Genomic DNA, 72089 nt, shown 5'->3' with positions numbered 1-72089 from the left:
AGGAAAGGATTCAAAATTAGAAAGTAAAAATGAAAAAAATGAAATTTTTCCATAATATGTTTGTTTAGTTTGCAATTTCTCAATTTCACGAGAAACAGGAGAGACAATGCACTGCAAAATTTGTAAAGTTGGTTCTCCTGAGTACAATGGTACCCCATATGTGGGCATAAACCACTGTATGGGCACACAGCAGGGCTCAGAAGGGAACGAGCGTAATTTTGCTGGTGCATAACCACAGCTAGTATCGGTTATTAGAATAGCGCAGGTGCTAAAAAAATTTTTTTAAATGAGATTACAGGTAATCTGGGGTAGTGACGGGAAACCTGGGAGTGTTTACTTGCTATCTGGGGTGTTTATGGGCAATCTGGGGGTGTTTACTGACTATCTGGGTTGGTTACGGGAAATCTGGGGGTGTTTACTGGCTATCTGGGGGTGTTTACCGGCTATCTGGGGGTGTTTACCGGCTATCTGGGGGTGTTTACTGGCTATCTGGGGTGGTAACGGACAATCTGGGGGTCTTTACCGACTATCTAGGGGTGTTCACTGGCTATATCAGATGGTAACGGACAATCTGGGGGTGTTTACTGACTATATGGGGTGGTAACGGACAATCTGGGGGTGTTTACCGGCTATCTGGGGTGGTGACAGGCAATCTGGGGGGGGGGGGGGGTCACAGGCAAACTGGGGTGGTTACCGGCAATCTGTGGCAATCTGTAGTGGTTATGGGTAGCCTGTGGCAATCTGGGGTTGTTACAGGCAATCTGGGGGTGTTTACTGGCTATCTGGGGTGGTTACGGGTAATCTGAGCAGTTACAGGTAAACTAGAGTGGTTAAGAATAATCTGGGGTGGTTACAGGTAATACGGAGTTTTTACAGGTAATCTGGGGTGGTTACAGGTAATGCGGAGTGGTTACAGGTAATCTGGGGTGGTTACAGGTAATCTGGGGTGGTTGCAGGTAATGCGGAGTGGTTACAGGTAATCTGGGGTGGTTACAAGTAATGTGGGGTGGTTACAGGTAATGCGAGGTGGTTACAGGTAATCCGGGGCACTTGACTTTTTATCCCGTCACCAATGATTTTTGGTGATGGGACAAAAAGTGCCGAAAGAATTTGGAACAAGTGATCAGTGGTATATAGTATATACCGCTGATCACTTGTGCCAGGACCACATCGGCTAGTCCCTGATCATTGCCCCATGCTTTCCGCCACCTCTGGTAGTGGAGAGAATGAGATTTTGATCTTTTTTTTAAGGGTACAAACACACTTGTCGTATCCGCAGCGTGTTTCTGGCTGCGAATTCGCAGTGAGACTCACTGAGGATCCTGGCCATGTGTACTCAATGGCAGACAAACTCCGCAGTTTGTCTGCAGTCTGGCAGTTTGTCCGCAGCTCGCCCTGTTAACTCCCCGGCCGCCGGAGACTATACGTCACCTGATCCCGGCTACGGGGCTCCCGAAGTCTTCACTGCCCGTTCAGCCAATCAGTGCTGCGGTAAGGCAGCGCACTGATTGGCTGAGCGGGACGTGCCTGGAATCAGCAAAGGAACAGATGATGTATAGTCGGGACCAGGTGATGTATAGTCTCCGGCGGCCGGGGGGTTAACGGGTCGGCCTTTGGACAAACTCGCAGCAGGGATGTACAGCGTGTGTCGTGCAATATAATTATTGATATCGTTTTATAGATTGGGTCGTTACGGACGTAGCGATACCAAATATGTATAGGATTTGTGTTTTTGATCACTTTTATGTAATGTTTTATAGTGTATGGGGAATGTAATGCATTTTTATTATAGGGGGGGGGGGGGCTGGGGGGATTGTGTTTGGTGCACTTTTTTTGACTTTTTTACACTAGTGTCGCTGATCCCGGCTCGGCAATAGATTGCTATGGCCTGCAGAAGGCCATAGCAATCTATGACCGATCTGATGGATCTTTGCTGTGTATATACACAGCATTGATCTTTATGAGAGATCAGTGCTTTGTATATACAAGTCCCCCAGGGGGGCTTCTAGTTTATGTAAAAAAAAAAAAAAGTAAAAAAGTGTTTTTATTAATAAAAAATCCCCTCCCCTAATAAAAGTCCAAATCACCCCCCTTTTCCCATTTTATAAATATAAATTAGTAAATAAACAAATAAATAAACATATTTGATATCGCCGTGCACGTAATCGCCCGAACTATTGATTAATCACATTCCTGATCTTGCACGGTAAACGGTGTCAGCGCAAAAAAAATCCAAAGTGCTAAATTGCGCATTTTTTGTCGCATCAAATCCAGAAAAAATTTTATAAAAAGTGATCAAAAAGTTGAATATGCACAATCAAGGCACCAATAGAAAGTAAACATCATGGCGCAAAAAATGACACCTCATACAGCCCCATAGATCAATGGATAAAAGCGCTATAAGCCTGGGAACGGAGCGGTTTTAAGGAACATATATTTGTTAACAATGGTTTGAATTTTTTACAAGCCATCAGATAAAAGAAAAGTTATACATGTTATATATCATTGTAATCCTAACAACTTGAGGAACATGCATAACAAGTCAGTTTTACCATAGGGCGAACGGCGTAAATGCAAAACTCTCCGAAATCAAAACAAATTTGTTTTATTTTTCAATTTGACAGCGCAAATGATTTTTTTTTCCGGTTTTGCAGCATATTTTATGGAAAAATAATGCCTGTCATTGCAAAGTAAAATTTGTTCCGCAAAAAATAAGTGCTCAAATAAGTCTCTAGGTGAAAAAATGCAAGTGCTATGGACTTTTAAACATAAAATTAGTAAAAGCCAAAGCGCAAAAACTAAAATTGGCTTTGACCTTAAGGGGTTAAAGGCTACAGCTTACCCCTCTGATTTGTACTTTTTGAATGCCCCTTTTTTTGTCATTTATAGCCCTTCTAACCTCGGTTGTAAGCCATGTGGGATTTGATTTTAACCGTTTATATTTGTTACCCATAGAAATATATTTGCCAGTACAGTTATTTAATGTGGATTTGAAGATTTCCCATTTATTAGCTGTATCAGTATGTGACAGCAGCCGCTCCCAGTCTATGCCCTGAAGTTCGGCCCTTAACCCAGGAAAATTGGCCCTTTTAAAATAAAATGTTTTTGCCCTACCAACATGTCTATGTTTTCTACACTTTAAGCTAAAAGTCACTATATTGTGGTCACTATTACCCAGGTGTTCATGAACAGTGACATCCCCAACCAGCTCAGCGTTGTTAGAAATAACCAGATCCAACAAGGCATCACTTCTAGTTGGCTCCTCCACAAACTGGCCCAGAAAATTATCCTGCAGTAGGTTAAGAAATTCTCTCCCCTTTGTGGTTTTAGCTGAACCGTGACCCCAATCTATATCTGGGTAGTTGAAGTCACCCATCACCACAACTGTCCCCTCCCGGGCAGCCCGCTCTATTTGTCTATTCAACTGACCATCTATCCCCTCAGTAATGTTGGGGGGTCTATAGATTACTCCACGAACAATTTTTTAACTCTTTACCTCCCTCTGTAATTCTACTCACAATGATTCCACATCATCACAGTCATCACCCGCTATTGCATCTTTTACACTCACTTTAATAGCATTTCTGACATACAGACATACTCCTCCTCCCCTTCTGCCCACCCAGTCCCTTCTGAACAATGTAAATCCCTGAATATTGACAGCCCAGTCATGTGAGGAGTCCAGCCATGTCTCAGTCACACCAATCACATCAATGGACTCCTCCAGAACCAAGGCCTCTAGCTCCCCCATCTTGCTGGCTAGACTTCTGGCATTAGTAACCATACACTTTATATTACCATTGAGTTTAACCGCTTCATTATAAGAAATAGGATTTATTACTGTGCTGTGGCTACAATCATCCTCACTGTTCATCCGCAACAGATGGATCTCCCTATCCACTGCTCTTATCCTCCCCCCAGAGGACCCTTCTCCTCCCACCTCAATGATCTGTCCCCTCTCTAACCTATCCGCCACTATATTACACACTACATTGTCCTTCCTCCACATCCCTAGTTTATAAACCCCTCCACCCCTTCTAGGATTCTCTCCCCCAGCACAGTGGACCCCCTTCCATTCAGGTCCAAATTATCTGCGGAAAACAGATTGTACCCCAATGAAAATTCAGCTCAGTGCTCTAAAAACCCAAACCCTTCTCCTCTACACCACGACTTGAGCCAAGCATTTAACTAAGCTCCCGCTGTCTTTCCTGCGATGCGCATGGCACAGACAGTATTCCAGAGAATACAACCTTTGAGGTCCTTCCCTTCAACTTAGCACCTAGTTCTCTAAAATTATTTTTAATAGACCTCCACCTACCTTGTATTCTGTCATTGGTTCCCACATGGACCACGACAGCTGGTTCATCCCCAACCCCCCCCAAGTAATTTTTCCACCCTTTCCACCACCTGCCGAACCCTGGCACCAGGGAGACAGCAAACCATTCGGTTGAGGCGGTCTTGGCGACAAATTATTCTATCCGTCTTCCTGATTATAGAATCCCCTTCTACTAGCTGTCTAGGCCTACCTACAATACCATCCCGCCCACTACTAGTTGGACTGTTCCCCCGGGTGTTATGGCCCTAAACATTGAAAGATTTCTCAATCAGTTCACAATCTTTAACCCCTTAGCAACCCATGACGTATCTGCTACGTCATGGTGCCGCGCGAGGTGTTCAGAGAGGGGTCCCGCTGGGACCCCACTCTGAACGGCGCTGATCCCGGCTGACATGTGTAGCCGGGCAGTGCCTCTATTAGCCGACGCGGGTCCCGTTGCCGCGTTGGCTAATTAAGCTCCTAAGTGCAGCTGTCAAACCTGACAACTGCACTTAGAGGCTTTCCTCCGTGCATCCCTGGTGTCTAGTGGGTCGGATCTCTGCCCCGCGATGCGATCGCGGGGGGGGGAGATCCGTTCTTCTGCCCGTGCCGGGCCTCAGCGTCGGCCTGCAGCAGGCCATAGCAATCTATGACCGATCTAATCGATCTTTGCTGTGTATATACACAGCATTGATCTCTATGAGAGATTAGTGCTGTCTATATATAAGTCCTAAATAGCTACACCATGTGTGAGTCAGCTCTTCTACACCTTGCGCACATCAGCTCTGCCACATCATCAGCTAGTATAGAATACAAACTGGGGTGATGTGAAGCAAAATCAGTGATAAAAAAACAGTCCTGTGTTTACAATGAAATAGTAATGACAGCAGTGGGCAGGAAAGAAAGCTAAGGGGGAGAGTATGCAAATGGTCCAATCAAGGATATGCATGATGGGAAATGTTTCCTGGCCGGCGCCATCTTGGATATAGATCGACTTTTAGAAAAACTTGTAACTCAGGAATGGCAGCAGCTAGAAAGATGTAAGATGGTTCAAAATACTCAGGGGGACTTTGTGAGTAAGACTAGCTAGGTTTTGGAGCATTTCATTATTTATCTCTTATTTGGATAACCTCTTTAAAGTTCAGCCAACAGTCATGTCTTCCATCCTCCCCATACACAGGAATGTTCTCTATGGGTGGGGAAGGGGTAAGCCGCAGTTTTGAAAGTTGCTCAGCAAACCTTCTAAAAGTCTTCTGCTGGGCTCAGCAATGGAGAGCCCACACTTCCTGCATTTTGTCCAAGCCCTGCAGTTGTCATAGACTAATGTGTATTGACAACAGGCAAAGGAGCAGAAACAGCAACACCTAGTGGCCAATGTTATAACTTCAAATTACATTACAGATATTTTTTTTTAATAAAGTGAATTAAAAATATGTTATGTATTGATGCCTCTTTCCAAATATACAAAGTTGATTTAATAACAGTTCCCAATTTAACTGCATATTTAGACTATGAACCAATGTTCAGGGTTTTTTCTTTTAAAAGTCTTAATTTTTTGGAGCTCCAGCAACTGACAATAAACTGTGTAAATCAGAATCTGGTGTAAACTGCCCTCAGCAACTAATCACAGCTCAGCTTTCATTTTACCAGAGCTAAAGGCTAAGCTATGATGGGTTGCTATGGACAGTGTACACCAGTTTATATTTTATACACTTTGGTAAATCTGGGACCATGTGTTCTAAAGAAAAGCAGTCACATCACTGTACCTCTAGTACCTTGTAGCTGCTGGGCACAGCATTTTGAGCCAAACCAGAAGTGGATACAAAGTGATGAGTAAAATAAAGGAAGCAATTATATGTCTCCTTTCACTACCGAGTTTCAGGTCTTAAAGTGACACTGTCACCCCCTTTTGTGCATTCTGACATCTCTACATAGGTGTAAAGGGTAAATTTAGCGTTTTTCACATCTTATTTTATATCATACGTCATGGTGCTTGTTCAAGTATAAAGTGATCTTTTATAAACTGCAGATTGTGTTAAGTGGGCGGGGCCTTGTGGCATTAGCGCCACTTAGCCCCGCCCGCAATGCCACCGTTGGCCCCGCCTCCTCGGTGGCCATTGGTGGGCCGACCTAGAGGGGGTGGAGCCTAGATCTTTAGGCCAGCCTGTTCCAATGGCTGGTGAGGGGGAGGGGCAAACAGTGGCATTGTGGCCGGGGCTAAGTGGCACTAATGCAACAAGGCCCGCCCACTTAACATAATCTGCAGTTGATAAAATATGACTTTTTACTTGAACAAGCACCATAACGTATGATATAAAATAGGTATGAAAAACGCTAAATTTATCCTTTACACCTGTATAGAGATGTCAGAATGCACAAAAGGGGGTGACAGTGTCACTTTAAGGTAAGCTCGCTGGAGCACATGACTACAGTTTTTGCAGACGGTCTACTACTTATTCTTAAAGACCCTGGACACACGTTTCCTGTTCTTATGGACATATTCCAACCTTCATTATGGTTCAATTTGTTTAAAGTCTGAAACACCTATATGCATATTGAAATGCTTTGCACAAATCTAACTAAATACTTCTGAGGAATCCTACCTTAGTCAGTCCACTCTACCTTGAGAGAGCTCCACTGCTTCATGCCGCTATCTCAGTTTTAGAAAATCTTGTTACACAGCATCCAAACTTCAGAGTTCCTTCCCCTATACAACTGATCCATCTATTGGCCCCACGGCAAAATAAAAACCTCCAACCTCCCCCCTCTTTGATATCTTTCACTTAAAAACTCAAGATCTCCTCAGCTGCCAAAACCCACCTGATATCAAAACATTGATACAATCCCAAGGTTTTAATTCACAACACATCCTAAATGTATGCCAATCATTCGTAAAAATACACTGGGATCTGTGCTCCACTAATCCACAAATTATATTCCCATATAATAGATTTAGATGCTAAAACTCATTGCTTACATTTATTGGAACTTGAATTGAATTCTACATTCTCTGGGGAACAAATCAGGTTTATGTCTCTATATTTACACAGTTTCTCTACCTACAGTATATTCACATCCAAGAAACCTCGTTCAAACTCTATTCTAGATGGTACAGGACATCATTTCTCTTTGATCATAATATTACACCAACAGATACCTGCTGGCATTGCTGCCGGAAAAGAGGTGCATTATCTCACATTTGGCGGACATGTTCTGTAATTCGTCCTTTTTTGGGGGAAAAAATTATACAGATATTACTATAGCTACCTAGATCTCTACCTAGCCTTACACGGAACTGGTCCTTTTATAGGCCCCCTCCACGTCATTTTACCAAACAAAAACTCACTAGGGACCCACCTTCTCACAGCAGCAAAGTAGCTCATTTCTCTATTTTGGAGGTCCACGTCCCCACCCATGATTGCACAATGGAAGAAAAAGGTAGAGGAAATACATAGACTTAAAGAAATTCTGAGCTGGAAGACTGTGTCACAGGAAAAGCACCTGAAGTTGTGGTCTCCTTGGGCCGCTCTGCAGCAGAATAGCCAGATGCAAGGTGTCTAAGGTTATTTATTCTGATCCTATTAACCTATTTGTCCGACTGGATGCTGGTATAATCTCCCCCTCTTTTTCCACTTTATTTCTCCATTTTTTAACCATGGCTTGTTAGAATAGCTTGTCATCCTATAGTAATGTTTTTCCTTTGTTTATTACATAAACCTGTACCTGCTTTTTTTCCTAATAGAAAGACATTTGACATAAACAAACGTGAAAAGAAACACACACACACACACACACACACACCTGACAAGAGTATAGCAAAGCATATTTCCCTGCTTTGCCCCTAAAATAGCTTCATTTTTGCATATGGTTTGCTTAATTCTTTGAGATACAAATAGAACACAGAAATATCTCATGCTCAATGTGTTTCTTCCATTTTAAACCCCATTTATAAAAAGCTTTTGTGTAAACAACTTCCAGGGATACAAATAAACATTTCCCAAAACTGTATTGATTCCAACCATACGCATGAAATTATACTGACATGTTTTATTTCCTATTTATTGGTTTTAGGTTTCACACCTTCTTTGTTTGCTGACAATAGAGAGCAACTGATTCATTATTCTACATTTCCACTGTTGTTCCTTTTCTTGCTTCAGGCCAAGTATTTTTTTTTTTCAAAATGTTTTTATTTGACAGCATACATTTTTCACTATGCTAGTTAGCTCAATAAGGCTATTCATAATGAATATTTTATGAATAAACATGCAAGGATCCATCAAAGCAGTCTGTGCATTCGATTATAATATACTATACAATTTTACTTTATATTGCCCCCCCCCCCCAAAAAAAAAAAAAAAAGAAAAAAGAGTGATGTTAAATATACAGAATACTGTATTGTCAGTAATATCTTTAGGCTGGGTTCACACTACGTATATATTTCAGTCAGTATTGTGGTCCTCATATTGCAACCAAAACCAGGAGTGGATTAAAAACACCCCGGGGGTGGGGAAGGTGGAGAGGGAGGGGGATGTTTATTGACATATGTTGGCCGCAGCAGAGGAGGGATACTTCTTATGTGTTTATGTCTCGCACAATGAGATTCTTAGCGGTGTATCACTCTTTGATGTGATGCTCCGCTCTGCCCCTGGATGTTTAGTACCGCTTATTTGTGTGGAATGTACTGAATTGTTTGTCACACAGTTGTCCTTGTTGTTGAGGACCACTGCCTTTCCAACTTTTTTTCTTTGTTAATGGAAAAACAAAAATAATAAAGAGTTTAAAAAAAAAAAAAAAACACAGAAAGGCTCTGTTCACACAGTGTTGAAATTGAGTGGATGGCCGTCATTTAATGGCAAATATTTGCTGTTATTTTAAAACAACGGCTGTTGTATTGAAATAATGGCAGTTATTTACTGTTATATGGTGGCCATCCACTCAATTTCAACATTGTGTGAACAGCTCCTTTCTGTGTTTTTAATCCACTCCTGGTTTTGGTTGCAATATGAGGACCACAATACTGACTGAAATATACGTAGTGTGAACCCAGCCCTAAAGCGTAACTATAAAATATTTTGACCACTCAGTTTTAGTTAGCTTAGATAATGATAAGAATTTTTGCAATATACATTAATAAGCTAAAATGAACAGTTTTTTTAAATACAAAAAGCTGAATGTTCCCTCAGAGCTCTCTGTCTGCCTCTGCAATACTTGTGCAATCCAGCTGGACACGCCCCTCCCTGGAAATCCCTACTGAGTGTACGGACTCTGACAGGAGGATCAGATAACAGCCCTGACACAGACAGAAACAAAACCTCCTCCCCCACCTCCTAGCAGCACGTCCTCCCCCCTCCCCTCACAGAGGTGACTAAGCAAAGCTGAGGGTGTTGTGTGTGAGGAGCAGCAGGGAAGAGCTGGATGGAGGGACAAGTACTAAGTGCTTCACCCAGGAGGGACATGCCAGCCATGACTCCAATGTACTGCATGAGGAAGAGTGGGTGAGGCACTGAGGGGAGGACTACAAGTCCCAGCACAACACAGCTGTAGTCCTTCCATAGTACATATAACATTCACTATCAGAGGTCTGCAGCAGGTGCCCCCACCTCCATGGCTGACATTATCCTGCAGTGTTATGAGAGAAGATAACTGTATCTAATCCCACTGTGTGTGATACCATCTGCTGGGGCTCTATCTGATCCCACTGTGTGTGATACCATCTGCTAGGGCTCAGTATCTAATCTTACATTGTGATACTGTATGCTGGGGATGTATCTAATCCCACTGTGTGTGATACCATCTGCTGGGGCTCTATCTGAACCCACTGTATGTGATACAATCTGCTAAAGTGCTGGTCAGTGAATGGAGGGACCCAGCCAGGGACATGAGGGATAGGCCACGCCCACTTTCTGTCAGCCAGAAGAAAAATTCATTCATTCTTCTGTGCCAAACAACTGGGGATAACTCAGCAAGCACACACATTATCAACACAGTTTAGGGCTCTTTTTAAAGGGTAACATGTGGGCTTTTTATTTGAGGAATTTCATTTTTTGGCTACTTAAAATATAGTTTTAAGGGCCGGCCTTAGGGTAGATGTCGCCCTGTGCAAAGTTTGTTTTCGGAGCTCCCCCCCCCCCCTCCCCCCAGCGGTGGGGTCTTCTTCCTTCCTCCAGACAGGTGATATAACAGACGTGACGCATGCAGGCACGTCTGCTATATCAAGAGTGATTGACAAAGCGATGAACCAATGGCTTGTCCTGCTGTCAGTCAGGGCGCACAATTTAATTATAAGCATGTCAGACACCCTCTCACCGCCATACACTGACTACAGACACCCTCTCACCGCCATACACTGACTACAGACACCCTCTCACTGCCATACACTGACTACAGACACCCTCTCACTGCCAGACACTGACTACAGACACCCTCTCACCGCCATACACTGACTACAGACACCCTCTCACCACCATACACTGACTACAGACACCCACTCACTGCCATACACTGATTACAGACACCCTCTCACCGCCATACACTGACTACAGACACCCTCTCACTGCCATACACTGACTACAGACACCCACTCACTGCCATACACTGAGAACAGACACCCTCTCACCGCCATACACTGACTACAGACACCCTCTCACTGCCCTACACTGACTACAGACACCCTCTCACCGCCATACACTGACTAAACCCCTCCGGATGTTTGTGATTTGATTGTGGGGTTCTGCTGGAGGGGTGGGAGGCTGTAGGATTTATGATTTGATTGTGGGGGTCTGCTGGCCTCTGTTAGGACCCCCTAATAGCGACATACACTAAATCCTACAGCCTCCCCACCCCTCCAGCAGACCCCCACAATTAAATCACAAAGGAGCCCCTCCCCCCCACCCCATCCCAGTGGTACTCACCAGCAGAATGAAAGAAGAGGCACCCCTGCCTTTTAGGACGTGCTGAGCGGGTGCCTGGTGACGTCATGCACGCAGTGACGTTGGCACGCAGGAGAGGGTGAGAGAACAGGAGCGGGGCAGCACCAGGGGAAGCGCACAGGCAGAAGAGACAGCTGCTGTCTCTCTGTCTGCAGGAGCGCCTTTAGAATAGAGCAGGGTGTCGGGCAGCCAGCTGGGGGAGCGATCGGGCCGGACAGAAACACACAGCATGCATTATGTGAAAGTGTTGTGCAGGTAGCTCATGTCTGTGCGGCCCGGTCGCTCCCCCAGCTGGCTGCCCGACACCCTGCTCTATTCTAATGGCGTTCCTGCAGACTACTACACCAAAGATAAGTATGCAGACAGTATGCAGAGCTCTGAGCTGCCTCTCTCTGCTCGGCAGCCCCGGGCACTTCCACAGCTTCTCCCTCCTGCTATAGTGTATCGGCGGCTGCGCTCCTGCAGACAGAGAGACAGCAGCTGTCTCTCCTGCCTGTGCGCTTCCCCTGGTGCCGCCCCGCTCCCGTTCTCTCACCCTCTCCTGCAGACAGAGAGACAGCAGCACACATTTCTACAATTGGATGTTCAGCTGTCTCTTCTGTCCGCGCGCCCCCCTGCAGGTCAGAGTGATGCGCCCTGTGCAACCGCACAGGTCGCACACCCCAAAGGCCGGCCCTGGTTACGCTTTAAGTATAATTTTGTTGCTGTAGAGACTATAGGGAACTTTACTTTAACTTGGGGGGGGGGGGGGGGCAAAGCATGGCCTGTCTTCATGATACTAGGTCACGCATCGCTTTCTCATCAGGATTGCATTTTCAACCGTGGGGGGTGTGGTAATATACAGGACTACATCTCGCAGCATGGTGTGTGTGTGTGTGTGTGTGTGTGTGTGTGGTAATATACAGGACTACATATCCGAGCGTGGTGAGGGGTAGTATACAGGACTACATCTCGCAGTATGGTGTTTGTGTGTGTGTGGTAATATACAGGACTACATATCCAAGCGCGGTGAGGGGTAGTATACAGGACTACATCTCCCAGCATGGTGTGGGGTAATATACAGGACTACATATCCCAGCATAGTGTGTGGAGTAATATACAGAATTACATCTCCTAACGTGGTGTGGGGTAGTATACAGGACTACATATCCCAGCGAGGTGTGGGGTTATATACAGGACAACATCTCCCAGCATCGTTTGTATGGTAATATGCAAAACTACATTGCATAGTAGGAGTTGTAGTTCTGCAACAGATAAGTTGATGACACAGTACACGAGGGACAGCCAGCACCACAGTGTCTCACAACTCTGGAGCGTTCTCTCCCAACACATACTCACTTTGCCCAGCACAATACGGGGGAATGTGCCAGACTAATATTCGATGGAATAGCTATTCGATCGAGTACTATTCACTCATCTCTAATAAATACCATCGGCAGTTTTATTGGCAGGTGCAGAGACATAAAGATTTTTGGAAAAGGCAACATGCCATTGCCAATGCGAGAAACATGTAATGGCTTCACTGCAAGAGTGCACTACCTGCTACTGGCAGATATAAATGTAAGAAATAAAAAAAATTATATTAGCATTATTAACTGATATTACATTAGTATAATACAGGACGTATGAAAAAATGTTGTTTTCAGATGACCTGTTGGCTGATTACTGCCTTTTAACACTAGCTATTACACTAAGCGATTAACAGCTTTAACAGCCGATAATCGGCCAAATACTGACTAAAAGGGCTTGGTGTAATAGGGCCTTTAGTGAATGCTGTATTTCCAGCAAGGTTAGCATGTTTACATAATCCTTCCCTGGCACCTAATTTACCTACATGCAAAATTAGGGATCAATAGGTTAAGCTGTTTGGATGCGTATAGAGTGACATATATGCAATGCACCAAAGAGAATGTTTGCTCAGAGCTCATATTTCTTTTTACTACACTTATACAGTTCAAATATACATGCTGATGTTCTGCTGTCCTCCAAACTGTAGCATCACAGTATCCCTTTATGACCTTGTCAATTCTAGTATATTTTTTCCCCCAACTCCATTAATTACTAATTAGTTTCCTATGTTGCCCCTTCCTTTTCTCTAGGAGAATGTTTTATTAGAAAAAGGTCAATGCATATAATAAATTAAAATTCTTACTTTCCTATAAGAGAAATCCTGGCTACTAATTATAGGTAATATTATTGAACAGAAAACACATTTTCAATCCAAGTAATTCAATCTTTGGCAGCTCTCCGAAAAAACTAATTCTCCTACCCCTACTGTGTTGATGGACTGATTATTTGTTTACACAAGATGAAAGAGTCAATAAGTGAGTTTTTCAAATCTGTGAACAGGGACATTTGTCTTTTAGATAGGAAGTTGCATGCCTGCAGCAAAACACAGTGAGACTGTTCAGAAAATAACCATTTGCTTTAAATATGCTGCTGAGCGCATGCACTTCACAGACTGAGAACAAATATGAAGAAATCATGTTTTAGAATACCTAACATTAGGATCTTTAAAAAAAAAAAAAAAAAAAAACACATTTTTAAGTGTTGTATTGGCAATGTCAAATTGTGACAATGATAGAACTTTGAGAAATTATTCATTCTTTTTAGGACCTGTTTACTAGTTCAACAGCAGAACATCAATTGACAGACTGAATGTTTCGGTTTTATTTTGCATAATTTTATAGTTATATGTTTGAAATATGGTTTTAATAAATACAATTATTGGTAAAAATAGCTGTAAACATGGAATATTTTATGATTGTGTGAATGCATGTAACAGAATTCGTAACTGCTAACTTAAGTACAGAGTCATTTGTCAACCTTATTACCAGTGCCTTTTGGCATTCTACTGCTTTAAGCTCACGTTACATATGGTGCTCTGTACTTATTCAAGCTTTGTTCTGATCCAACATTTGCTAGTTTACACCTAAGGGGATCATACTGAAGATTTACTGTAATCTGAATATTCAAGTGTTTTATTTATTCATATATCTTTATGCCATTTGTGTCTTAACTTCTACAGTCTAATATATTTATATTAACAAGTAGCTTGGAAGAATAGTTTAGAGACACAATTATTCTAGAAATTGTTATGTCTGGCCTTAAGACAGTAGGCATATTTAGTAAACAAATACATTTTTTAATTTATAATAAATTTGAAATCGCACACAACTAATTAAACAGAATGTAATCAATGCTGGCAATAGACACAATAAGGGGAATTTTGAAGATTGGCATAACTGTGTGTTGGTCTTAATGTAATCTCTGCCACTGTATCCGTTGATTTATTGGGAGGTGCACACCTGTCAATAAATTTGGCACATCTGAGGCTGCTGTGTAGCAGCCTCGGTAATCTACACCTGCTCTAAGCTGATTTTCACAATGATTTCCATCTGTTTGCAGATGTAAATCATGGTGAATCAGTCTGAAATTTGCTTAGTGAAATTCGCAAATATTTTGTCCAATTCATGAATATTTGTGATTTGCATCCAAATGAATTGTAATAAAACAGGCAAATCATTGTAGCTACAATAGTGGGCCTATTACAGAGCAATGTTTTGTACAACAGCTGTTGTTGTAAAAGTGCCAAAAATTTGAAAATATCACATTTTAAAAACTGTCAATTTTCATCCCGGACAGCAGTGGACGTTGGGGGATCAGTTGCAAAAAATCAATTTTCTTCCAGGTCAGTATCGGACATTGGTGGATCAGTGGCATAAAATTTATAAACTTTCTAATCAACTATTTAACTTGTTCTAATCCCCTTCAAGTACCCTTTTACCTCCACTTGTGTGGCACCCTTTGTATCCCCTGTTAGTTTAGGTGGCACCAATATAAGTGGCAATTTAATTTACAATTTAATTCATTATTAAAACTTGGCTTGGTCCTTCCCGGAGGGATATCTGGCTAGTCCTGTGTTTCAAGACTCTTTGATGAGGCTCCACGGGCTCTTCTTTTGCATATTCATGTTTCCCAGGGGGCAATGCACCTAGGACTTCATTGCATTCAGCGCTTTCACTAGCAGCCGGCAGTGTTGTCGTTTGGCTGGTCTCCCTGAGATCAGCGATCTGTTTCCCTTTCAGGGTATGGCCAGTGGCATCGGTAGAGATGGAGATCCTAACAGGCTTGGATGAAGCTTGCTGCTTCTAGTAGAACCTGAATACCAGCCAAGCTGCTATTGTGGAATAGAAATCATTAAAATTTTAAATTCCATGTCAGTCATGTCTCAGCCGCAAGTTACCTTTGGAAGACCATCAACAAAATAGCTTCTGACAATCCACTTCATTCCCGTAACCACCACTGTGCAGCTACCATTGTGCAAGTCAGGGGTCAGCAGCCTCACTTGGAATAAAGAGGTCAAGAACATCTTCCCCTGCCTCCTCTGTCAGAATCAGTGGGAAAAGACGACTATTGCTAAGACAGTTGCTGTGTGAAGCCATCAAAATAATGCAGCACCCGCCCTATGGCAAAAATGCTAAATGGACAACCGGGTTAGTTAACCAGCTAACCAGCAGTCAACAACCAGGCACTGGCCTGTGTCTCTCCAAGAAAAGTACTCATTAAAATATTTGCCCACTATAAGTATTTTGATTTTTTTTTAAATATAATGTCCCTTCTTTACATCCCCAATAATATGATAATCCCCTAAGCAATACACTTAGGCATACATTTAAATAACCCCATCTTCAGATTTATAGCATGTGGTGTAGACTAGAGCTGATCAAAACAGCTAAAAATTGGTTTGGCAAGGTTTGCAAATTTTGGGTCGGATTCGTAAAACAAATCTCAATAAAAAAGCCAAACTATAGTAGCTAAAATAGTGGGACTATTACAGAGTAGCAATTTTTTTTCATCAGATTTTGTTGTTACTATGTCAAAAATTGGAAAATGACAATTAAAAAAAAATGTCAGTCAGCCAGTCAGTTATTTAATTTCCACCATGGACAGTAGTGGACCCTCGTAGATCAGCGGCGTAATATCATTTTTCTCCCAGGACAGCAGTGGACATTGGGAAATGAGCAGTGCAAAATGACTCTTTCTCCCAGACTAGCAGTGGACATTGAACAATGGACACTTTTCACTGCTCCCAGGGAATTGGTATAATGCAATATCTCTTTACAGCGCCCAGTGACACTGCTCCGAGTGAATTGGCATTACGCTCTCTCTCTCATAACATCTCCCAGTGAGTTATTAAGATGGACACTCTCTTCACTGCTCCCAGTGACTTTGTATAATGCACACCCAGCACCCAGTGACTTGGTAAAAGGCAAAATTGGCACCCAGTTACTTTTTATACTGAAGAATGGCTTCACTGTTTCCACAGTAAACCGCCCACAATCTACCCACAATACACTCACCCACCCATCTTCTCCACTTAGTCCCTATATCTCGCTATTGCTTTCACTGCTCTTCTCTAAATGCCTGCTGCGATCCTGCTCCGCACTACACACACAGCCGACGGCCTGCTTACATGAAGTAAATCCAACTATATGGGGGGGGGGGGGGTGCTGACATCACAATGGGGCTTTTAGGTAATTGGATGGGCGCAAGGGATTATTTTATAATCCCTTGGTCCCTCCAAATGACAGTACTGTAAGCTAACATGTGCGTCTGTCATGTGTAGCGAATTTGGAATGAGTTACTGTGAATTCGCTTTGCAGAACGAAGCGAACTGAAAGTGCTATTTGCAGGGAATATTGATTCACTAGATTTGCTTCGCTCATCTTTGGTGTAGACCAATTAAACCATTTCCAAGAAAGGCCTGTATTTTTCTCAACAGCTCAATGCCTCCACAAAGTGGACCATGCAAAAAACAGTATTATCCAGGCACAAATCCCCAAGATTATGTTTCTCAGAGAGCACATTTCCCTGCTTGTGACATTAGCAGTGGGGTGTTTTATCACTGGCACTTGTGCCCCCTCCCCACAACGTTGTCGCTGAGGAGCGATCCCTGTGTCCTCACCCGGCCGGGGTCTGCGCCGTAATGGCGCTGATCCCGGCTCAGCACTCGATTGCTTTCGGCTGCAGAGTGCCGATCTCATTGATCTATGCAGTATAACTATACTGCATAGATCGCAATGAGAGATTAGTGTACTTATACCCCAAGGGGACTTCTAGTAGAAGTGTTAAAAAAAAAAAAAAAGTGTTATTTAAGAAATCCATTTCATTGTAACATGTTTTGTATAACCTTTCAAACTCTAAAAATAAAGAATTGATAAAAAAAAAGAAAGTGTTATTATTAGAGATGAGCGAACCTTGAGCATGCTCGCGTCCATCCGAACCCGATCGTTCGGTGTTTGATTAGCGGTAGCGTCAGAAGTTGGATAAAGCCCTCAGGCTATGTAGAAAACATGGATAAAGTCATTGGCTGTATCCATGTTTTCCAGACAACCTTAGCGCTTTATCCAACTTCAGCAGCCACCACAAATCAAATGCTGAACTATCGGGCTCAGATAGACTCGAGCATGCTCGAGGTTCGCTCATCTCTAGTTATTATTAATAAAAATAAAAAAATAAAAACGAATAAAAGTTTGAATCACCTCCCTTTTCCCATTTTATAATAAAAAATAAATAAATAAACAAACAAACATGTTTGGTATCGCCGCATGCGTAATCGCCCCAAAGTATTAATTTATGACATTCCTGATCTCGCACAGTAAATGACGAAAAACACAAAAAAAAAAAGTGCAAAATTGCGCATTTTGGTCGCATCAAATCCAGAAAAATTGTAATAAAAAGCGATAAAGTTGCATATGCGCAATCAAATTACCGATAGAAATTACACATCATGGCACAAAAAATGACACCTCACACAGCCCCATAGACCAAAGGATAAAAGCGCTATTTGCCTGGGAATAAAGCGATTTTAAGGAACATATATTTGTTAACAATGGTTTGAATTTTTTAAAAGCCATCAGGTAAAATAAAAGTTATACATGTTACATATCGTTGTAACCGTAACGACTTGAGGAACATATATTACAAGACAGTTTTACCCCAGGGCGAACTGCATAAAATCCAAAACCCTCCAAATAAAAAAAAATACTTTTTTTTTAATTTTTCCACACATTAAATTTTTTTCTGCTTTTGCACTGTACTTTATGAAATAATTCAGCCCGTCATTGCAAAGTACAATTAGTGGTGCATGTGGGTTTCTAGGTGAAAAAATGCAAGTGCTATGGCCTTTTAAGCACAAGGAAAAAACGAAAATGCAAAAATTTAAATTGGCCCGGTCCTCTAAGGGTTAAAACATAGAAGATAAAGGAGAAATTGACCATCTAGTCTGCTCTTATATTACAATCTCCAGCAGAGGAGACCCATGATGGTTTATTCACCACAAGGTGTTGGGCTAGAATAAGACTTTTAAGGACCGTCATGGAAGGCATATCAGTGGTCATTAAACCATACTACAGTAAAAAATATATTTTTTTAATCTGATGTCAGAAGTTACTGATCAGTAGATTACTTTTATTTAAAAATCTCCAGTCTCGCAATACTTATCAGCTGCTGTATGTTCTGCAGGAAATGCAATTTTATTTTAGTTCACAGTGCTCTCTGCTGCCACCTCTGTTTATGTGAGGAACTGTCCAGAGCAAGAGAGGTTTTCTATGGGTATTTGCTGCTGCTCTGGACAGTTCCTGACATGGACAGAGGTGGCAGCAGAGAGCACTGTGTAAGGAGAGAATACCCCACTTCCTGCAGGACATACAGCAGTTAATAGGTATGGGAAGACTGAAGAGAATACACCACTTCCTGCATGACATACAGCAGCTGGGGATTTTTAATCAGAAGTAATTTATAAATTCTTGTAACTTCCTTACACCAGTTAGTTTAAAAAAAAAATTTTCACCGGAATACCCCTTTAATGTCAATACAAAATGTTAGACAGACGTGATTAAAAGTTTAATCTCAGGGCTGAGACCCCTAACAATGGCCAGATTGTTTACACGGAACGATTATCGTGCGAATTCGATATGCTGCGAATTCGCACGATAATCGTTCAGTGTAAACAATCTGGCCATTGTTAGGGGTCTCAGCCCTGAGATTAAACTTTTAATCACGTCTGTCTAACATTTTTTTATTGACATTAATGGTGCGTTCACACCTACAGGATCCGCAGCTGATTTTCTGCAGCAGATTTCATTTAAATAACTGAACACAGCATCAAATCTGCTGCAGATCTGCTGCAGATCCTGTAGGTGTGAACGCACCCATAAAGGGGTATTCCGGTGAAAAATATTTACATATTATTTATAACGATCGAATTCCAACAATAATCGTATGTGTAAACGCAGCGAACGATCAAACGATGAGCGAGAAATCATTCATTTTGATCTTTCAACAAGTTCTCAAATCGTCGTTGATCGTTTGCAAAAAATTTGCAGATCGTTCCATCGACGATTTAACCAATGTGTGAGATAGGCTTAAGCAATCGCAAAACGAATTTCCGTACGATATATCGTACTGTCTAAACGCTGATCGTTATGAAAAAAAATCGTTACTCCGACATCATTAATCGTACGATCGGGTGAATTATCGTTCCGTGTAAACGCAGCATTACTCAGTCCATCATAATGCAAGTGAAGGGCTGAGCACTCATTATAGCAGATAGGTTCCATAATAGTCTATAGAGCCCATCATGTGTAACATGACTGATGGAGTGATGATATAGCCCCATATGAGGCCTCAGCACTGACACCCCGACTGATCAAAACATTTCACATCTGCATGAAGTCAAAAGTTTTTATAATGACAGTCCAGGCTCTTGCACACATGTTTGCCTCCATAAACACACTGTCCATGACAGCATGCTGCCCAAGTCTATTGGGCCCGACTGCAATCTGGGCCATATAATAACATGTACTATTTCTAAGGGGTTTTGCTGATTACAGGAAACAAGCTTCATACAATGCATTGCAGATGGGGACCTGTAATCAGCCGGACTGCGCACACGGTCTGGGAGTGATACTTTACCTGGCTGTTATTATCAGCGAGAGACCCCGACCAGACTAAACCTCTGATATGTCAAAAGTCTATCTAACATTTAACATTTTAAAGACTGCAAATACGGACAATCAATGGCTGCGGCAGGACATCACAGTGATTGGCTGAGTGGGTTGTCAGCAAGTCAGGACCAGGAGAGGCAGACGGGAGTGCACCAGAGGAAAAGGAACAGTACGCATGGGGTCCCACACAGTATTTTTGCTCAGTATTTTGCAACCAAAACCAGGAGTGAATTAAAAACACAGAAAGGCTATACGAACACTTTTGAAATTTAGTGGAGGGACATCATTTTATGACAAATAATTGTTGTTATTTCATGACAACGGCCGATGTTTTCAAATAACGCCAATTATTTACCATTAAATGACGGCCATCCTCTAAATTTCAGCAGTGTGCGAACATAGGCTTTCTGTCTTTTCAATCCACTCATGGTTTTGGTTGCAAAACACTGAGCAAAAATACTATGTGAGAACCTAGCCTTAGGCCGGGTTCACACTACGTATAACACCGGCTGTTCTGTGACCCAGCCTGGTAACAGAACGGCCGCTGTTACTGAAGATCATCCCAGCTGGTACTGTAGTGCATCCGTGTGCGCCCGCATACCAATTCACCTCAGCACGCTCCTCCGCATCCAAATTCACCTCCATTCTATCCATTATGTGAACTGATATGTCTCTGGGGCCGCTATTTAATGAATAGGGGTTGCAGAAAACTGACATGTCAGGTTTTCGCACGGCCGGATGGAATCCCGGTCAGAGTTTGTACTGGGTTTGTGGTGTCCCACTAGGGGTGTTGCGTTTATATATACCCTTCACAAAAGTCTGTACTTCTTGTATTATTATTAAGGTAAAAGTAGTACTAAAAGTTAGCCACTAGATGTCACTGTATTATGTATGCCTATGTGGAAGCTCCACAGCTGAAGATTGCAAAGGGTAATTGTTTTTGTGTGTTACCAGAATCTGTAGACCAGTAGAATTTCGGCTTTCTTCTCCCCTATCATCTTCCTCCTTTTTTCTTCTATTGCACTCTTTCACCCACTCACAGCCAACCATACATGCTGTAGAGAAAGTTAGTCCCATGGGTGGGGGAGGAGCAATAGTCTTTCATTCTGGACATTGTGAAGGAAGGACACACACTAGATAGCTCTCCACAGTGCGCCTATTTGGGCCCTGGCCTTCTGCCAGGTCCCCGTACCTGAGGTAAGGACGCAAGACAACTCACTGTTACCCACTTCTTTACTAGTGACTATGTAAAGCACTATGCACCGTTAACCCCCCCTTAAGAGAGGACTAGCCAGAGATTACCTCAACCCACACCGAGGACAAGGAGAAGTCACAGTGCAGGACAACATTCATACCAGAGCCATACAGCCAGGAACTGATCCGGACAGAGCAAAGTTACGATAAGCCTAGGAACTCTGACTCATAGCATGGGTGTCAGCAGGGAACCCTCAGCATTCCACTCATCCCAGGTAACAAGGTCTGGAGCCTGTGCCACCTATTAGTATGGTTCGGCCAATGCTAGTGGGCCTCAAGTGGTGTGAAGACTGAAGTCAAAGGTCAATACACAGGCAAAGGTCTTCTTCTTATTCTCATTCTTCTTACAAGTATTCTACCTCATCCTCCAACATCCCGGCAGAGCACATTACTGCCTGGGTTGAGACTCTCACGACATCCTGCTCTCTGATACTCTACCTATTGTACTTCTCAGTACAACGCAACCAACACGACTATATCCTACACTGCACTTCTACTACAGATCTTGTCGTTCCCTTATCAAGTGTTTATTGGAACTTTGTCAAGTGAGTTTTAGAGACTTTAACTAAAGGAACTTTATACTGTCGCTTCTGCTGCCCATTTTCAAGTAGTAAACTAGTTAGTTAGCCGGGAGTGGCAATCGGCTGCGCCTGCTAATACCCACAGTCCCCAGCTGCACATAGCAACCGGGAACCACAGGCTGCAGAGAGGGCTTACGCTGGAAGGCTGCATGATGGGTATACCCGTCATGCATCGTTAAGAGTAGGGATGGTCCGAACCTGCCGAGGTTCGGGTTTTTATGAACCTTAACTCTCGGCATCAGATTCCCGCTGTCTGCCCGCTCTGTGCAGTGGGTGGAAACAGCGGGAGGACCGCCTGGAAAACTGGGATACAGCCTATGGCTATGGCTGAATCCCAGTTTTCCAGGCGGTCCTCCCACTGTATCCACCCTCTCCACGGAGCGGGCAGACAGCGGAAATCATTGCAGAGAGTTCGGGTTCATACGAACCTGACCGAACCAGGTTCGGACCATCCCTAGTTAAGAGGTTAATAGGGTTGTCTAAGACTAAAAAAGAACAGCTACTTTCTTGCATAAACAGCACAGCCACAGGGTGCAGGGACAGCAGCTGTTCCACCCTGTATGTCAATTAATCAAAGCAGGGTAATTATTTAATACATTTGTTGAATTACTTTCTATTTATATGTAGACATATAGTGAGGGGCACCATCTACCCTAAGGCCAAAAAGAGGGCTGATGTTTGGAGGGTATATATATTCCAATAAACAAAAAGGATGCCTAGGTGGCCAGTTTCCCTAAACTTGGCAAAAGTCTTGAAATCAAACTGTTAAATAAAAATACCTTTATTGTGAAGGGTAATTAAATGCACAAACAATTGATTGATAATGCACAGGGAGAGAGTGAATTATTACAGTAAGTAGTGGTTGTATATTTGCATCAAGTTAAGTAGCCACTGCAAATACTGCAAAAGGAGAGATCCATATATGCTTTCCACAGTATTATCTCGTTAGCTCAAAAAAAGTACAGAAGCACTCAACCATGTGTTACAACACTACACTGACTCGTGTCATGATTCTATATATATATATATATACATATATATATATATATATACAGTGGTGCTTTGGATTACGAGCATAATTCGTTCCAGGACCGCGCTTGTAAACCAAATCCACTCTTAAACCAAAGCAAAGTTTCCCATAAGAAATCATAGAAATGCAGACAATTGGTTCCACACACCAAATATAATGATTTATTATTCTTAATAACATGTAAAACTGATGAAACAAACATTCAGAAACAGCAGAATATGTGATATTATAAGTTACTGTACAGTATAGCAATCAGCATGTGGTGTATAATGTAAAGTAAGTGCATAACCCTGATAACACAGCAGCAGTGTGTATAGCTGAGTGTAAGTGCAGGCACTTTATAGCAGTGTGTATAGCTGAGTGTAAGTGCAGGAGCATTATAGCAGGAATGAAGAAGATAGGAAACACATAGGCGGACAGAGACTGCAGGGAGCATAAAGGAATGAGCAGGACATATGTGGGCACATACATGCAGCACTCTCTGTCCGGGGACAGAGGGGTTAAGGCTATTGAGAGATTATCTCCACAGTCCTGTCCCCTGATGGAAGCCCCAGCCTGAAGTGGATCTGCTATGATTTGGAAGGTGAGGGAGACTTCCTGGGTCAGAGTACAGGGCTGAAGACCCCACCATGCAGACCATGCCCCTCCCCCACTCCCGCTCCCACCCAGTATAGGGAGCTCTTAAACCAAAGCAATGCTCTTAAACCAAGTCATAATTTTTAAAAACTGTGAGCTCTTAAACGAAAACACTCTTAAACCAAGTTACTCTTAAACCAAGGTACCACTGTATATATATATATATATATATATATATATATATATATATATATGTGTGTGTGTGTTCAGGATAGATGTATATATATATGTGGGAAAAGCAGTGTCTGTAATAGTGGAGCGGTCTCAACGATTGTACAATGTTTAACCATATAAGATCAATTCACTTGTATCATAGCTTGTATACTGATATTAATGTCAATTGACTCCCAAGATGTGCGCAATAGTCGCTAAGCACCTGTATAGGCCAGCACATGAGGGGTCCTTGTGGTGCCTGCTAACCTTGAGAACACGGACAACAACTGCAGAGGGAAGGACAGAGATTCAAGGTAGTGTACGGTGTGTAGGAAACTAAGACTGCTCTCACAGAAGCTATGGTGTGCTGTATAACAATAATATGGGTAAAACCTACCTATTACGTTAGTCTCAATGTTCCTGTAACACGCCAACATATGTGTCTGTTGGCCACAGGGACATGGTCTGCAAGGATAAAAATGCAGTATGTACAGATTATAACACTTGATCTCAATGAAGCATGGTGCACTGTTGCACGCTATATATCATTAACAAAGATACCTGTTCCTTCTTGCACCAGTCTCAATGTTCCTATAGCACGCCAATATTAATCTTGGCAATGCCGGTTGGCAGCAGGAACACAGACTTAAAGTGACACTGTCACCCCCTTTGTGCATTCTGACATCTCTACACAGGTGTAAAGGGTAAATTTAGCAGTTTTCACACCTTATTTCATATCATACGTCATGGTGCTTGTTCAAGTAAAAAGTGATCTTTTATGAACTGCAGATTGTGTTAAGTGGGTGGGGCTTCGCGGCATTAGCGCAACTTAGCCCCGCCCACAACACCACTGTTTGCCCCGCCCATTGGCGGCCATTGGTGGGCCGACCTAGAGGGGGTGGGGCCTAGACCTTTAGGCCAGCCTGTTCCAATGGTTGGTGAGGGGGTGGAGCCAACAGTGGTGTTGTGGGTGGGGCTAAGATACATATACTTGCTACTCACTTATTGTGATTGTGATCAAATGATATAGCATGTAACTACTGCACAGTTATCCCACAAGTAAGAATCTATGACCCAGATCATCAGGAGAGAGTTAATATGGAGAGGAAGTTGGTCTTTAACCCAATGTGAGCTACATAATAGAAGCACAGCTGTTAATATAGCCTATAATGCTACATTTCTTAAAGTAATAGGTTTCACTGTTTAACATTATGCCAGAAATTTATTATCAATTTGAAAAGAAAAAAAAATTGGCAAAAACTACTGGAAGAAAATATTTTAATAAGGAGGGAATGATAGTTCTCATATTTCAGTGTAATACAAAATACATGCCATTGCTTAATTCCCTATCTATACAACTGGTATTTATTTATTTATTTATTTTAAAACACCATTAAATATTAAATCATATAAATCATATATGGATACTTTCTGAACAATTGTTGCATAAAATATTATAACTCATTTAAATAAGAAAACATCTTTGCAAATGGGATAACGAAACATAAATCCGCATATATTTTTGCTCTTGCTAAGTGAGACAAATTATGACAAAATGCACTCTGGTGTTCCTTATGAATACACTAATATAAATGCAGATTCTGAAATTTTATTGAAGGACAGATAGGAATACTAATAAGAGAATGTTAAAATAGTAAAAATTGCTATTATGTTGCTATTATATTCCAGCTATATTCTTAATGACTTGCATGCAGCAGAACATAATCCTCAATATGTATTGCTAAGCTACATTTCTGTTCAGCTACATCAGTGAATATAATTTTGTACGTCTAAATGAAGAGTGAACTATGAGTTATGGAAATATTAATGTTCAAAAATGAAAGAAGATTGGTTAATATTACAAATAACTTTTCAACAACGATTTAACAAGTGTTTAATCACCATAAAACATAAAATACAAGAACAAAAAACTGTTATTTTCCTAAGATGACATTGGAAATGTGGAAACTGGTGGTGTTAATGAAATGAAAATAAATGGATTTCTTTTATTTAGATTACAATGTTTATAGACTATTTCACCTGTTTTAGTAATCTCAGTTTGCAGACAATAAGTTAGTATCAATAGGGGTTTTGATGGTATCAATTTTTTTTTTTTAAATACTACTTAATTGGGTTAAATCAGAATCATAAATATATAAGGGAATAAATATATAAGGGAACTAAGAGTTGAAAAAAACAAACATAGTAAAATAAAAAAACAAACAAGTAAGATACCCCATCCCTGGAAGTCTGAAACCAGGAAACCACTGAAGAATTTGTGCTGGATTGTTACAGGATTTTATGGGGAAGTTCTACTTGTTTTTATTTTAGTCTAAGGTAGACAGCAGCACAACATAGTGTAAAGGTGGTGCCAGCTGGTAAGGATCATAGACCATAGATCCACTTAGGGTACGTTCACACTTACCAGATCCGCAGCGTATTTTCCGCTGCGGATCCGCTGCTGAACACAGCAACAAATCTGCACAATCAAATCTGCTGTGGATCTGCTGCGGGTCCTGTAGGTGTGAACGCACCCTAATAAACAAGGATGACCCAGTAGCACTTCTTCAGTGAAAAAATAATGAAGGTATTTATTTATTTCATTCCAAGCATGTGCAACATTCCAACTGCATCGCACAGCCATTTTTATTTTAGTACTATATTCTTAAACTCTCACATGACCCCTTACTACTCCCCACAGCAAACTGTTAATAGGGCTTCTCAATGGTGAAACTCCTGCACATAAGGCCTTTAAGAACAATGCTTGTCAAAGTGATGGGGGAAGGGGGGGATACGGAGAAGGGAGCCATTCACATACATAACACACATTACAAATTTGTATAACTTTGTAATGTGTGTTATTTTGTGAATAAATGTTTAGCGCCGCACTACCCCTTTAAGCCGATGACTGCAAAACCTGTCCGCGGATTGCAATCCTCCTATCTGGCTACAAGACTTACTTTGTAATTCCAAATTTTTCTTAAAGTGGCTAAACCAGAAGACATTAGCATCTTACAGCAGCTTCGGTCAATAAAATAATAAAAAGTAATTGCAAATGGTTTAATCTGTTAGACCTATGGGTATTAGTTTATCACCGTTTCTGACTTTTAGGAGGTGTTGTCAAAATGGGTCTGGTCCATTAAACCTGCACTTAATCTCCTTAAAGCATAACTGTTGTTTATAGGGGACTTTTTAGGATAAACTATCATGTTTTTGTATATGAGGATTAGCATTATATTCAGCTATCAAATATTTTATTAATGATATTTTTCAGCAGATTTCTGCTATGCAAGCTAAGGACATGTTAACATGGCGTATAACACAGACCGTTCTGTGACCCAGCCGGGTCACAGAATGGCCAATGATACTGAAGATCATCCCGGCCGGTACTGCAATACAGGCCTAATGATCTTTACTTCTGGTGACTTGGGATGCGGGCGCACTCATGTGCTCCCACATCCCAATTCACCTCTGCATTCAATGGAGCGTGTGGCTGGAGCCGCACACTCCATTGTGTGAACTGACATGTCTTGTGCGGCCACTATTCAATGAATAGCGGGCGCTAAAAACTGATGTCACTTTTTCGTACAGCTGGATGTAATCCTGGCTGGAGCGTATACTATGTTTATACGCTCTGGCCGGGATTCCAATCATTTCAATTCAACGTATGTTTTAGCATAAATCACGGCCATTGTTGCAAATTGCAACAACGGCCGTGATTTGTGCTAAACATACGTTGTGTGAACATGGTCCAAATCTGTATGGCTAGCCTAACAACTATGGTGTCTGTGCACATAGAGAAGGAGATTCTGTATATTAGTGTCGTCTTGTGACAAGTCTAGATAGCGACAGCAGCATGGAAGCCATGATGAAGCTTTAGTGAGCAGTTTTGATTTTTTTTTTTTTTTTTTTTTACAATGTGTACATATTTAATATAGAGGATCATTAGATTAAAATATGGCCACATTTTATACCTATTTTTTGGCCGTATTTTGCTTATCATTTGCTGTATGTAAACCTTGCCTCAAAATAAAAACATATCTTTGGTTTATCACAGTAAAAATAAACTATAAAAAATTTTAATAGAATTAGTATCACCGCTTCAGGAAATTTCAGTCTATGTAAATATTATCTTTGTTATAATGCAAAGTTAACAACCCAGTGTGAGCATAGCTGTTTTTTTTAATCATCCTACCTCCAAAAAAAGATATAATAAAAAGTGATAAAAAAAGTTTGAAGTACCCTAAAATGATACCAATGGCAGTTTTTTGTGTAGTAAAACATAATAAAAGCTTTATAATTTGATATCACTGTAATTGAATTGCCCACAGAACAAGGGTAACATGTAATTTATACTGCTTGGTGAACATAATGTAAAAATGAAACCTAATAAACAATGGACGATTGCATTTTTGCTTATTATGTTAAGATTTTTTTTAAAAAAGCTTTTCAATACATTACATAGCAAATTAAACACTTTTTGCACATTAACCCCTTAAAGACAGAGCCAATTTTTGCACTTCCGTTTTTTTCCTCCTTGTGCTTAAAAGGCCATAGCAGTTGCATTTTTTCACCTAGAACCCCACATGAGCCCTTATTTTTTGTGCCACTAATTGTACTTTGCAATGACAGGCTGAATGTTTTCATAAAAAACACTGCAAAACCAGAAAAAAATAAATGTGTGGTGAAATTGAAAAAAATAACAACGCCTTTGTTTATTTGGGGGGTATTTGTTTTTATGCTGTTCCCCCTGAGGTAAAACTGACTTTTTATATATGTTCCTCAAGTCATTATGATTACAACGATATGTAACATGTATAACTTTTCTTTTATCTGATTGCTTGTAAAAATTTCAAACCATTTTTAACAAATATATGTTCCTTAAAATTGCTTCATTCCCATGCTTATAGCGCTTTTATACTTTGGTCTATGGGGCTGTGTGAGGTGTCATTTTTTGCGCCATGATGTGTTCTTTCTATCGGTATTTCGATTGCTCATATGCGACTTTTTGATCACTTTTTATTACAATTTTTCTGGATTTGATGCGACCAAAAATGCACAATTTTCCACTTTGGGATTTTTTACGCTTACGCCGTTTACCTTGCGAGATCACGAATGAAATAAATTAATAATTTGGGCGATTAGGCACGCGGAGATACCAAACATGTTTATTTATTCATTTATTTTTATTTATAACATGGGAAAAGGGGGGTGATTCAAACTTTTATTAAGGGAGGGTTTTTTTTATCAATAATAACACTTTTTTTAATTTATTTATTTATTTCATATACTAGAAGCTGGGGGTCTTCTAGTATATGCACACTGATCTCTCATTGATCTATGCTGTACATAGTTAGACAGCATAAATCAATGAGATCGGCACTCAAATGCTTTCGGCTGCTGCAGCCGAAAACAACTGAGTGCCGATCCGGGATCAGCGCCATTACAGCGCAGACCCCGGCCGGCAGAGGATGTGTGGATCGCTCCTCCGGGACAATGTCACGGGGGGCGATCCACCCCCCTAGACCGCCAGGTATGAGGGACAGCAAGCAATCAGAGGCAGCTGTCAACTTTGACAGCTGCATCTGATTGCTTGATTATGGAGATCGGACCATGCCCGCTAATAGCCGCGGTCCCGTGCTACATGCGGCAACCAGGACCGCGGCTGTTCAGAGCGGGGTCGCCGCACGGCCCCCCTCTGAAGTCCCTGAGGCGACCACAGTGCGTAAATATACGCCCTGTGTCGTTAAGGGGTTCAATTGTGTTGACACATTAAATTAAAAATACAATTTTATTAAAGGGAAACTATCATCAGTTTAGAAGTATCTAACCTCCTGAAGGTTTCTTACGTTCATCCTCAACACAGTTTCTGTCATATTAGCTGTGAAAGCTAGTCACAGCTCTCTAACTGTCAATGCACAGTGCGCTGTTGATTGAAAAGCGGAGAAAGTCTTTACTGAGGAAGACTGTATAGTACAATACAGCTTATGCAAACTCACTCAAACACAAGTGTAGATGATAGAGTGGATAATATACTTGCTGTCTGAGATGCCTTGGACAGTGGTTGACCTTATACTTAAATAAGTTGTTAAGGTTAAGTTGCAACTAGATGCTGTAAAGTTTATCTTAACAGAGGACTTGACTTCAGCTTGGTGCAGTGTAGTTATTCATAGGAAGGGGGCTTATCCACACCCGAACATTCTCAACAAGAGGAGGCTCTGACCACCTTGGGAGTGGCAATAAAAAAATACCTGCAGCAGCATGCGCCCGCATCAGAGCTTCCCATAGCCCACAGTGAAGCAAGCAGCCGAAGCCGCTCGCTTCACTGTGTGAACTGATAGGTCTTTCTGCGGCCGGAATTCACAGAATTCTGGCCGCAGAAAACTGACATGTCAGTTGTTTGCAGCAGCGTATGGGATCCCGGCCGGAGCGCACACGATGTGTGTACGCTCCGGCCGGGATCCCATAGAACAACAGGCATTGTTCCACCGCGGTAAAAGTACGGCCGTTGTTGCCATCTGCAACAACGGCCGTGCTTTTACGTAGTGTGAACATAGCCTAATAATGTTCTGTGGAACAGTGACACAAAATGGCGGGAGTAGCATGCTACAGTCCTAAGTCTCAGAACACCCACTCTGGGACATTGCAGTGGCACAAATTTTGATTGTAAATTTTTGCTGTCTGTGCAGTTCAAAACATTAATCCCCCCCCCCCCTGGAGTAGTTATTGTAACGCCTGGAGTAGTGGATCCACTGGGCCGACACTAGCGATGGCACAAAACTGCACCAGGGAGCGGAGTCTAAAGGGGCCGCTGGTTTTCACCAGAGCCCGCCGCAAGGCAGGATGGGCTTGCTGCGGCAGGCGACCCCCAGGTTGCTACCCCTGGTTTGGTTGCTAGTGACAGCAGGCGAGGCGAGGCAGGAGCAGTAGGCAGGAGATGGTGCTGGCAGAGGTCTGTAGGCGTAACCGCAGAGCCTCTACACGCTATGGGAAGCATGTAGAGGCTCCAACACCTGTAGTGGGGCAGGGCTGGAATTTATAGGAAGTGATTAGTGCACCTTCCAATAAGGGGCAGACTGGCCCTTTAAATCTGAGACAGCCGGCGCGTGCACGCCCTAGGAGGCGGGGACGTGAGCGCCGGCCGGCACAGTGGGTGACAGGAGCGGGGCAAGGTAAGGCGCCCCCCGAGGCCGAACTATTAGCAGCGCCGGGTCCCTGCACATGGACCCCGGCAGCTGCATGGAGAGGTCGCGGCGGCGGTCCGGAGCACGGGACGCCGCCGCGGCAGTGACAGTTATGTGTATTAGATTGTACAATAGATCAATGTAGGTACATTTTAGTTCTTTGAATTCATCCTTATTCTTAAGGTTTTTGTAATTATTGTATTTATATTAAATTGTAAAAATTTTTGTTGGGTGGTTCATTATTGAGTTACAAATTTGCACGCATGTGTTTATAAATACTCCATTTTATTTGTTATTTTATTTTTTTCCTTATAAAATCAAAAAATATGATTTTATTTTTAATAAAAAAAAAGGCAACTGTCAGGGCAGGACGGTATGGACAAGACAAGACAGTGGGCCCTAGGTCTTAACCCACCCACTGTCCCTACCTACTTGCCACAGTCGGCCTTAGGCAGCCGCAGACAACCACAAAGGCATTCCCTACGCTGTATATCAGGACAGACAGACAAACACAATATAGAATAGTGAGCAAGCCAAACGAGCAAAGCAAACGAACAAAATCAGCAACCAAATCGTATAGTCAAAAGTCAGGCGGAAGGTCAGAAAACAAATCGAGCAATCAGAGGGAATTAGGAAGGGAATAAACACAGGGAAGCTGGGATCCAGATATGAACCAAAATAGCCTGCAGAGAAGTGAGCAGCTAGCTGTTATTTATCCAGGATCAGAGGCTAGGTCCAGCACCAGCAGCTGATTGGACCAGCCCTAATCGCAGCACCAAGTTCAGTTGAAACATTTAAATCCTGCAGAGCTCTGGTTAACTCCTGCATTACTGGATGAAAAGCAATTGGGTGTGTCACAACAAACCAGGCGCAGTTCACACCAGGCTACTGCACATTCCTGACAGCTATTCCTTTAATTTAGATTGCTTTTTATAGCACTATTAAACAATATTTTTGGGACCTTGAGTATTGCCACAATTGCCTATTCTTACTGTGTGATGGGTATGCACATTACCACATAACTTGATCGCCATCATAGGCATAGATCGTACTACCTCTCCTTTTAGTCTATAAATAATATACAAATTTACCATTTGACCTGTAAGAACATCTGGAATAAAAATCTTATTTTCCACAAAACTGACTTGTCAGAAAGCAGAACAAAAAGTACATAAGAATAAAACACATAAATGAGTATTACATCTATAAGTGTCTTTAAAGAGATGCAAACGAAAGTATGGTACTTTAGGTCACATTATTCCTAGGGCTTAATATATTCCAGATAGTGAGATGCTCAAAATAACTCAGTGGGATATAAACCTGCGGCTACTTGTCATATCTAATGACATAATATAAAACACGTTTTTTCAACATTGTTAGGCATTAAAAAGAACCTGAGAACCTGGAAACAATATAATCTGAAATAGAGAATGGGCTGAACCCTCTTAGCTAATACATCTGTTCTGAATTCTATATCTGAGGACCCCCTACAGTTCACATCAAGTCGTTTAAAATGAATATTTACTGTAAAAATACTGCATAATTTGGTTACATTATTCCTTCAGAGTGGTGACAAAGTAACTTTAGTATTCTTTCTGCTGTTAATGAGCTCCTGAGATGGTGCATAGTTATTTCTCATTATGTCCATATTATGGGGCTGTACAAAAGCTGGTCTGTTTGCCAGAAGTACTCACACCTGGACTTCAAGTTTTTACTTCTCCGGCCAAACACAGCACAGCCCTTACTTCTCCCTGATATGACATGACATAGTGCTTGAGAAAGGAGACTGAAGAAGCTGGCACTGTGATGGTGCTTGATCTTCACAATATATTACTATAGATGGCATGGGTGGAAGAGAAGGGAGTTATTGATGCAAGGTGCTGTTTGAGCTGAAAGGGAAACAAACAGCAGCATAATGACAACACTGGTAACAATGGTAACAACTTCCAAAGCAATTGGATCAGCCCTTACAAATGATGCAAAAGAGTCTTTATTGAAGAAAGCCCATAAAACCAACGAGTGAGTAGTTTCAGAAGTCCCAGTTCTTACCTATGCTTTCAGGTTAACAACATTTAGTTACGGCCAAGACTAAAAGTTGTTAACCTGAAACGCGTAGAAAAGAATTGGAACTTCTGTAACTGCTCATTTGTAAGCGCTGATCCAATTGCTTTGTTTGGAAATTGTTGCTGCCCTTGTGAGCAGTGAGCTGGGTGTATCTCTCTTGTTTGAAACAATGGTAATCATTAAAATTAATGTGTACACAATTTCTGTAACTGATAACCTTATAATAATTATAACTGATGCTAATAGTTATCATAGTACACAGTATAGATAGCTATACTGTTAATTACTGGTGATATATGAAAATTAGAATTTCATGATAACTGAGCTCATTTCTGTAATTCAGATTTTCTACTTTGGTGGATGAGGAAAATTAGTAAATACGTTGAATAATTCTATATAATAATTAAAAGAAACTCTGGGCCCAGATAGCCTGAAAAAAGAGAGCCATTAGTCTGAGACAGTGTCTGAAGTTGATGGTTACTTATAAGTAGAGATGAGCGAACCGCTTCGGCCGGTATGGGATCCGAATCGGACTCGGATTTTTGGAAATCCGCTCCAATTTTTTTTTTCTTGCTTTCTAAAATGGCAGCCGCCATTCTAGAAAGCAGGAAGTGTTCCAGGCGGGAAAAGTGCTTTCCCATGATGCCCGAAACACATCCAATCATCAGGGATCTTGCACTAGCCCACCCCCCTGTGTGACGTCGGTATTGCTTTAAGAGGAGCGGTCACATGACCGCACCACCCAGTGTGGAGAGAGAGAGAGAGAGGAAGCAAGCTGCTGTTGTGTACTACAGACTACTGAGAAGATATTGTGGGAAAGGAAAGGAAAGATTAGGAAAGCAGAGAGGAGAAACATCTAGTGATTGAGAGAGAAATATAGAGAGGGCGACAGATAGTCCTATATATTACAGAAAATACTGTTCTCATCTACCAAGTGTAGCAATCAGAATTTGAATATAAAGTCATGGCACAGCAGCAACAGGAAACCTCACAAAGCATTTCAGGCAGAGGGCAGGGCAGGGAGTCTGGCTCCAGTGGCATAAGAAGAAGTAGGGCAGGAAGAGGGTCCAGTGGCAGGCCTGAGATTCCTTTGTCACACCAGGGTCGTGTCCACACGTCTAATTCCACAGTCCTGGAGTGGCTGGCTCACAAGGATGAGTATTGAGACAGCCAGCCAGGTATCTGTGGGTATCTTGGACACAACCTTGACTTGGCACGGGCACGCAGCAATTCCCCCACGTCCTCCATCTGACGTCCTCAGCAACATCCCGCTAACTTTTGACCCGCCGCCTGCAAGGGAACTGTTGGCATCTATAAGCAGCCAACTGCTCTTTGATGATGATGAGCACGTGGGGGAAGAGACAGGGGACAATCAAGTGCAGGGCATAGCTGTGTCGGAGGCGATATCAGAGCAGGCCCATGTTAGGCCTGGCAGGAGAGCAGTAGGCAGTAGACGAGAGAGGGCTGGGCAGGAGCCTGATGAGGATGATAGCATCATTCTGGAACAGGATGATGCTACATCGGATGTTACATAGGATCCACGGCAGGATTTGGCTTATTCGACGGATTCGTCAGCCAGGAATCCGTCTGCCAACAGGCCCGTCACAACTAAAAAGCAGACAGGCAGCAGTAGTCAACTAAAAGTCGGAAGCGTAGCCGGGACAAGCAGATGAACACTGGGGAACCCTCCTCCACTGCAGGTCCTAGTATCATCAGCGCCCGCCCATCCTCGCAGCCTGTCGGTACTAGACTCTACACCTCGCCTGTGTGGCAGTTTTTTAAAAAGTGCTCTGAGGATACCTATGTGGTCATCTGTCACCTGTGCAACAGGCCCATTAAAAGAGGCAAGAGTTGCCATCCTGGCACCAGCACCATGGCTGCCCATATGAAGTTCCACCACCTTTCCGCCTGGGAGAAATGGGGTGATAGTGGGTCACAGCAGGCCCAGGCAGACCCACGGTCAACAGCAGCAGGAAGCAGCAGTAGTTAGGGGGGCCTTTCACAGAGTCAAACCTCCTCTGTGGAAGGGAGTGTGGCTTCACTACCTTCTTCCGCTGGTGGCCCCTGTGTTGCTAGCAGTAGGCAGCCTGGCATCATGGAGTCCCTATACCAGAGGCAGACATATGCACCCAGCAATCCCGCAACAGTCAAGCTGATTGCCCACCTGGCCAAGTTGCTGGTGCCCCACGCTCTGCCATTTAAAGTTGTCAACACTACTTTTCCAACACAGCTATCCCGGCCATGTATAGCTATGTTCGCGAGAAGGTTGCTGACTCTCTGAGCCATTCAGTGAGCAGACATGTACATTTAACCACAGACATCTGGAGATGTAATTACGGGCAAGGGCAGTATATTTCCATTACTGCTCAGTGGGTAAATGTAATATGGCCGGCGGACCCCCAGCAACTTGGCCAGGGAAGGGCACCTGTGTCGCGGTCCTCCTCCACCTCCTCCAGTTGGTCCAAAACCTCCTCAACCACCAGTGTTCCTCCCTTATACCACCTGGGTGTAGCACGGAGGTGTCACACTGTGCTTTATCTAGCCTGCCTGGGTGAAAGGAGACACACAGGGGAAGAGCTGCACCACCTGCTCAAAACGGAAATCCTCTTGTGGCTGACTCCGGGCCATCTTAAAGTTGGGACAGTGGTGAGTGACAATGGGAGCAACATGTATGAGGCACACCACATCTATGGCACATGTTTTAAACCTAATAGTTACACACTTTCTAAAGTCTTCATCCCATTTACAGACTGTGCTGTCAATGGCTTGAAAGCTGTGCAACCATTTCAGCCATTCAAGTCACTCTCACCACATCCTCCTCGACCTGCAGCGGAGGAATGGTCTTCCCAACCATCGTCTCATTTGCGATGTAGCCACGTGGTGGAACTCCACCCTCCACATGCTGGACCGGCTCTATGAGCAGAGGAAGGCCTTGACTGATTTCCTCTTGATGCAGGTGGACACGGCGGCTCCCCTGTGTAACCTGAAGATCGGCCAGTGGCAGCTCATGTGTGACACTTGCCGCTTGCTATGACTCTTTGAGGAGGCCACCTTTCTGGTCAGTGGGCAAGACACAGGAGTGAGCGCCATCATACCCATGCTTTATGTACTGGAGTTGATGCTGATGCGACTCAGTGGCAAGGGGGAAGAGGTCTTGCCATTGACGCAGCCTGGGTCGCTGGAGGAAGGCTTGGCGGCGGAGGAGGGAGAGGAAGTTGAGGAGGAGGAGGACCTGAATGCACAGGAACTCTTAGGGGAGATGGGTGAAGGAGAAGGAGATGAGCCTTCCTGCCAGACCAGAGGGGGGCCAGAGGAGGATATGCAGGGCTATGAGGAGGATGAGGAGGATGGAGGCAGTACCCATTGGCAGTATGCTGTGGAGACGGAGGTGGGGACTCCTTCCCACTCCCTGGTGGAAATGGCTAAGCGCATGTTGATATGCTTTCAGGCTGACCCACGCTTGCAAAGGATTCGTCAACTGGACGAGTTCTGGCTGGCCACACTACTGGACCCAAGGTAATGCAACAAGCTGTATGAATTCATTCACCCTTCCCAACGGTAGGAAAAAATGAATTATTATAGAGAGGAGCTGGGTGCACAGTTAGTGGCAGCCTTTGGAACACGGCACTCTCATTCACGCAATTCCCACCAGGGCCACACCAGCAGCGCTGCCGCCTCCACATCCTCCTCTAGTAGCTTGGGTGGCATGACCAGTGGCACCAGTCTGAGCCTGATGTCCATGATGCACGCTTTCATGCAGCCACAGGCTGGGGTAACAGGAGCACCCGCACAGCAGCAGGACATGGCGGCACACCTCAAACAGCAAGTCCAGGTGTTTTTGGACTCTACATTGCCACCTAACGTGCCGGAACCCCTGGACTGCTCGGTGGGAAAAATAGATGTCTGGCCACAACTCACTTAATTTGCCAGCAGTGTGTCATCCGAGCGAGTTTTCAGTGCAGCAGGTCATATTGTCAGTCCCAGGAGAACCAGATTGTCCTGTGATAGTGTGGAACGTCTGACTTTCATCAAAATGAACGCCACATGCATAGATAAGGACTTTGTGACACCTGCTCCTGATACCCCAGAGTAGGATTTGGTCCTGTTGTCACCAAGATGTAGGACTTTTTCTGCATCTATTATGGCCTATATGTGAACTAGACCTTACTGGTCATTCGACCATTCCTGCTCTCCTGCTACCTCTCGCCCTCCATGGACCTAATTCTGCTTCTGCTGCTCATGTAACCCCATTACAACTACTACTCCTGCCCTGGCCTCCATCTTGGCTACTGCTGGGACTTCACTGGCCTCCATATTGGCTACTGCTGGGCCTTCACTGGCCTCCATATTGGCTACTGTTGGGCCGTCACTGGCCTACATCTTGACTACTGTTGTGCCTGCCCTTGCCTCCATGTTGGCTACTGCTGTGCCTTAACTGGCATCCATGTTGACTACTGCTGTGCCTGCCCTTGCCTCTATGTTGACTACTGTTGCGCCTGTACTGGCCTCCATGTTGGCTACTGCTGGGCCTTAACTGGCATCCATGTTGACTACTGCTGTGCCTGCCCTTGCTTCCATGTTGACTACTGCTGTGCCTGCCCTTGCCTCCATGTTGGCTACTGCTGTGCCTTAACTGGCATCTATGTTGAATACTGCTGTGCCTTCACTAGCCTCCATATTGGATACTGCTGGGCCTTAACTGGCATCCATGCTGACTACTGCTGTGCCTTCATTGGCGACCATATTGGCTACTGCTGGACCTTAACTGGCATCCATGTTGACTACTGCTGTGCTTGCTCTTGCCTCCATGTTGACTACTGCTGTGCCTGCCCTTGCCTCCATGTTGGCTACTGCTGTGCTTGCTCTTGCCTCCATGTTAATTACTGCTGTGCCTGCCCTTGCCTCCATGTTGGCTACTGCTGTGCCTTAACTGGCATCTATGTTGACTACTGCTGTGTCTTCACTGGCCTCTATATTGGCTACTGCTGGGCCTTAACTGGCATCCATGTTGACTACTGCTGTGCCTGCCCTTGCCTCCATGTTGACTACTGCTGCTCCTGTACTGGCCTCCATGTTGACTACTGCTGCTCCTGCCTAGCCTCCATATTGACTACTGTTGCTCCTGCCCTTGGCTCCATGTTGGCTACTGCTGGGCCTTAACTGGCATCCATGTTGTCTACTGCTGTGCCTGCCCTTGCCTCCATGTTGGCCTACTGCTGCTCCAGTACTGGCCTCCATGTTGGCTACTGCTGCTCCTGCCTGGCCTTCACGTTGGCTACTGTTGCTCCTACCTGACCTCCATGTTGACTATTATTGCTCCTGCCCTTGGCTCCATGTTGGCTACTGCTGGGCCTTAACTGCCATCCATGTTGACTACTGCTGTGCCTGCCTTTGCCTCCATGTTGGATACTGCTGGGCCTTAACTGGAATCCATGTTGACTACTGCCTTAACTGGCATCTAGGTTCACTACTGGTGTGCCTGCCCTTGCCTCCATGTTGACTACTGCTGGGCCTTAACTGGCATCTAGGTTGACTACTGGTGTGCCTGCCCTTGCCTCCATGTTGGCTACTGCTGGGCCTTAACTGGTATCTAGGTTGACTACCGGTGTGCCTGCTCTTGCCTCTATGTTGGCTACTGTTGGGCCTTAACTGGCATCTAGGTTGACTACTGGTGTGCCTGCCCTTGCCTCCTTGTTGGCTACTGCTGGGCCTTTACCGGCATCTAGGTTGACTACTGGTGTGCCTGCCCTTGCCTCCTTGTTGGCTACTGCTGGGACTTAACTGGTATCCATGTTGACTACTGCTGCTCCTGCCTGGCCTCCATGTTGGCTAGTGCTGCTCCTGCTTGGCCTCCATGTTGGCTACTGCTGCTACTGCCTGGCCTCCATGTTGGCTACTGCTGATCCAGCCTGCCCTCCATGTTGACTACTGTTGCTCCTGCCTCGCCTCCATGTTGGCTACTGCTGATCCAGCCTGCCCTCTATGTTGACTACTGTTGCTCCTGCCTGTCCTCCATGTTGGCTACTGTTGCTCCTGCCTGGCCTCCATGTTGGCTACTGATGCTCCTGCCTGGCCTCCATGTTGGCTACTGATGCTCCTGCCTGGCCTCCATATTGACTACTGTTGCTCCTACCCTTGGCTCCATGTTGGCTACTGCTGGGCCTTAACTGGCATCCATGTTGTCTACTGCTGTGCCTGCCCTTGCCTCCATGTTGGCCTACTGCTGCTCCAGTACTGGCCTCCATGTTGGCTACTGCTGCTCCTGCCTGGCCTCCATGCTGACTACTGTTGCTTCTGCCTGCCCTCCATGTTGGCTACTGCTGATCCTGCCTGCCCTCCATGTTGGCTACTGCTGCTCCTGCCTGCCCTCCATGTTGTCTACTGCTGCTCCTGCCTGCCCTCCATGTTGGCTACTGCTGCTCCTGTCTGGCCTCCATGTTGGCTACTGCTGATTCTGCCTGCCCTCCATGTTGGCTACTGCTGATCCAGCCTTACCTCCATGTTGGCTACTGCTGATCCTGCCTGGCCTCCATGTTGGCTACTGCTGATCCTGCCTGCCCTCCATGTTGACTACTATTGCTCCTGCCTGCCTTCCATGTTGGCTACTGTTGCTCCTGCCTGGCCTCCATGAAAAGTTCTTTTTGAAAGTACTTTTGAAAAGTTCGCTCATCTCTAATCTTGATATGCCTTTTAGGAACAGTAAGGTTCATCAGAAGACAGACAGGCTCACCTTGCATATAAACATATACAAATAATGAGCATATTCATTATTTTAATAGTCATAATCAATTATGGATGTTATTCTATATGGTGTGAGCAAAATTATTCATTGACCTTAATTGAGTGACTTATGATATTGAGAAAAATGACTGGTCACTTTCCTTTAAGATCACTGCGAATAGCAGGTTAACTGAAGATTTTTACTTTTGAGAAATATAGTATGATTATGTAGCTTGGTTGCTATCGGTTATGGATAAACTTAAAGGGATTACAGTATAATTAGCCTAAACAATACTGATGAGGATCTTCACAGTTTGCCTTTTTATGGTTTGATAAGAGAACAATGGTACTCAGGAGAATTTAGCAGATCTTTCACATGATACCCAAAGGGAACATGATTACCATAGTAGAAGCAAAATAGAGGACGGCAATGCCAGTGGGCCATTGAGCAAAATTCCTCCAACCTTGGATTTGAAGTAGAATGTAGAAGAATCTATAAATTTATCCTTGCAGTATGGACTGAAAAATGATGTCTTGCTTCACGCAAACCTGGAAAGTGCTGGAGTCTAGACAAAAGCCCTAAGAGGCAGCATAAAGTAATCTCCATGTAGCCTCTGAAGTTGTTGACTTGACGTAGGACTCACAAAACTTTTAAATACCTAAAAAAAACACAGTCACATGGCTGCTTGAGGAAAGCTTTTATAGCCCAAATGGTGTGATATTAAAACTTGGAAGTTTTTTTTTTTAAGTGCTGTCTTCTCCTTCTTCTATGGCTGAATAGTTCTTCTAACTAGCATTAGCTAGGCAAGTGACCATGTGCACTGGTCATTGGCCAGGCACAGACTCGTCTAGACCTGTTTTGGTCCACCCTTTTATAAACTAGGTAGTATTGGACTAGGGGCTGCTCTCATTGGTTGAAATACATCATGTGGCCAAATGACCTTACTCCTGTACATGCTACTGGGTGTGGCCAAAAGATGTACTCCCCTACCGGGCAGTTAACCCTATAGACACTGTGGTCAATGTGACCAAAGCGTTCTATGGGAAATACGGAGGGAGATTGGCTCCTTCTGTCACTCCTCGGAGCCATGTGAGCAATCACATGGCTCCAAGGTAGCCATGGGAAACCAGATGCTGGTCAGTGTTCTGGGTTGCTGGCTACAGTAACGGATTACGCTTTTGAGGTAGGAGCTGATCCAAGAGCTGTCAGTATTAATGTATTTAAGTATATAAATGGTCTGTCCACAAAATATGGCGAAAATATGTTCTTGGCAAAACGCCCTCAAAAGATAAGAGGGTACTCCCCCCACCTAAAAAAAAGGTTTAACTCTAGAGGACAAGTAAAAATGACTGAACTTCACAAACTGAGATTCGTTTGCAAAAAGTTCGGTTTGTTAAATTTTTATACACTTAAAAAATAAAAAGAGCCCATGCTTACTTATTTGCGCTCCCTCAGTGTCCTCCTAATTATCTTTGGTATCCCCCACTGATCACAGTCACCTCCAGCCCGCTCAGCCAATCACTGACTGAGATAAAAGAGTACCGCGGCCAGTGATTGGCTGAGGTGGCTTTAACTTCCAATACCAGATTGACAGTTTGCTCAGCCAACCACTGATTAACTGAGACTGGACAGCGCCACGACCAGTGTCTGGCATAACAGGCTGTCACTCTTGTCTCAGTCAGAAAGTGGAGGCGGATGCAATCAGCAGAGGACACTGAGGGAGTGTGGACAGGGAAGTATTAATGAGCGAACTTGCTGAATTACACTAAAACAGCAAAATGCCTGCAATTGTTTAGCTTTTTAGTGCGGCTCATTGGGGGTGTTAGAAACCTACAAGTCATGTAGAATGCATTTCAATGCATTTCTTTCTATTATGACCCCCAAAAAGAGTTAACAAAAGAAAATCAATAAGTTACATGAATCCCAAAATGGTGTCATTAGAAAGTAATATTTGTCCTGCAAAAAATAAGCCGAATGGCCATGTCAACAAAAATGTTTTGAAAAGATATGGCTCTATAATAGAGTGGTCACAAGGGGTTAAAATGTTCTGTTAAATACTGTATTCCTTTTTAAGGTTTTATGTTACAACTTACAATCTCTTGATTTCTTTTATATTGTTTGAGGAAAAGTGCAGCTCCTTATACATTTTGCACACAGCGCATTTTGCAATTAAATCTGTGAAGTATGTAATATTTTATTTAGAAAGAATACAGCAGTAACTGGGAATACATTTTTCCTCTTTATCCTACAATTGTTTTCAATTGCATTTGTAATATGATAAAATGTAATGCAATTGTGATGCCACTGTAATTGTTGGTATACTTATTTGTAACTCATTTACTTCATATTTGCAAGGTAATGAATATATAAATAATCTTTTTTAGAAGAATAACCTGAAGCTCCTGGGCCCTAATGCAAAATCAGATGAAAAACTTACCTTTATCCCCATCTCATGGGCAGTTGTTTACAATGGCTGCACTCTGTTTAGGATTTCTATACATTATAAGGCCACATTCACACTACGTACGATATGGCAGTGTCACAGAACGGCCGGTGTCAGTGAACTTTATCCCAGCCAGTACTGCAGTATTAGCCAGAATAAACTTAATTTCTATTGAATTGAGATGCAGGCACATCCATACTGCCATAAATGCTTCACACTCTCATTCATGTAAGTGAATAGAGTCACTGCCAATGCCACTTGTAGCACAACCCAATTTACTAGGGACAATATGGCAGTAGCTGGTTGTGACCCTTGTCATGACCAGAATGGCTGTGTAACTACAGCCTCATACATATTTTCCAGTTAGATCTTAAAAACACCACCAGATTGTATGCTGTCTTTTTATAACACTGTTGTGTTCTCAAATGGGACAGGGCCCAGTGTTTGGTGAAATTGATCTCCATAATGGTGCGTTTACACGGAACGCAATAACAATCACATTTAAGCAATAATTGGCTTGTGTAAACACAGCGAACAATCAAGCAACGAGCGAGAAATCGTTCATTGTGATCTTTCAACATGTTTTTAAATTGTCGTTGGTCGTTCGCTAAAAATTTGCAAATCGCTTTGTTTAAATAGTCTTTCACAGATTCACCCTGTGTGTGAATTGGGCTCAAGCAATCTTAAAACGATTGTAATAACTAGTGATGAGCGATCATGCTCATCCGAGCTTGGTACTCGATCGAGTATTAGGGTACTCAATGGTACTCGTTACTCGGACGAGCATCTTGTGATACTCGAGAAAATCTTATCCATTTCCTGTAAGTTTGGGCGCTATTTCTCAGCCAATAAACATGCAGGAGACTCTTTGGTACATCCGACAATCACATGGGATCCATACATGTAGATAGCAGCGATTGGTTGGCCAGATCAGGTGTTGCATACAGACCCCTAAGAAGTGCTCAGTACTCTTTTTTGATTTTGGGGCTGGTGGTGCTGCTGTACTATGGTCCGAAACTGCCACGGTTCGGGTTCGTATGAACCCGAACGCTCGGCATCAGTTTCCCGCTGTCTGCCCGCTCCATGGGGCGGGTGGATACAGCGGGAGGACTGCCTGGAAAACTGGGATACAGCCTATGGCTATGGCTGTATCCCAGTTTTCCAGGCGGTCCTCCCGCTGTATCCACCCTCTCCACAAAGCGGGCAGACAGCAGGAATCATTACTGAGAGTTCAGGTTCGTACGAACCTGAACCGAACTCGGTTCGGACCATCCCTACTACATTGTATTGTTGGGATTTGTAGTACATCCTGCATAGAACTTCACTGCTCATTGTAAGGGGGTGTCACAGAGTGTGTATAGGTGCAGCCACTACTGGATTGTTTCCCACAGACCCCCAAAACTAGTTGGACCACAAGTATTTTTCCTGACTTCTGTATTTCATACACAAGGCCTATCTAAGTTCACAACTGCTTGCACAGAGTAAAGGGGGTGTCACAGAGTGTGTATAGGTGCAGCCACTACTGGATTGTTTCCCACAGACCCCCAAAACTAGTGGGACCACAAGTATTTTCCTGATTTCTGTATTTCATATGCAAGGCCTATCTAAGTTCACAACTGCTTGCACAGAGTAAAGGTGGTGTCACAGAGTGTGTATAGGTGCAGCCATTACTGGATTGTATCTCACAGACCCCCAAAACTAGTGGGACCACAAGTATTTTTCCTTATTTCTGTATTTCATACGCAAGGCCTAAGTTCACAACTGCTTGCACAGAGTACAGAATACTGTGCAGTGTCCATAAAATGGTGAACCCCAGGGGTAAGGGTCGAGGGCGAGGGTGTTGGCGTGGGTTTCCAAGCGATGCAGTTGGCAGAGGGTGTGGTTCAGGGCAGGGTGACACAGCAGCACCTGTTGAGGAGGGAGCAGTGGCACAATGCAGATGTGCACTCCCTAGCTTCTACCATGGGGTTTCATGGTAGACCGATATTGAAACCGCAGCAGTGTGAAAAGGTGATCACGTGGATAGCGGATAATGTGTCCAGTAACTTATCCACCAACCAGTCTTCCACGTAGTCCACCCACGCTATCTAAGGGAGTGGAACCCTTGCTCCAGTAGCTCAGCCTCCTTCCCCACAGCCTGACTCCTCCAGGGAAAGAAGGGATTTAGATGCACCACCACCACCATGCTCCCAGTAACTCTTTTCTGGACTCCTCCCTGAGTCTGAGCAGTCGATCTGTCCCAATGCCCAAACTATGCAGCTCACGCCGTCAGTGGGTGATGTGAGTGGGCACTTGCAAGCAGGGTTGGAAGAGGTGTCTGATGATGACAATGAGACTCGGTTGTCAGACAGTGAGGTTGTTGTCATGGATGTAACTCTTTCTGGTGGATGAGGACGAGGTGACTCCCCCGAGCTGGGTGGATAAGCCTAGTAAAGACCGTGCTTCTGAGGGGAGGCAAATTCACCTGCAGGACCAGTTGGAAGAGGAAGAGGGGTGGGCAGAGGGAGAAGCAGGGGCAGAGTGAGTAGATCAGCAACTGTTTCACGGAGTCAAACTCCCGTGATCAGGCCTAGATGTTCCCAAGTCTGGAGATTTTTTAAAGAAAATGCGGATGACCGACGAACTGTAGTGTGAAACGTGTGCCACGCCAGGATCAGCAGGGGAGCCACCAGTACCAGCCTAACCACTACCAGCATGCGCAGGCATACAGATGTAGTCAGAGTTAACATGATCCCTGACACAACAATTGTGTCAGGCAGCTGTGTTTAGTCAGAGTGTCGAGTTAAATGCGTCATTGTGACCAAGTTAACACAGGCTACATCTGTATGAATGGTAAACACCCCACTTATTGGAACCAAGGCCGTTCAGTGACTACAAGTCGCACCCCTCCTCCTTCCCCTGTGTCACGTACTGTCTCTTTCAGTCGCTCCCCACCCAGGCCCCAGACACGAGCGCCTCCCACCCTACACGCACCCCTTCACCTCCACTATGCTCCACACCCTCCAGCAAGGTGTCCAAGCACAGCGTTCAACTGTCCCTGCAGCAGACCTTTGAGCGGAAGTGCAAATACACTGCTACTCACCCGCATGCACAAGCCCTAAATATGCACATAGGCAAACTGCTGAGCTTGGTGATGCTGCCCTATTGGCTGGTAGAGACAGAGGCTTTTAGGAACCTCATGGCGTTGGCTGTCCCTCGGTACTCTGTCCCCAGCCGCCACTACTTTTCTCGGTGTGCGGTCCCAGCCCTACACCAGCATGTGTCGGATAACGTCATCCGTGCCCTGACCAACGCGGTCAGCGACAAGGTCTACCTAACCACGGACACGTGAAAAAGTGCTGGCGGGCAGGGACACTATATCTCCCTGTCAGCACATTGGGTCAACTTGGTGGAGGCTGGGACAGAGTCTGACCCTGGTCCTGCTCATGTGCTGCCCACACCGAGGATTGCGGGGCCTACCTCAGTGGTGGGCTCTCATTATTTGTACACCTCTTTCTCCTCCTCTTCTTCCTCCTTCTCTCTATTACCCTGCACGAGTACGTCACCTCCATTTCATAGCGCTAGCTGCATCAGCAGTGCGGTGGCTAAGCGCCAACAGGCGGTGTTGAAACTGCTGAGCTTAGGCGACAAGAGGCACACAGCCCAGGAGCTGTTGCAGGGCATCACGGCGCAGTCAGATTTTTGGCTTGCGCCACGGAGCCTCAAACCACGCATGGTTGTGTGTGATAACGGGCGGAACCTGGTGGTGGCTCTGCAACTCAGCAGCCTCACACATGTACCATGCCTGGCCTACGTGTTCAACCTAGTGGTGATGCTGTTCCTTAAGACCTACCCTAATTTGGCTGACTTGCTCACCAAGGTGCGGTGCATCTGTGCCCATTTCCGCAAGTCAACCACGGATGCTGCCACTCTTCGGGCAGTGCAAAGGCGCTTGCAACTGCTGGCTCACAGACTGCTGTGTGACATGCCCACGAGGTGGAATTCCACCTTCCAGATGGTAGCCAGGGTTTACCAGCAACACAGAGCCATTGTGGAATGCCAGATGTCAACCTCGGTAAGAAGCGGTAGTCAGGTCAGTCAGCTACTATAAAACAATGAGGAGTGGAAGTGGATGTCTGCTATCTGTCAGGTACTGGGCCCCTTTGAGGAGTCAACACAGATGGTCACCATCATCAGCCTCACCATCCCGCTGCTGTGTCTGCTTCAAAACTCCCTACTCCGCCTGAAGTCTGACACTTTTCCTTCGACTCCGGAGATGGGTGAAGAACAGCAGCCGCTAGATAGCTAGACCACCCTGTCCCTGACATCAGTTTCTCACCACGTAGTAGAGGATGAGGAGGATGAAGAAGAGGAGGAAGAGGAGCAGACTGCTGCCGCCAATGAAGAGGGTACCCATGCTCAATCCTAGTAATAACAACTTTTTTTAATGATTTACGTCTTCGCCTAAACGCTTATAGTTATAAAAACCAAATCGTTGCTTCAAAATCGTTAAATGATCGATTAGGCGAATTATCGGACCATAATCCACAGTCATCACTCACTGCCCTTACTGCTAAGGGTTCCAGAGCGATTGCTTTATCTTTAAGCTTGGCAGTTTACTCTATACTGTAGTCCTATGGGCATCTGTGAACACCGAAACCTCTTGTTATCCCATGTAATAACTAGAGATGAGCGAACCTGCCGAGGTTCGGGTTCGTATGAACCTGAACTCTCGGCGTCTGATTCCCACTGTCTGCAGCCTCCGTGAAGAGTGTGGATACAGCTGGAGGACCGCCTGGAAAACTGGGATACAGCCATAGCCCTAGGCTGTATCCCAGTTTTCCAGGCGGTCCTCCAGCTGTATCCACACTCTTCACGGAGGCTGCAGACAGTGGGAATCAGACGCCGAGAGATCCTTAAAGCGTAACTGTCATTTCAGGGCCATTTTTCTGAAAATATTAAATATCAACAGTACAAGCGATTTTAAGAAACTCTGTAATAGGTTTTATGTACTAAAAGAGTTTCCTTCTGTACTGAAAAAAGCAATCTCCCTGCCTCCCCCCTCACATCAAATGAAGCAGGATTTCTTTCTCCACTATGTGGCTATGGAGAGGGGAGGGGCTGTTAGGAGTGACTGAGCACGGAGGATTTCTGCAAAGCACAACACCCTGCAATCTTCTCTCAGTAAGTTCATAGATAAGCACTGACCTTTCTGACACCTGAATTTAGTGTTTTAGGTGCCCAGAGAGTCTACAAACAGCTGACCTTCATGTCACTTCTTCCTGCTCCCTCATCTCCCTCGGCCCCTCCCCTTTCATAGGCTTACAATGGAGAGAGCAGAACCCGTCTTCACTGGCTTCTCTGTAATGAAGATGTGTTTGCCTGATAATGCACAGATAAGAAGTCAGGGGGGAGGCTGGGGGATTGCTTCTTGAGTACAGAAGGAGGCTTTTTTGGCTGATGAAACCTATTACAGAGTTTCTTAAAATCGCTTATACTACTGATTTCTGCAATAAAAAAAAAAACATGACAGTTACGCCTTTAGGTGTATCCACCCTCTTCACGGAGCAGGCAGACAGCGGGAATCAGAAGCCGAAAGTTCAGGTTCATACGAACCCGAACCTCGGCAGGTTCGCTCATCTCTTGTAATAATGCCACTGTTCTTTTAAAAATAAATTCACACCTAAAAGAAAATTGCTATATCCCAATGTTTGTTTTTTTAAGTTGAACCGTATATATCCTAGGGTGTTCACAAATATCTAAATAAAGAAAACATCATGTACTGTATAGATGAATGGGGGGGGGGGGGGGGTAGAAAGTAGAAAGTCTTCCTAGAAGAGCAAAAACTGTTACAACTGCAATGCCTATGTTCTAAAAGCTGCTTTAGGTGTTCCAACAACTTTGCCCATATAGTGTAGTTATGTCACTGAAAAAGCAGAAATTGATGTACACAAATAATTTATTACTGTTCCTTCAAAAAACAGACAATGAAAATAATACACAGCCACAGTATATGCATAAGAGACAACGTAAAATCTTAGGAAAGGGCTATTGTAAACAAAAATGTCACAGTAGAGGAATAATGCTAACAGCAATTTTGCAGAATAGTGAGTGATAGAAAAAAAACATAGTTATATCACAGTAAGGTGCATAAGGAATGTTATATGTTGCAAGGTGCACGGAATGTGTATATTAGATTGAGCTGTTGGAATCAAACATGCCTTATTCTTCTGCATCACTATCCTGTCTCTATCCTTGACCGAGAGACACTGTAAGAACACACCAGGGAGTATGCCGAGGTACAGTATAGCCTGTTTAAGATGTACGGAAGGGCAGAAATATATAAAAAGTTTTTTTTTTATCGACAGAGTACCCCTTTAATGGACATACAAAAAAGTGTGCAGAAACAGGTTTTAATATAAAAAAAGAAAAAAACAGCAGTGTCCCATACCTAAATTCTGTGTAGTAAAATCCTTTGTGTGTTCCCTAGAAGATGGGTAGAAGATGTACACAAATCCAGTTGGAACATTGTTTTTTATACATGCCAATGGTGAGATTGGGTAGAAGAATAATAGTAGGTCTTGAGTCATCCCATGGGGCGTTGTGTAAGGTAACAGTTCAGAAGGATAATAACTGGATAATATTATAGTCTCCTGTGTCCTGCCCTGTACTATGATCTTAGGATTGATCTTTCATAGTGTCCAATCTCTTTGATCTTAACAGTTAACTCATTGTATTTATGTGCGGCTTTTCGTACTCCTGGAAAAAAGAGTGGCTAATATAAATTTACAGGGGGCACATTTATCAATGCTGCACCGCTAAAAGTATGATATGATAAAGGTGCAGATTATAACCTTTTCCATGGTGTACACCAGGTGTTGCCTAATTTATCTGATCATGTGTATATTTCTGGGCAAACCCTGCGACAGGCACAGGTCCCTCTGAAATTACTAAGAGGCATGCACCTTTATTAACTCTAGAGGGGTAATTCGGAGCCGGGCTTTATTTAGGATTGGTCTTAATAAATGTCCCCCACGGTGCTTTGTTTGTTTTAAAATGCATGTAAAACGTCACACACATTTGTAATGGTACTTTTTATTATATGTCATGTTGCACAAGTGTTTTTTAGTTATTCTATTGAAAATAGTAATGATTAAATTATGTGAAAATAGTACTGATCGAACTTGGCTAATGTTCGGATTTGGCCAAAGCCGAGCGCTCTGCATTTGACTCTCGATGGCTGGAGAAGTTGGATGCAGTCCTAAGGCTGTAATAAAGAAAGTATCAGCTCACCGGTTGATGACAATCTTTGGTGCTGCGAATCCACACCTGGCTCATGTGCGCTTGTACATCCAACAAAAACTCAAGATCCAGCACTTAATGAAGAAGTATGCTTTTATTCCAATACTCCAAGGCTGTATTCAGGAAAACATGAATACAGCCTATGGCTATGTTCACATGCCAGGATTTTGCCGTTATTTACCATTGATGGCCGGCAATAATGATCATTTTAATTATAGACGTCTGTTATTGTTAAATTACGGATGTTTGTTTGACAGCTGCCAGCAATGACAGCTGCAAAATCTCATCGTGTGAACATAGTCTATGGCTGTATTCATGTTTTCCAGGACTCCCTGGGGCTGCATCCAATATCTCCACCCACCAGGAGTCAAATATCAAGTGTCCGGGTTTGGACAGTTCATTCATCACTATTTGAGAAGTTTATAGAAAAACAAATGACAAAACAATACATTTAAAGCATACTGAAAAAAGCAACTTTTCAAGCATGTTTAAAAAACAAAGGAGAATCCAAAAACACCATACAATAAAATGCTAAAATCAGTATATTGTATATCTATGTACAAAAATAGCACTACACTTGTGTAATGACATTTTGTTAATAACCTCTATCTGTGCTTAACTGATATTTTACGTCACACTAGGCTGAAAAATTTCATTATATTCACCTTTGTTGCCTGTTTGTACTGACAGGACAGATTTCATTTTCTTTTGAAAGACACTGTGTTGCAGTATCATAAAATGCACTGCATCAAAATCCTACTCTTTATTGCAGTTTGAGTCATGTTACTGCATCTTCCCTCAGGTTCTGCATAGTAAACCTAACTTTAATATGATCAGACAGGATGAAAACAGATCTGTGAAAACATGCATGCATCTTATTAGACAGCGGTAATAACAAAATTAATTGTCCAAAAAGCAATTTAAATTTCTCCCTTGCTTAAATTGTCATTTTGCTGAAACCACAAGCATCACTTTTTAGCATAACCTGTACATTTTTTATTACATCGGTATCAAATAAATGGATAATAGAGGAAAGGTAAAAGCTATTGCTGTAGAAAACAATCACCCTTCTATTGATATAGATTAGCTTGCTTCTACTTTGATACCAGGTGTTAACTAAGAACAAAGTAACAAAATTGAAGTTGACAAAGTACAGAAATGTTTAGTTCATAGCAGTGGAAAGTTATTTCAGTAAAAAATTTGTGACAGTTTATTATATTTTCTAAATATTAAAGGGGGTTTTCATAGCAAAACAGTTTGATAAGCTAATCTCAGGATAGGTCATCTATCACTGATTGACGGAGTACAAAGCCCCTGCCTCCCCCCGCCGATCAGTAGTTAGCGCCCGCACAACATAATAATCGGAACTGAAAGCAGTTGGCTCTGTTCACTGTGTAGAGGTGGTGACATGCAACTGCAGCTGCAGTAACCAGGTCCTGCCACTACAAAGTATCAGAACTCCCCGCAGCACACAATGAAGCAAGCGCTCGCTTCATTGTGTGAACTGACAGGGTTTCCTACAGCCGCAATTCAGTGAATTGCGGCCGCAGAAAACTGACATGTCAGTTCTTTGCGGTCCGGCATGGGATCCCGGCTGGAACGTATACAATGTGAATATGCTCCGGCCGAGATCCCATAGAACAAGAGGCAATGTTCCATACTGCATTAAGTACGACCGTTGTTGCCATTGGCAAGGAGACAATAGTTTCTGGCAGTATAGTACTGTGCCTCACAGCTGTGAACTGTGCCAAAACTGCACATAGTTTTCTACAATGTGCCATTCTTTTGCAGCAAATATGTGTTTCACCTGGTAAAACCGTAAACTCAATTTGTATTAAACAGCACACTTTATTGTACAAAAATGATTATTTTTTCAATTTTCACAGTAAAAGTCACCCTGCAGTAAACTATTCATATTATATTGGTCCTGTATTAACCAGAACATGTTGAGAGAAAGTACTAGATAGTTCCTTACACACAAAGACATAAATGGCATCTCCTGCCCCCCCTCCCCCCGAAAAAAAAATAACATGCCAACATCAAGGTTAACTCTACCCCCTAAAGCTATATATGCCTGCTTCTACATTTCTTATTCTTCATCTCAAGCTACTAAATAAATGTGTATAAATGTAATGTTTTGCATTAGGGCGAAAGCGACAAGATATATGATTATGTGCTAATTAGTAAAAACAGCCACTGAAATGGATCTAGAGATATTGGTGGACAGTGAACTCCACTCTAACAATCACTACCAGACAGCAGCTGCCAAGGCAAATAAAATCATGGAATACATTAAAAGAGGCATAGATGCCTACAAAGGAAACCTTTATACAAATAACTAGACCACAGATAGAATATTGTGTACAATCATGTAGCAAGTAGAAAAACAAGGGCACCCCCCTTTATGTTTTTCATGGACTTCTTTATTTTTGTAAAACTATTACATTACATGTGCGGACATCAACAGACAGATGGCAGCAGGGTGCACAGTTACACTCTTTTCATGCTCACATTGCCAAAGGTGGTCTGCAGAAGCCCAATGTAAGTGCTTAACCTCTTTCACCATGCACACTGCTAGCTTCTGTCTGTTAATGTCTGCTCTTTTTATGTGATACAGTTTCATGGAAATAAAGTCGTCCATGAAAAGCATACACGGGTGAGTGCCCCTGTTTTTCTACTTGCTTACATGATTGACTGCTATGTGAGAATGTGGCTTGAGTACCACCTGGCTTTCCTCCTGGGATTAATATTTGATTGCTGCCACATACACTGGTGTAGTGTCAACATGCTACTTCTTTTACAAGTTTGAATATTGTGTACAATATTGGGTTTCTGTAAAAGAGAAGGGCTGAAAAAGAGAGAAAGACAAACTTAAAGGGGTAGTGCGGCGGTAAGCAATTATTCACTAAATAACACACATTACAAAGTTATACAACTTTGTAATGTATGTTATGTTAGTGAATAGCCCCCTTCCCCGTGTTTCCCCCCACCCACGCTAGACCCGGAAGTGTAGTGCTCTATACTTACCTGATTCGTGTCAACCCGGCATCCATCTTATAACAATGATGTGATCTTCAGGCGGCCGGCCGAATCGCTCCGACCGTCCCTAGTGCCGTCCGCCCTCTGCCGCATCATCAGCTGCTCAGCCGCGGTTGGCTGAGCACAGTTATGCTCAGCCAATCGCGGCTGAGCAGCTGATGACGCGGCAGAGGGTGGCCGGAACTAGGGACGGTCGGAACGATTCGGTCGGCCGCCCGAAGATCACATCATTGTTACAAGATAGCGGACGGGGGTCGACACGAATCAGGTGAGTATAGAGCACTACACTTCCGGGGTGGGGGGGGATCACGGGGAAGGGGGCCATTCACATACATAACATACATTACAAAGTGGTATAACTTTGTTATGTGTGTTATTTAGTGAATAATTGCTTACCGCTGCACTACCCCTTTAAGTTACTTAGTTTAGAAAAAAAGAAGGCCATCAATCTAGTTACAGTACAGAAGTCTTTCTAGTGATCTTATACCTAGGCCTGTAACCACGAAAAGGGGACATCCTCTACATTTAGAGGAAAGAAGGTTTCACTGCCATCACAAATGGAAATTCATTACTGTAAGAGCAGTGAGACTATAATGTTTGTATGGTTGATTCACAAGAACGTAAGTGAAGGTAAGGTAAGTACAAAAGTGAAGGCTTAATGCTTTCCTTGAAAAATACAGTAATACGGGAATGGTTACTTGATTTCTGCAGGTGGGATATTCATCCAGAAATTTATTCTGATTGGAGTTGGAAATTAATTTCTCCCCTAGTATGGGGAGTGCTAGTGCTAGCTTTAATATCATACTGGCACTAAAAAGAAGAAACTAAAATACAATATGTACAGAAGCCCATATTTCTTATTACTTAATTTTAATTCATTTTCTTTTCTTTTTTTTTTTATTACAATAAATGCATTTAGATGTCAATAAATCATTATATAATATAATACTTTATACTGTATTTTTTTAGATCAGTAGCAGGGTTTTATTTTATTAGTGTAACTGTGTTAGATTCAGTTTATTTTCATAAAATGAACAAACAATATACATTCAGGGTACAAACCCCTTGGCGGGTCTGCAGCGAGTCTCCTTGCTACGTTTTTGCAGCGAGACTCGCTTCAGATCCCAGCCCTATACTTTCATTAGCAGAGAAACTCGCAGCAGGGATGTACATCCCTGCTGCGATTTTGTCTGCAGCTCTACCCATTAACCCCCTAGCCGCCGGACATTATACATTACCGGGTCCCCGTTCCTGCTTGCTTCGGGGCTCCCGGTGTCTTCACGGCCCGCCCAGCCAATCAGTGCGCTGCGGCAGGGCAGCGCACTGATTGGCCGGGCAGAACGTGCCGGGAGCCGCCGAAGCAAGCAGGAGCGGGGACCTGGTAATGTATATCCTGCCCGCGCCCCCTGCAGCCCCGATCGGCCCCAGGATCGCCCCCCGCACCCCCCGGCCGCATGATCGCACCCCCCGGCCGTACGATCGCCCCCCGCAGCCCCCGGCCGCACGATCGCCCCACGGCCGCACGATCGCCCCACGGCCGCACGATTGCCCCCCGCAGCCCCCGGCCGCACGATCGCCCCCCGCAGCCCCCGGCCGCATGATCGCCCCCCGCACCCCCCGGCCGCACGGGCTGCGTAGGGAGATCGTGCGGATGGGGGCTGCGGGGGGCGATCGTACGGCCGGGGGGGTGCGATCGTACGGCCGGGGGGTGCGGGAGGGCGATCATGCGTCCGGGGGCTGCGGGGGGCGATCGGGGCTGCAGGGGGGGTGCGGGGGGCGATCGTGCGACGATCGTACGGCCGGGGGGTGCGGGGGGCGATCATGCGGCCGGGGGCTGGGGGCAATCGGGGCTGCAGGGGGGGTGGGCAGGATATACATTACGAGGTCCCCGTTCCTGCTTGCTTTGGCGGCTCCGAAGCAAGCAGGAACGGGGACCCGGTAATGTATAATGTCCGGCGGCGAGGGGGTTAATGGGGCGGGCTGCAGACAAAATCGCAGCAGGGATGTACATCCCTGCTGCGAGTTTCTCTGCTAATGAAAGTATAGGGCTGGGATCTGCAGCGAGTCTCGCTGCAAAAACGCAGCAAGGAGACTCGCTGCAGACCCGCCAAGTGGGTTTGTAGCCTCAAGGTAAATATTTCAAAGTGGCATTCAATTAATTGCTGCCCTAAAGTTTGCAGGTCAGTAAATCCACAAATATGTTTTCTACTTTCTCAACTTTATATTAAAGGGGTATTCCCCCCAAGAGCAAAAAAAAATTAAATGCTCCCAAACCTAGCTGGTCTTACTCACCAAGCCCCCCCTGAGTATTTTGAGCCATCCCCCATCTTTCTAGCTGCTGCCGTTCCAGAGTTACAAGTTTTTCTAAAAGATGGTTTATCAAGACAGGAAACTATATTTCCTATCATGCAATGCTTATGTCTGATGATTGTGTAGCAGAGCTGAGTTGGTGATGGGGATATAGCAGAGCTGAGTTGGTGTTGGGGATGTAGCAGAGCTGAGTTGGTGTTGGGGATGTAGCAGAGCTGAGTTGGTGTTGGGGATGTAGCAGAGCTGAGTTGGTGTTGGGGATGTAGCAGAGCTGAGTTGGTGTTGGGGATGTAGCAGAGCTGAGTTGGTGTTGGGGATGTAGCAGAGCTGAGTTGGTGTTGGGGATGTAGCAGAGCTGAGTTGGTGTTGGGGATGTAGCAGAGCTGAGTTGGTGTTGAGGATGTAGCCTGCGGCAGCACCCGGGCCCCCCCACCCCGTCTCACCTGCGGCCATCACCACCCCAGCCTCACCCGTGGCAGCATGTTACTCCCCCTGCCCCCTGGTCTCACCGGCGGCAGTACCTGACCCCCCAACACGTCTCTCCTGTGGCCATCACCACCCCGTCTCCCCTGCGGCCATCACCACCCCGTCTCCCCTGTGGCCATCACCACCCCGGCCTCACCCGTGGCAGCATGTTACTCCCCCTGCCGCCCGGTCTCACCCGCGGCAGTACCCGACCCCCCACCTGTCTCCCCTGCGGCCATCACCACCCCGGCCTCACAGTGGCAGCATGTTACTCCCCCCGCCCCCCGGTCTCACTCGGGGGATGTTCCTCCCCCCCCCCCGTCTCACCTGCGGCAGTACCCGACCCCCCACCCGTCTCCCCTGCGGCCATCACCACCCCGGCCTCACCCATGGCAGCACGTTCCTCCCCCCCCTCTCACCCACAGTAGCACCATCCCAGTCTCCCTGCTCTTCCGAGTCCTCCCGCAGCTCAGTAGCATGATTCAGAAATAATGTATTATTTTTCATTATCAATTAGATTCAAAACACTTGCCTTTTTATGTTAATCCTTTAAAAACATGCAATAAAAATGAATATTGTGTATATAATAAAATGTTTGTTTAACCCCTTGCCACAAAATGACTTTACTGGAACGTCATGGGATGCAGGCAGTTCCCGGAACGTCATTCTCTCCCCCCTCTGTCCCTACCAGCAATCGGGCAGCGGGAAGAGGCTGTGTCGTGCGGAGGCTGGCTGCGGAGACAAGGGGTTAGTAGACCACAGTATTTTCTGTGAGAAGGGACAGACCCAGCTTTATTTATTTTTTTAGTTTAAAACATATCTAAATGTTTAGTAGCACGAGTTGGTACAGATGAAGCCATCCTTACCATGATCACGTTAATGCATCCCTGCAGTCACTGTAACGGTTCTCGTCAGAGATACCTTAACGCGATCAAGGAAATTCTAGGTTTTTACTTGTCATGTTCACATTCCACCACCAGGTGGCGCTTGGATCAATGTAAAAAATACAGTGTCTGAGAATGCTACAGGGCTTCTGAGGCTAGAGCAGTGAACAGTTTCTGAGTTGGCGGCAATTTCAAATCCTTTTCAGGACCGTAGAGTATGTGAAATGTACTCAGCCGCTACAACTCCTTCACTGAACGTGCAAATTGTGTGTAAGTCTTGCTAGTGAGAACCATGAACAATGACATTCATTAACTGCAATTGATTTGCAGTATGTGCGTAGGGAGGATGATGGGAGTAGTAGTTAGTTCTTATTTACTTTCTTCAGAGTTGCAGATCTCTGGAGGAAATAATTAAAAACTAACTACTACTCCCCCCAATCTCTCTATGCACAGACTGTAAATTAAGTACAGTTAATAAATTAAGTGAAGTTAATGAGGGGGCACAGAGCAGGTGAGGGGGTTACAGAGGAGGTGATGGGGGCACAGAGGAGGTGATGGGGCACAGAGGAGGTAAGGGGGAACAGAGGAGGTGATGGGGGCACAGAGGAGGTGATGGGGGCACAGAGGAGGTGATGGGGATGATGGGAGTGGATTAAACATTGGCGCTACAATCGGGGCCGGAGGGTCCTATTTCGACGTGAGAGGGATCTGGCCAGCTGCCAGAGAACCGGGACGCGGGGGGCTCCTGCCTCGGGCTGTGACAGGGGTGGAATGTGGACCGGGAGATGCGGCAGTGTCCAGGGCCACCAAGTAGAAGCAGTGGCGGTGGTTGGTGGACGCCGGGGCTGCCACATCTCCCGGTCCACATTCCACCCCTGTCACGACGCTGTAATAGTTTATATTTCATTAAAACAGAAAATTTTCATTCTAATCATGTTATTTTTCCTTTACAATAGCCAGGCTGAAATGGAAAAAATGCTGTTTTAAGTAAATATATTGTTAATAAATGTCCTGCAGCAGGAAATGTATTAACAATATATTTACTTAAAACAGCATGTTTAGTTTCAGCCTGGCGATTGTAAACGAAAAATAACATGATTAGAACGAAAATGTGCTTTGTTAATGAAATATAAACTGTTAGAGTGAGCGGTAGAGTCAGACCATACTGGGAGGTATTTCTCGGAATTAGGGCTTTGTCTGAGTGAAATCCCATTGTAATTCATTACACCTACTGGCTATGTCTTGAATTACAGTTAGATCATTTTTAACGAAGTTGCTGTACCAACATCCTAACGCATTAAAAGAAAAGTTTATCGCGTCAGGGATCAAGTCGAAAGGGGCTACATCTGTATATTCACAAGCCCAGTATACACTCTCCCCCCTACAATTGCCTTTCAATTTAAACTACAACCATAAAGATGGCCACACACACACTAGTGTTACCTTACACTGTAGGCATGTTGGCCTCCTGATTGTTGATGTCAGTGAGAAACGGATCTAGCATGTTTGCCCTGGCAAGTACAACATCTGAAAAGAGTTGGTATGTTCTGTCATTGTTTGCATGGGTTTTCTCTGGGTACTCTGTTTTTGAATTTGTAAGGAAACAGGCTGCCCTGACAATAGAGACAAAGAGACGTCAAAAGTTTTGATCAGCCAGTATCTGCGTGCTTAAACCCCTACTGATCTCTAGAAAGAACGGGGAGACGTGCTCTGTTTTCTGTCAGTCTCTCTCCTTGCTGCAGGAGAAAAGTTTAATAAGCTTTCTATAAAATCTGTTTCCTGCAAGAGAGAGACAGATGGGGAAAGAGGTGTTTAGCCAAACACTTCTTCCTACTTATTGTTGAGATTGGTGGTTAACTCAGCACTTAGGGTCCTATTAAACGGAGCGATTTTTAACGATTAACGAGATTGTTTATTGTTAACCTGAAATCGTTCACCATATTACACAGAACGACAATTGTTAGTTACTACAATCGTTATTGCAATTGTTACTACGATCGTTCATTCCTTCCGAACCCAGCAAAACAATGAACAATGTTCAATTACACTGAACGATTAGTGAACAAATGCGGAACTTGAGCAAACGAATGTGAAATTAGAGCGAACAATTAGCGAAAGATTAACAATAATTTTAGGTTCAGATCTAAAGCAACGGTCAACGACATACAAATGATTTTTCGATAGTTGCCTGCAATTACAAAGAACGATTATCGTTCAAATTCGAAAGATTTAGAGATAATCGACCCGTGTAATAGGGCCCTTAGACTCCGACAAAATTTTTTTCACTGGACTTCCTTAGCAGAGGACAAAACATGTGGGATGTTTCTCCTGTCATGTGATTTCTTCATATTGCTCTGTAATATGCCTTTTTCCTTTTGTCTAAGGCTAAACACATTTTAAACAGCAAATTTGGTGAAAGAATTCCACCATGGGTTTTACTATACATTGACTTAAATGGGTTCAAAGCACATCTGCCACTATAGTGCATTTGTGGAATTTCTGCTGATCCATTGAAGGGAATGGGAATCAAAATCCACTGTGGATTTCCTGCAGCAAATGCACTTTGAGAAATTCATGGCAGACTTGTTATATGTGATTATATTCTATGTGTGATCAGGGCCGCTTTAACTAGAGGGCACATGGTGCACGTGCACCGGGCCCACTGGTTAAAGGGGCCCACCCTGAGCAGGGCCGGCTTTTGCTCTGTGCGACCAGTGCCGTCGCACAGGGCTCCGGCCACCAGCCTGCCAGGGGGGCGCCGTCGGGATGGGTAAGTTACCCATCCATGGTGCCCCCTGCAGGCCCCCCTGCCGCGCTGAGCGCAGGCACGTCTGCAGGCACCTCTGCCAGGCCCCCAGCGGTGACATCACTTCCCTGGCGCACCGCTGAGGACCTGAGAGGTGAGGGAGGAGAGAGGCCGCCGCCGCGCTGCAGCATGAAGAAGAAGAAGCTGCAGACTGAAGATGCGGCCCGAGGAAGAAGCTGCTGGGAGCGAGGTGACAGGTGAGAATGTGTGTTTGTTTGTTTTTTTAACCCCTTCACATGGGAATGGCTGTCTGGGGTTCTATATGGGGATGCACAGGGGGACAATTCTATTTGGGGGAATGCATAAGGGGGCTACTCTATATGGGGGGGATACACAGGGGGGCTATTCTATATGGGGGGGATGCACAGGGGGGCTATTCTATATGGAGGATGCATGGGGGGGCTATTCTATATGGGAGAATGTATCGGGGTGACTATTCTATATGGAGGGGGATGTACAGGAGGGACTATTCTATATGGAGGGGGATGTACAGGGTGGCTATTCTATATGGGGGGGATGCACAGGGGGGAGCTATTTTATATGGGGCGATGCAGGGGGGAGCAATTCTATATGGAGGGGGATGTACAGGGGGACTATTCTATATGGAGGGGGGTGCACAGGGGGTATATATAACTAGGAAAGCGTACAGGGGATAAATATACTACTGGGGGGTGCACAGCGGGACAATATACTACTTGGAGGAGGACAGGGGATATATATATACACACTACTGTGGGGTGCACAGGGGGTATATATACTACTGGGGGATGCACAGGGGGGGTGTATATATAACTAGGGAGCACAGAGGGGGCTATATACTACTGTGGGCATCACCTAGTGGTCTATATACTACTGGGGGCAGTGCACAGGGGGGTCTATATACTACTGGGGACAGCACCTAGTTGGTCTATAGTACTGGGGGAAGCACACAGGGGTCTATATACTATTGGGGGCAGCACACAGGTGGTCTATACTACTGGGGGCAGCACATGGGTCTATACTAACATTGGGGCTGCACAGAGGTGCCTATATTATATAGGGACCTTACTACTATATTGAAGCACAGAGGGGTGTAACTACTGTATAGGGGTACAGAGGGGGGTAACTACTGTATAGGGGCACAGAGAGGTGTAACTACTGTATAGGGGCACAGAGAGGTGTAACTACTGTATAGGGGCACAGAGAGGTGTAACTACTGTATAGGGGCACAGAGAGGTGTAACTACTGTATAGGGGCACAGAGAGGTGTAACTACTGTATAGGGGCACAGAGAGGTGTAACTACTGTATAGGGGTACAGGGGACCCTAAAATGTTTCTCTGGCAGATTCTGAAGAGAAGATTCCCAGCCGGGGGAAGACTTAAAGGTGGCCCACGCTAGATGGAGTGAAAGAAAAGGTGAAAGACTCTGATCGAGAAGATGCCGCATGTGAGTAAATGGATGTAACTGCACTCTGTTATAGGGTGTGTAGTGATAGTGGTCATGGTGTAGCGGTATTATGTAATGGTATCATTGGTGATATCTTTATAAGGTTATACGGTAACTACCATATGTATTTGGGCTCTTAATACAGTGTAGGGGCATTTTCAGGGGATTATACTGTGCGTGGAGCTCCGATTCTGATAACGCTGGGTGGGGGTGGGGGGCCCACTCTTGAGGGCTGTGCACTGGGCCCACCAATGTATTAAAACGGCCCTGTGTGTGATTTAAAATACTGTATTTAATTAAAAAAAAAAAAAAAAAAAACGAAAGTACAGTACACTCACACATACACAGCTCTACAGCACACAGATCATACACACATCTACTGCCGTGGCCCTGCTCTGCTTTATACTGGTGTTGAACCAGCCAGTGGGCTCTGGTGTTTTGGGGCATTTTGTTACAGTGGCCAGGAGTGGTAATACCCATCCCCGGACTTTGGTAAAACTAGTGTCAGGTGCAAGGTGCGATGACAGGGATGAAAGAGTCCCACTTAAAAAATGCTTAAATTTACTTGAAAATATCTTCAGTGCAGTACAAAAGAATATAACAGTGCTTTGTTACTTAGCACAATGAACAGTAGTAGACATCACAACAGTAGCTTAAGGTGAAATAAGATAGGAAACTCTGTAGGAGGAGATAGAGGCCGGAAATGAGAATTTGCCTAATTAGTCTTGTACTCTGCCAGGATGTGTGTAAAGTGTGAAACTCTTCATACTCAAGTTTACATAACGGTTGTGTATCTGCCCGTCTTCTGCCTTTCAGTTTTGGTGATCTCCCTAATAGGTAGTACGAGTCTCTGTCTCTGGGTGAAGCTAACTATTAATTTATTGCATTCTAGATCATCGCACAGTAAGTGGTGTCAGCGGGGGGGAAAAAACAGCCAAAGTGCAAAATTGACAATTTTTGATCACATTAAAAAAGTTGCATATATGCAAGAACACTACCAATAGAAAGCACAGATCATGGTGCGAAAAATTACACTTTACATAGCTCTATAGACCAAAAAATAAATGCATTATAAGGATGGTAATAGAGCAATTTTAAACGTGTTTATTTTTTTTTACCCCATGGCGACCCTGGGCGTATCTGTATGTCCTAGGACGCCTAAAGATGTTCAGAGTGGTGCCGCGGTTATTAGTATTAAGTAATCGGATGCAGCTGTCAAAGTTGACAGCTGCATCCGATTACTTACTGGAGCCCATCCCTGGTGTCTAGTGGGGTGGATCACTCCCGGAACGATGTCCCGGAGGAGCGATCCACACAACCGGCTTGGGCCGGGGTCTGCAACGTAATGGCGCTGATCCCGGCTTGGCACTCGATTGCTTCCGGCTGCAGCAGTGCCTATCTCATTGATCTATGCTGTACAACTTTACAGCATAGATCTCAATGAGAGATCAGTGTACTTATACTAGAAGTCCCCCAGGGGGGCTTCTAGTATAAGTGTAAAAGATAAAAAAAAATGCCATTATTATAAAAAAAAACCCTCCCCTAATAAAAGGTCAAATCACCCCCCTTTTCCCATGTTATAAATAAAAATAAAAAAATAAATAAATAAACATGTTTGGTATCGCCATGTGCGTAATCACCCAAACTATTAATTTATCATATTCCTGATTTCGCACGGTAAACGGTGTAAGGACAAAAAAATCCCAAAGTGCAAAATTGTGCATTTTTGGTCGCATCAAATCCAGAAAAATTGTAATTAAAAGCGATCAAAAAGTCGCATATGCTCAATCAAGGTACTGATAGAAAGAACACATCATGGCACAAAAAATGACACCTCACAAAGCCCCATAGACCAAAGATAAAAGCGCTATAAGCCTGGGAATGGAGCGATTTTAAGTAACATATATATTTTAACAATGGTTTGAATTTATTACAAGCCATCACATAATATAAAAGTTATACATATCATTGTAAAAAATAAGGGCTCATGTGGGTCTCTAGGTGAAAAAGTGTAAATGATATGGCCTTTTAAGCACAATGAGAAAAAAAACAAAAACACAAAAATTGTAATTGGCCCGGTCCTTTAAAGGTTGAAGGTTTTAATTTTACAAAGTTATATAAAGCTTACTATCATTGTAATCGTACTGACTTGGGTAACATAGAAAACATGTCAGTTTTACAGTTTACCCATAAAGTGAACAGCATAAACACGAAACCCCCTGAAATGAAAACTTAATTAATTGCTTTTTCTTTTTTTTTCTTTTTCAATTTAACTCTGCAAATAATTTTTTTAACTGGTTTCACTGCATATTTTATGGGAAATTAAGTCATTGCAAAGTACAATTAGTGTCACAAAAATTAACGGGGGTAAGTAGGTGAAAAAATGCAAGCGTTATTGCCTTTTAAACATGAAGACGAATAAGCAAAAGTGCAAAAGCAAAAATAGGCTCCATCCTTGCAAAATCAGCAGTGTATCAAATACTTAGCTCCCCCACTGTATATAATAGATCACCCAGTTAAAGCTAGTGTTTGTCTATTTGCAGTGGTAAATCATATATTAATTACTAACCCTGTGTACTGAAAGAAGGGTGCTCAACATTGTAGATCACATTTTGGGTTTGACTTTTCTCCTTTGCATATAAATTAAAAGATAGCTGTACATTAAATAGCAGCCCCACCAGCTTTTAATCAGCATGTTGGCTGTACTTTTTTGCTGTATCAGTATTTTATTACAGGTTCATTTGTAGCTTTGGCTTTTTTTTTCCAGAAATGGAGTGTCTTCACTTTAAGGCTTACTGCTCAATTTTCAGAGAAAAAAGTAATACACTAATAACGTGTTAGTAATACCAGCAATAAAATTTTGTGTAGGAGAGTTAAGGTAATGATTTTGCAGAGTCAGCTAAAGGCTTTCGCTTGGAATAAACTGTTATGAGGCTGGTATCTATGCATTTGGCTTGCATGAAAGAGAACTTCATTAGTAATATGGCACGATTGAAGCAGGACAAGTTGGACCTGTAATAGAATTTCTGCTGTACCATTTAGCATATTTCCTTCTGCCTTTTTAACATCTGAAATAACATCAAAGAAGCAACTCTTCCATCATTTGTCTAATAACTAGAGAGATCAAGTCACTTCAGTTGTGGATTAGAGACTTCTGTCTGACACTTGTCAACTTTGGGAATGACAGATACTTGTTTCTACTTTTGCATACTCCACCTTTAGGCTGGCTTGACACTACGCATATTTCAGTCAGTATTGTGGTCCTCATATTGCAACCAAAACCAGGAGTGGATTGAAAACACAGAAAGGCTCTGTTTACACAATGGTGAAATTAAGTGGATGGCCGCCATTTAATGGCAAATATTTGCTGTTATTTTAAAACAACGGCTGTTATATTGAAATAATGGCAGTTTTTTACTGTTATATGGCGGCCATCCACTCAATTTCAACATTGTGTGAACAGATCCTTTCTGTGTTTTTAATCCACTCCTGGTTTTGGTTGCAATATGAGGACCACAATACTGACTGAAATATACCTAGTGTGAAGCTGCTATCCATGGTGCTGAAAGTATTAGCATAAATATCTCCTGTTCATGATGCATCAGTGATGCCAATGATGATGATGATGATGTTGAGAATTCTCATAAACTGAGCAAGTCTATATTTAAAGGGCATTCATGGCCTTGATTTGCTTTTGGTGCTTAGAGTCACATACTAAAACATTTTTTTTTCTAATCTGTTTCTGTTTTCTGATTGTACTTTTTGTATAATATTATGGGGCTGCCATCTTGCCTGAGCTGTTTTTAACTGCATTTAGTGACATGCTTTATGTCAAGCTTTATGGACCTAGACAACAAAGTCATTCCACAAGAAATTTCTATTGTCCTATGCTGATGCTATTTATCTGCTGGTGGCACCTGTTGCTATAATTCTGCACAAATCACTTTACAGCATCCTACTTATTAACACATACAGAACAAGAGGTCTCAGCTTATTTTTAGCCCCAGTGGAGAGAATTAAAACTAGAATATTTTCGTGTTTTTTTTTTATAATATAGATAGTAAAATGAAAGATGTGATAAATCATCATCAGAATTTCTTAAAAAAATTGTTTACCCCCCACCATCCGCCCTTCCATCAGTGACATATACAGCTGATATCAGCTTTCTTATAGAGGCATACACATCTTAATAAAATACTCACATTGGCATTTCATTATACGATGGATCACTTCCACTAAGGGATTATACTAAGAAGAGAAACTGTTTGTATTTTTCTTTCATCTTTCTGCATCTCCTGTTTGACAAAAAAAAAAAAAAAAAAGCATTTGGCAGTGGATAGCCTCTATCACAAAGATGGATCTCTAATTCAGTGGCCTGTACCTGAAAATCTTTGCCTCTGCTCTATATTTATATGACAAAACTGTCCATGTTGGACGATCCTCAATATGGGATCATCATATATGGAGGATGAAAACGCTGATAATGGAAAATGAGGTATGAAAGAGAGAATGTTGGGTCAAAGATGGGCACATGACATTCAGACGCCCACAACAAGTAAAGGACAATGGGAAAGATTTATCAAACATGGTGTAAAGTGACACTGGCTCAGTTGCCCCTAGCAACCAATCAGATCCCCTTTTAATTCCTCACAGACTCTTGGAAAATGAAAGGTGGAATCTGATTGGTTGCTAGGGGTAACTGAGCCTGTTTCACTTTACACCATGTTTAATAAATCTCCCCCTTTATTTTTAAACTCACCCAGACATACAATTAATCTCATGACAGTGACATCATGGAAGGCCTCACACCTTCGTTTCCCGTTCTAGATAAATTTGAACACTTGTATTAGAGTCTGCAATAAAATATGTTTTTATGCATGTAGCAGAGCTCTGTGGGTATGTATGTAACATAGTTGCATAGTGTGTTTATGCCGATGTTGCAAAGTTGTGTGTATTACCCCATCAATTACCCCAATGTGCTTTTTCATTGCGATCACTAATGTGCTTTATTCCAATCAATTCACCTTTTTATGGTGGGATTGGAGTGTGTAAATGCCACGCTGCTGGCCCGACATCACTGGAGATCAGCTGTCAGTATTTAGCAACCCGCTCCCTTACAGATTGTCTGTCAGCATAATGCTGACATATATCATACACTGCACTACTACTGTGTATTGTACCAGTAATCAGAAGATTAATAGTTAATATACACTAGTGTACAGGAATGTACACTAGTGTAAAGTGTGCAATTGTTAAATAAAACATAAAAAAAGTATACTTTTGCTATCATTATCTTAACGACCCAGACTGTATAACTATACCATTATTTTAACAGCTCTGAATGGCATACCTTTAAAATAAAATAAAAATGAGACATTTTTTCCTTTATCCATCCAAAAAGAGTTGATAAAATTAATCATTAAGCTTCATAATGCTGCGTTTACACAGAGCAATAATTCGCCCGATCGTACGATTAACGATTTCGATTTTTTTTTCTTTATAAAAATCAGCATTTAGACGGAACGATATATCGTACGGAAAATCGTTTTGCAATCATTTTGTGATCGCTTAAGCCTATCTCGCACATAGGTTAAATTTGTGAACGACTGTTTACAAAGAACGATATGCGAATTTTTTGCAACAGACGATTTGAGAACATGTTCAAAGATGTTGCTAAGGTATTAAAACATACGGCTCGATAAGAAGTTAAACACAAGTCAATGAGGAAAATTTATGAAAGGGTGTAAATATACACCTGGAGTAAACTGCCCACAGCAACCAATCACAGCTCCTCTTATATTTTAGCAGAGCTGAAAGCTGAGCTGTGATTGGTTGCTGTGGGCAGTTCACACCAGGTGTATACTCACACCCTTTCATAAATCTCCCCCAATGTGTTTTACACCTGAAGTGTTCTTTTTATTGATACCATATTGGAATATGTCTTTTTGATCACTTTTTATTCAAATTTTTATGTCTGAAAACGATCTAGCAGTAAGACTGTCTTTGCTGCTCGTAGCAACCAATCAGAGCTCAGCTTTTATTTTATCCTATATGAAATAAAAGCTGAGCTCTGATTTTGTTACCCATAGCAACCAGACAGTCTTAATGCTAGATTGTTTTCATACATAAATGTATACATATATACTGTTTGTCACTTCTGTGGGTCAGAGTTATGTAATATTGGCTGCCAGACATATATAGGGTATGTAACAGCCTGACAGTGCCTATAGATATGGCTGGGGGCTGCTCTGCAGGCTTCGGCATACACACTGACTAGCAGGAGCTGGTGCAGCCTTGCTCTTCTACCAGAAAGAAGTCCCAGCAGCATAGAAGTGGGTGGGGTCATCTGGGATATGGGAGAGCAGACAGTAAGCTCCTCAAATATAGACATTGTCTCCTGGTAGTAAGACCTCCCATATAGTTGCTGTCCCCTGGAAAAATGTCTAGAATGCCCTACTCTTTGTAAAGTTTAAGTTGCTAGGAGGACAAACTTTTAATAAATGAGAGTAACATAAAGGGGGAATTGAGGGATGTGTAGAGGCTCCTGGTGGCTGCAATCTATATGTCACAACTAAAGATGAGCAAATTTGCCGAAGTTCGAGTTTGTATGAATCTGAACTATCGGCTTCTGATTCCCGCTGTCTGCAGCCTCCATAAACAGGGTGGATACAGCCTTACGGACCGCCGGAAAACTGGGATACAGACATTGGCTGTATCCCAGTTTTCTAGGCGGTCCTTACGCTGTATCCACCCTGTTTACGGAGGCTGCAGACAGCAGGAATCAGAAGCAGATACCCGAACTTCGGCAAATTCGCTCATCTCTAGTCACAACCCTCAGCCCTGAATATCTAGCTATAAATCCTTCTACAGAGCCTGCGGTTATCAGAGAATTGTTCATATGCACTACAAATCCCAGCATGTCCTGAGGGTTGCGGGCTGTCAGTAAATGCTGGGAGTTGTAGTGTTTGCAGCTGTTGTAGTTGGAGGATCCTAGGTGCATTGTTTATTGGATATCAGAATGCATAGCTCAGTGTGTGGAAGTGACCTCAGAACAGCACTAATAGGGGATAGAAAAAAAAATAAAATTATATATTACTAGAATCCAGCAAACCAAGACAAACAATACCTATATAGAAGAAAGATATATTATAATGTGGTATCCCACCATGGGTGTTGCTAGTAGATACCCCCTTCGCAAAAGCCTGTACTTCAAGTGTAAGTGATTATGTAGTCCAAACTAAGTTTTGTCACTAGATGTCCCTAGTATGTATATTGTATACTTGTGTTGCACAGCTGTAGTATTCAAGGGGTTATTGTTATTTGTCATTTGTACACCAATGAAAGCTCTTTCCTCTTCTTTACTTATCTCTTTTCTCCTTTCTTCTCTTGCACTCTCTTCTCACCCACTCACAGCAGGTATTACATACCCTGTAGAAGGTAGTCACATGGGGAGGGGAAGTGTTTGTGAGTCTTAAGGCCCTATTTCACGGGACAATTATCGGTCGCATAATCGTTAACGATAAACAATCCAAACGACCGCTATTGCGAAAGACCTGAAATCGTTCACCCATTTACATGGAACAATAATCTTTACTTATGATCGTTCTTGCGGTCTTGTCGTCGCTATTGTGTTTGTAACTACTGCAAACGACCGAATGACATCTAATTCAATGCAAACGATTTGCGAACGAGCAACGATAAAAATAGGCCCAGGTCTTATTAAACGATCAACGATTTCTCGTTCGGCCGTTAATCATTAACTGCTATTCAAACGAACGATTATCGTTTAGATTCGAACGGCTTAACGATAATCTTAACGATAATCATACCGTGGAATAGGGCCCTTAGACACGTTGCTGAATAGAGAGGACGCAAGACAGACGTGTCCCTGCAGTAGCCACGTTGGGCCCTGGCTTATGCCAGGTCCCCTATAAGAGGAAAAGTTCAGTGTAGCCTAGCTGTTAAGCAAAACAGACGCACATGGGAAGCAAGGACACTCTCTTCTTGAAAGCAGCACTTCTAGACACTATGCAGTGCTAGACACTCTCAGAGAGGACAAGGCAGAGATCATCCCAGCCCAACCGAGAACAAATCTAAAGGTGCAGGACAGTATCCTGAAGAAAGTTGCTAGAAGCCTACGTACTCAATCTCGCAGCGCAGGTGTAACCAGGGAACCTTGGCCACTCTGCTTAACCCAGGTAACAATGTCTGGGGCTTGTGTCACCCTCTAGCACGGGTCGCCCAACACTGGAGGGCAATAGGTGGTGCAAAGACCAAAGAGTCAAAACATGGGCACAAGTATTCTGCTTATTCTAACTCTAAAGTTCCAGCAGAGCACAATATTAATTTGGGATGGGACTCTCTCGACATCCTCCTCTCTACTTCTCTAAACTTACTCTACTTCACAGCACGCAACCAAGCCAGCGCGGCTATTCTACCTGTGGTGTGCCTCCGCAGTGGAACGGTGGAGGTATGCTCACATGGCGTAAGAGACCGGCCGTTCCGTGACCTGGCCCGGTCAAGTAGCGGCTGGTCTCTGAAAGATCATCCTGGTCGGTACAACACTACCAGCCGGATGATCTTTCGGCCCTTGCGGCCGAAGCCACTCGCTCCATAGTGTGAACTGACTGAGCTTTCTGCGGCTATTCAATGAATAGTGGCCGCAAAAAACTAACATGTCAGTCGTTTGCGGAGTCGTTTACTATGTGTATACGCTCTGGCCGGGACCCCATAGACAGCAATACAACATATTTTTTCGTATTTACTACGGCTGTTGTTGCAATCGAAGAAATACAAATAAATATGTTGTGTGAACATAGCCTAGTTCTGTATGTGTAGCTGTGTGTGTTTGTGTAGCAGAGTGTAAAATGTGTGTGCTGATGAGCCATGTATGTGTGCATATATTGTACTGTCATAGAAGGTGGTAAAAAAAAAAAAAATTACAGTTCCCAAAATCATGAAAACGTGTCAGTTGTTTGGATTTGTCAGAATATTGGTGCTCAGACCCACAGAAGTCCCAGGCTCATAGTTTTTCTACTCACTGCAGGAAACAGCAGAAAGAGAAGATCGGTGGGGGCCAGCACCTAGAGCCTTACAGATCAAAACTGCTGAAATGTCTATATGACATGCAAAGTGAGAAAGTCCAACATCATCAAGGATAGGGCAAATCCTCAAATCTTTATTAGATGTCCAATACATCTGAGCTATGTTTTTGCCCCTTTCATGGCAAGTTGATAAAATCAAAACAGAAGAATGGAACTGTGTCCTTAAGGGATTAGTGTTGTGTGTCACGGCCGCGGCGGCGTCCCGTGTTCCGGGCCGCCGCCGCGACCTCCTCCTGCCCCATGCAGCCGCCGGGGTCCTTGTGCAGGGACCCGGCGCTGCTGCTAGTCCCCTGGGGGCGCCTCACCTCTCCTCCGCTCCTGTCTCCGTCTGTGCCGGCCGGCACGCGCGTCCCCGCCTCCTAGGGCGCGCGCCGGCTGTCTCAGATTTAAAGGGCCAGTCCGCCCCTAATTGGTTAGTTGCACCAATCACTCCCTATTTATTCCAGCCCTGCCCCACTACAGGTGTTGGAGCCTCTACATGCTTCCCATAGCGTTTGGCCCAGCCCCCTGTTGTTCCTGATTCCTATCCGCTACCTGGTCCCTAGTCCTTGTTCCTGGTTCCTGCTCCCCTGTCACTCCATTGCTCCTGTGTTCAGCCTGTCATCTGCGGTTACGTCTACAGACCTCTGCCAGCACCATCTCCTGCCTACTGCTCCTGCCACGCCTCACCTGCCGTCGCTAGCAACCAAGCCAGGGGTAGCGACCTGGGGGTCGCCTGCCGCAGCAAGTCCATCCCGCCTTGCGGCGGGCTCTGGTGAAAACCAGCGGCCCCTTAGACTCCGCTCCCTGGTGAGGTTAGTGCCATCGCTGGTGACGGTCCAGTGGATCCACTACTCCAGGTGTTACAGTAGGCTCCAACCATGGATCCCGGCGAGGTGCCTGATATCCGTGACATAGCCCGAGTGGTCGCCCAACAGGCGCAACAAATCCAGCAACAGTCGCAGCAGATCCAGCAACTCACTGCCGCCTTACAGCAGCATACTACAGCCCAGCGCTCATCACCTCCTGCTGCTTTTTCTACACTTCGACTGGCTCTCCCAAGTAAATACTCTGGTGACTCCAAGTTGTGCAGAGGATTCCTGACCCAATGCACCATGCATATCGAACTTCTAAGCAGTCAGTTTGCCACCGAGCGCTCTAAAGTGGCTTTCATCATCAGCCTATTGGAAGGTAGAGCTCTGGCCTGGGCCACACCACTGTGGGACCGTGATGATCCTGTGGCTGCTAATCTCCGAATTTTCCTGGCCGAGTTCCGCTCTGTCTTTGAGGAACCTGCCCGTGCGTCTTCGGCTGAGACTGCTCTCCTCAACCTATCCCAAGGAACTTCCTCTGTTGGTGACTACGCCATCCAGTTCCGCACCCTGGCGGCAGAATTAGACTGGAATGAGGCCGCTCTAATAGCCACCTTCAAGAAGGGCATGTCCAGTCGGGTGAGAGACATGCTTTCCGCCCGAGACCTACCTACCTCCCTGAACGAACTCATCCTACTGGCCACCAGGGTCGATACTCGTTTTTCTGAGAGAGAGGAGGAGGTCTGGCATGAACGGCGACTAGGCCTGTCCCGTCGCCATCACCAGCTGGCGCCGGTCTTCCAGAATCCTGACGTTCCGGAGTCCCAGTCGACTCCTGAGATTCCTATGCCGGTGGAACGGGCTCACCTGACGCCTGATGAAAGAATTCGTCGTCTGGAGCTGAATCTCTGCCTCTACTGCGGTGGTTCGGATCACTTTCGGCTGAGATGTCCCCAACGTCCTCAAGCGTCCGGGAAACTCCAGCACCTAGGTCCGGTGGGAGAGGTCTCCCTGAGTGTGAATGCCACCTCTCCAAAGTTGTCAGTGCCAGTTTCCATCCAGACACCCTCAGGACAAACCCTCCAGACTACTGCCTTTCTCGATTCTGGGTCAGCAGGCAATTTTATTGCAACTACATTGGTCCAGAGATGGCGGCTACCCGTGACCCCACTAGCCAGACCCCTGACTATCTCCTCGGTCACGGGCGAGATTCTTACCGATCATGTGCACTACCAGACCGCACCTCTAGTCCTCCAGGTGGGCACTTCACATCTGGAAAAGATCTCTTTCTACGTCCTGCCCCATTCTTCTTCCACCATCCTCCTGGGACTCCCTTGGCTGCAATTACATGCCCCTAAGCTGGACTGGAGAACCGGGAAGATTCTCAGTTGGGGTCAGGACTGTTCCAACCAGTGTCTGAGGTCACCTCAGCCCAAGTACTCTATGTTGTCACCCGAGCCCGCCAAGCCTTTGTCCGGCCTACCGGCGGAATACCAAGATTTGCCTGATGCCTCCATCTGCAGGCAAGAAAGAGGGGGAGGCCAAAGGGGGGGGGGGGGTACTGTCACGGCCGCGGCGGCGTCCCTTGTTCCGGGCCGCCGACCCGACCTCCTCCTGCCCCATGCAGCCGCCGGGGTCCTTGTGCAGGGACCCGGCGCTGCT

The 72089-nt window shown here is 44.1% G+C and overlaps 1 long non-coding RNA gene across 1 annotated transcript; it reads right to left on the bottom strand.

Moving 5' to 3' along the window:
• Positions 1–50211: 50211 nt before the first annotated feature.
• Positions 50212–65111, bottom strand: LOC138776279 (uncharacterized). The gene is made up of 3 exons (XR_011360717.1): positions 64914–65111; positions 64735–64827; positions 50212–50456 (listed from the first exon to the last, which is right to left on the bottom strand). It is a non-coding gene; the product is annotated as an uncharacterized lncRNA (long non-coding RNA).
• Positions 65112–72089: the final 6978 nt, after the last annotated feature.

The sequence above is a fragment of the Dendropsophus ebraccatus genome, chromosome 1 (assembly GCF_027789765.1).
Source record: "Dendropsophus ebraccatus isolate aDenEbr1 chromosome 1, aDenEbr1.pat, whole genome shotgun sequence".
In the NCBI taxonomy this organism is placed as follows: domain Eukaryota; kingdom Metazoa; phylum Chordata; class Amphibia; order Anura; family Hylidae; genus Dendropsophus; species Dendropsophus ebraccatus.
Note: the sequence above shows the minus strand (reverse complement) of the source record. Positions and strands in the feature narration are given on the sequence as shown.